General features: G+C 40.7%; 4 protein-coding genes across 4 annotated transcripts; all 4 read right to left on the bottom strand.

Moving 5' to 3' along the window:
* Positions 1-5,526: 5,526 nt before the first annotated feature.
* On the bottom strand, positions 5,527-20,561 carry hnf1ba (HNF1 homeobox Ba; the record flags this gene model as incomplete). Its single annotated transcript, XM_084064681.1, has 10 exons — positions 5,527-5,547; positions 7,039-7,083; positions 7,620-7,714; positions 8,453-8,635; positions 9,142-9,274; positions 10,680-10,825; positions 15,686-15,921; positions 16,594-16,861; positions 17,517-17,716; positions 20,170-20,561. 10 exons carry the CDS (start codon positions 20,559-20,561, stop codon positions 5,527-5,529), a joined length of 1,719 nt encoding a protein of 572 aa, XP_083920807.1.
* A 28,889-nt stretch (positions 20,562-49,450) lies between these two features.
* dynll2a (dynein, light chain, LC8-type 2a) lies at positions 49,451-53,399 on the bottom strand. The gene is made up of 3 exons (XM_084064283.1): positions 53,258-53,399; positions 52,100-52,252; positions 49,451-51,183 (listed from the first exon to the last, which is right to left on the bottom strand). Exons 2-3 carry the CDS (start codon positions 52,229-52,231, stop codon positions 51,046-51,048), a joined length of 270 nt encoding a protein of 89 aa, XP_083920409.1. The 5' UTR covers positions 52,232-52,252; positions 53,258-53,399; the 3' UTR covers positions 49,451-51,045.
* Positions 53,400-54,805: 1,406 nt separating this feature from the next.
* Positions 54,806-58,470, bottom strand: srsf1a (serine and arginine rich splicing factor 1a). The gene is made up of 5 exons (XM_084064478.1): positions 58,040-58,470; positions 56,630-56,823; positions 56,255-56,427; positions 55,345-56,069; positions 54,806-54,962 (listed from the first exon to the last, which is right to left on the bottom strand). The coding sequence occupies exons 1-4, from the start codon at positions 58,228-58,230 to the stop codon at positions 55,869-55,871; spliced, it is 759 nt and encodes a 252-aa protein (XP_083920604.1). The 5' UTR covers positions 58,231-58,470; the 3' UTR covers positions 54,806-54,962; positions 55,345-55,868.
* A 3,967-nt stretch (positions 58,471-62,437) lies between these two features.
* aldoca (aldolase C, fructose-bisphosphate, a) lies at positions 62,438-64,523 on the bottom strand (the record flags this gene model as incomplete). Its single annotated transcript, XM_084065515.1, has 8 exons — positions 62,438-62,530; positions 62,659-62,858; positions 62,962-63,136; positions 63,225-63,308; positions 63,408-63,568; positions 63,674-63,728; positions 63,923-64,130; positions 64,408-64,523. 8 exons carry the CDS (start codon positions 64,521-64,523, stop codon positions 62,438-62,440), a joined length of 1,092 nt encoding a protein of 363 aa, XP_083921641.1.
* Between the last annotated feature and the right edge of the window lie 816 nt (positions 64,524-65,339).

The following is a 65,339-nucleotide window of genomic DNA, read 5'->3' as shown; positions in this document are numbered from 1 at the left end:
AGTTGCCTCCTCAAACAATGTAATTCAAGTACCTATGGACCTTGTTCTCGAGTGAGGGTAAAATTGAGCGTGAAATCCACAGGTGAACTGGTGTGGTGTCCACAGGCAATGCAGGCATTGTACCGGACCGTTGTGGTGAGGGAGGGAGCTGAGTCGGAAAGCACAGCTTTTGATTTACCTGTTGATCTACATTCCAACTCTCACCTATGGGCTGTGGGTAGAGAGCGAGAGGCAATCTAGAAGACTTTAAAGAATTCAACTCTTCATGCCACTTGCATTCTCTCTGGAATTGTCTGTGGCGCAGTGGCGCTGAATGTGGACTGTCACATAACAGCCAACTGTTTAGCCACTGAACACCTGCTGTGCCAACAACATCTGCATCACTACTGTATATTTTATTTAAATGACCCTCAGTGTCCCTATACACTCTATTAGTGCCCCTAAATAATCCATAGTGTTACTTCTTTTTTTTTAACCAAAACTAGATATATTACTAGAAAAAGTGCTCAGGTAGGTTATTGTGGGCCAGCAATGTTTGGAATTCCCCAATCAGGATGGAATATGCAAACTTACATGCAATATGCAAACTTTAGATCTTAGCAGATGGAATGGAATGGAATATGAAAAATTCACATGACTATAGAGACCATGTGTACCGATTTGCGTGAAATTTGAATAAAATATGAAGGGATAATATCAAAAACATGTTTTACATAAGTGGGCCTCCTAGTGGCGCAATAACAGCCATGTGAAAGAATTGGGGCAGAGGAGTGTCTGGCATCCAGGGAGTGTGTGTGCACAGTTTCACTCCGCTCAAGGCAACGGTGCCGGAGATTAGCTGATCATAGATAGACCATCCGACTGTCCATCATGGACACAGACACGCACATGCACACACGCACGCACGTGTTACATGGTAGTGTGAACAATAAAATAGCCAAAGGCTTTGGTTCTAAACAGTGACCAGAAATGGGGAAATACCACACAAAACCACACAGTAGGCAGGAGTACAAAAAGTCAATGTTCGTTTATTCAACCTAAAATCTAATAAAAAGACAGGGCAGTGACTTTTGAGGGGAATGCAAATAGTTCAATGGCCAACTTTTCAAAAGGGGGGGAGTGTCTTCAGAGTCGTCCACTTAGTTCCAAAAAGCACTGTAAGATACAGAGTCAATTAGTGCCACAGGTTCCAGGATAACATCCCATTCAAGCATTCAAATGTCCGTTGCCAGTAACATCCAATGGTAGCAGTAAAGTGTATTGTGCCAGGAATATCCAACTACAGTAGTGCAAGTGGCAATACATGGGTTTGTACTTCCCTTTCCATTGGGGTTCAGTTGGTTCCTGCCTGAGGCCCGTCGTCCCTCCTCTGTCCTTGCTGGGGGTCTGTGCACGTCCGTGGTCTCAACACAATCTCACTTCCTCTGCAGCAGTGGCCTTTTTATAGTAGAGCCTACCAGCCTGGCACCAATTGCAGCCTGCAACAGTGATTAGCTCCTGCCCTGCACCTTTCCAATTGGGGAGGAGTCCTGCATGCTGAGCTATTACAGCATTAGACTGGCTTTCAAATCACTGCAACGCAAAATAACATATTAAAGTCAAGAAAACATGCACACAACGTCAAAAATAATACAAGCCAGCTAAATAAATAGTCTGTCAGCATGACACTCTCTCCCACTTTTCAGTGCCCGTTCCGGGCACTTTACCTGTCGGCATGACACACGCACGCACGCACGCACGCACGCACGCACGCACGCACGCACGCGGACGGACGGACAAAACAAAGATCTTGATAACAAGGTTAAAGCGTTTTTTTCAAGACTATAGAATCTCGCTACCATTTATTCTGGTAACATCATGCAGAATATTTATGGCTTGAATTTCTGCATTTGTGGCTTTTAAAAAATATAAGAGATTGTGATTAAATACGTTCTTCACAGAAATATTAGCTTCAATAATATTCACACTTTTGGACCATTGAATATTATATTTGTATTGGTTTGGAAGCAAATAATAGAATAATATATTTTGAAGGTTTTTGTAATACATTTTGACGAAGTGTATGACTGTACTCGTGCTGTTTGCATTTCTGTCTAATAAAGTATCAAAAGAGCAATAAAATGCTCTGAGAGAGGCAGGACATCCTCTTTCCAAAGTTCCCTATTGACTTTTTTAACGGCCTAATACTATATCCCCTTGTTAAAACACACTGAGAAGTATTTGGATGATCTGTAGTAGTGTGCCTCCCCTCCCAACAACAACAACATCACCACACACACACACACACACACACACACACACACACACACACACACACACACACACACACACACACACACACACACACACACACACGCACGCGCGCACACGCACGCACACGCACGCACACGCACGCACACGCACGCACACACACGCACACACACGCACACACACAAACACTCGTACGCACGTACGCACGTACGCACGTACGCACGTAACCACGTGTGTCTACCTAAGTAGAGGTGGAATGGGGTGGGGGGTATTGGCAGGCAAACACACACACACACACGCACGCACGCACGCACGCACGCACGCACACACACACACACACACACACACACACACACACACACACACTCACACACACACACACACACACACACATTATTCATAGAATGTTAATTAGACTCAAAACATCCTATACCTTGAACTTTGCAGCTAGTTGTTGTGTAAAACAGTCAAATGAGAGTGTATATTTTATTTGCAGTGCTTGAATCCCAAATGATCTTTTGTAGATTCAGTTAACCTGATTACAGATCTGTAGTAGCCTACTTGCAACAAAGCAAGAGTGATTGTTTAGTGTAGGCACTATGACCATGTACTTTAGATCTTTAAACTTCAAAGAAGCTGCCCTGTTATCACTAAGCAATACCACAAATCTTTGTAGAGGGCCATAAACAGAGATTTACTAACACAGCTCTCTGACTGCTTCAAGGGTTATGTGCATTGCGTTGCACATTGTTACTACTGTGTGTGTGTGTGTGTGTGTGTGTGTGTGTGTGTGTGTGTGTGCGTGCGTGCGTGCGTGCGTGCGTGCGTGCGTGCGTGCGTGCGTGCGTGCGTGCGTGCGTGCGTGCGTGCGTGCGTGCGTGCGTGCGTGCGTGCGTGCGTGCGTGTGTGCGTGCGTGCGTGCGTCCGTGCGTGCGTATGAGAGAGAGAGACTCACACAAAACTGCTAATTAGAATTTAGTATGTCCAATATGTTCTGAGTTCAGAATTCCTACATAAAAAAAAGAGTGAATAAATGATATTCAGTAAAATATGTATTATTATGGACCTGTATTCCTATGACACTTGATGTGGGGAGTTGTACTGATGGAGAGAGATCTCAAGTTGTCCATCTTTACTGTCAAAAAAAGAAAAATGTGTTCATCACCAAAAGAAAAAGAAGCTAAAGATATTCTTGAACTTCTGAAATGAAATGAATAATTAATACTGACAAAAGCACGTCATTTTGGAAAAGAAAACTTTACTTGAATATCAACATTTTGTCAGAAAGTATAAATAATGATTTAGCACTGATTTAAATTTTATACAAAAATAATACATTATCAGAAAAAAAAATCATGTCTTCCGTTGTGAGTGCCTTCTGATTAGATGGCAGTAGGTGTGTCTATAACAGTCGCAAAGCAAACCACATACAAATAACAATGTAATGACCTAATATTGAACAGGAGACTGGATCTGCCGTGACATATTATAGGGATTTTGGCTTTCATTTGTGTAAAGTATGACAATTAAGCTTGACTATTTAGTCTTATCAAAAATAGTAATTTCAAAAGGTATCCTTTATGGCAAGGTTGGTGCCAATCTCACACCTTTCCACCTACACTGGGATTGCAAGTGTCTAATACTGTTTGCGTGGGTTTCTGACCCACATCCACTGCTTGCCCCCCCAACATTTCTCAACCTCCATGGAATCCAGTCTGATTATGTGTGGCTGCTATCACAACACTCGCTCCTTCACAAATTCCTTGGGTAAAATCACTGTTTTGTTTGTGAATACTTGTCAATATTTTCATTCTCGGCCGGGGGTCCTGCTGCAATGATTTATGTTGAGGAGTATTACAATATTTGTCCTATTTGGTATGTCTTCACATTGTGTCAGAAAGTGGGAGCGCAAGAGGAGGGTGAGTCCCATTCCTGAAATTCACCTTAACCCATGTGCAAACAACAGTCAGAGGTTTCTATGGAAGGGATGGGCCAATCCAACCCGAGAAATGGGATTGTGTGACTGGATTTGAAGGCACACACATTAACAATATGAGTAAGTCCTCCCATAACGCAGGCTTGTTTTGTAGATATGGCAGGCACACTTTTTACAAGTGAAACCTTGGACAGACTGTACCTGGGTTTTACTACACTTGACTACAATCATCCTTTGGCATATTTCTGAGTCACTCATGCAGCTTTTGTGTTATTTTACAGGCAGATTTATCAATAGCAACTATATAATCGTAACTTCACTGAGAGTGCATAATAATCTCCATTCTCATGTGTGTGGAGTACTGTACAAGATCCATTTCTACAATGTATTATATAGTCTATACACACATTGCATAGTCCTTCAAAGTTACAAGATTGTCAAAACCTTTCGATCACAGTATACACATTGAACAATAACTCACAATGTTGAAATCCTTCACAATATAAAATGGCTATCATTATCTGCACTGATGCCAGCACAGTAAAATGAATGTGGAAAAAAATAACATGGAAGACTCTTTTAAACAGAATAAGAAGGTGAAGTAGCTACATGTCTATAAAATCAATACAGGTTCCTCAGGACAAGGTAATTATGATTGTCATACAGTTCCACTTACGTGCATGGCTATTGAAAATACATACTAGCCTGGTGGTGATGGGGTTCATACTTATTTATGGCCTCTGAAAAGCAAAGATTTATCTGCTAATTCATCCAGGCACTTTGATGTTCAGTAAAAGTCCTTCACAGAGTCTTCACAGAGACTGATCATTGCACTGGTTTCAGTGTACCTTCATGTGTCCACATCAAATCACAGTATGCCTCCCAGAGGACCTTTGCTCCGGTTCCATACCACAGAGTTCAAGGACCATATTTGCGGCTCCATTTGTTTTTTTTTGTTCTTCAGCAATGTCACAAATGACCGCCACAAACAAGATGACCGTCTGCTAATGTACTGTATGCGTGGACATTTTGAAAGAGCTAGATAAGGAATACTGTTTGCAACGATTGTGTTCTTGTTTAAAATCATACATCCTTGTTGATCTTTTGTGACAGAGGAAATCCAGCCTCATTTCCAGGTGCCTTGTCATGAAAATCTGCAGGTGAATTAGTGTCTTTTCCCTTTCTCGTTGCACCGCTCTCCACCGCCACTCTTTGTTTATTGACTGACTCATCGTCCAGTGTGCAGTTGCCAGTTACTAAGAGTTGCCACGGTTACCACAGCGAAAGGGTGGAAAAATGTGCTCCGGTTGCTGGGCACCAAGGAAGTCAGGTGTACACTCTCACCAAGCTTGAAGAGGACACTGTATGAGGGAGAGAGAGAGGGAGAGAGAGAGAGAGAGAGAGAGAGAGAGAGAGAGAGAGAGAGAGAGAGAGAGAGAGAGAACCAAATGTCAGACAAAGGAGGTCTATGTCACACAAAACATAACATACAGTAGAACATGTACATGAATCTGTACGTTTCCTTAGAGTGAAGTTAGAAATGAAACAGCTACAGTACAAAGTAAATATATCGCCCCGGCACCTTCATGTGCCACACCTGATTAAATACATTCCTCATTCCTCTTCTGCTGACGCTGAAAAGCCTTGTTCCCATTCAAATGGTTCTCTTTTTTTTTTTTGATTGTTTGTGGATTTTTCCCCCCTTTCTATGGTGGGGTGGAGGCAGGTGACCCTGGCGTGACCCTACGGACAGCAAACAGTCTTACCTGATAAAGGTGACCTGTTGCTAAGACTTTAGTCATTAGACACTAAGCTCTAAGTAGAGGTGGGTTTTAAACAGGGTCAGGTGAATTGGGGTGGGGGGCTCTTGGCAAACAAGAGTGTTATAAAGCTTGAGCATGTTGGCCGTGTCAGGTGGAGAACCCACAGTCCTCTCTCTGCACTGCCCCATCCAAATAAAGCCCTGATAAGAAATTACCTGGGTTTCTGAAACGTCACAGGCTTTACGTATGGGTGAAGCTTTAAAAGTAGAAACTATCACGAGTTTTTCCTGATTAACACCTGGGAAGGATGCATGCTGCAGTGCAAGATAAACCTATTGCATAGCTTCCAACAGATCAAAACCAAACCAAAAATGGAATAAGTCTATCAATAGCCAGGCAGAGCATATGCCATGTTCTCAGCTATCAGCCCATCAGTCTATCAGTAGCGGTGCTTTGGCACCACTGTCTCAGCGTGGGAAATTGAGCGTGTGAAAGCGCCATGGACAGCATTTCAGGCTAGAGCGATCACTAAGAGCAGGGAGAAGTAGGAAAGAGGAAGAGCTGTAATTACTAGAAAGAAAAAAAACACCCCCATTGCATCTCTGTGACCCCACTGTAGCATAGAGCTACGTAGCAGGATGCAAGCCTCAAGAACTTTGATTAACACTGGCTCTCATTTCCTGACGGTGGATGCAGGCCCAGCCAAGCAGAGGTAACCCTCTCACCAGCGAGAGGAAAGCGAAAGGAGGCAATGTTAATCAGAGGTTGTTCAGGCTGAGGGCACACGTGATTGATTGGATGGGCCGTTCAAAGGAAATAGGAATTGTGAGGAGTATACTATCCATATATCCATCTAGTCTATTTGTTTGCATTTCTATTCCACCAACAAAAGGATTTGAGCTGTCTAAGGTCAAGCCCAGCATCAACAATACTACAAAAAACTAAAGCTTTGAAAACTAGAGACATGAGTGCACCCTGCACAGGCATGGCTGAAATTATTTGATTTGTGTGAGATACTGATGAATTTAAAGAGTGCATTTGAACTACAACGTGTGACTGTGTGAAGAAAACGTATTTAAAAGTATTTACCCAGGAGAGACCCCCAAGTTGGACCATCTTGTTTACCGAAGAATCCTAATGTGACAGGGATAAAATAAGTCAACACACAATCATAACACACACACACACGCACACATCCCTGCTGTAGCATCATCTAGCACCTCCTACTGTTAGTATGTGCTGGTATTTCTCTTTAGGGAGAACAGGTGAGGGGCGGGAGGATGATTTTAAAGTAACATATATCAGCATATATATATCAGCATATAATATGCTAAACATAATGTCTTAGGAGAGCTTTGGTTAAGAGCTAGTACACAGTCAATGCAAAATGCAAAAACTATCCTGCACCACTGGATAGCTCTTACACAGTCAAATCAATAGTATTAATTTAACTCTGAGAGTGTTCAAATGTAACAGTTGTACACCGTCTGAGTTACAAAATGTGGGTAAATTAACACTGATGATTTTACTGTGTATTTGTGTGACTGCATCTGAAGCCAAATGTCCCAGAATAATCACTGACTTATTGGGGTAAGTGACATATACTGTAGGAGACAAAGTGAAGTAGAATGGGGATCATATTTGGTCATGTTTTATGTGGTGTGACTGACCTGTTTGCCGAGGCTGTTGGCATCGGTGACCACCATAGCTGAGGGGAAACGTGACGGGTGGGAATATTGTGGAGGTTCCTGTTTGTGAGGGTACACTGCAATTGAAAGAAATATAAAGTGTTATGACTCCGCTGAAATGTAAAATAAAATGAAAAACACTAACGTTATTTCAAAATCCATTTAATGCTTTACTGTAAAACCCTCAGTGTTAATTTAGCTCCAAGAGTGTACAATTGGAACCAAATGGAGCCTTGATCAAATGCATTCCCATTTGTATCGTCTCTCAGAGTTTACCACATTAACCCTGGCATCACTATTTGGGGAATGTCAAGTGAAATTCTCAAAAATAGGCTGCTTGACTTAAATCTGAGCTCGGGTAACGAGAGATTATAATGAAGTTGCATTGCGATCATGAGCTTATAGATCGGCTATTTTTGGTGTAGAGATTTGGTGTAGAGTCTACGCTACATCTCTAGACTGAAAAGAACGGTCCAAGTACAGTTCTAACTGCAGGTCCATTGTACTAAGAATAGAGGGTTTAAGTGGTTAATTAACATGTTACTGTGTTCTAATATCAAAGATTGGCAAACTCTACAATCATTCATGCAAAGGTTAATAACAGCCTTCGCGAAGGCAGATGAATGGATGATGAATTGTGAATGTATTCAATTGAATACATAGGACCACAATAGAAACAAGTTCCCTGGACTTTTTTGTGCCTAGCCTAAATGTCTGACTGTACCTCGTGCTGATTACATTTCTGTCTAATAAAGAATTCAATCAATCAATCAATCAAGCAATGCCACTAGGAGGACAGGAGTAGTGTTACTGACTGTGTGAGTGCGTGACAGTGGTCATGAATGGCTGCTGGCTCATGTGGCTGGGAGAGTGCTGCATCAGGCTCTGCTGGTGGGGGCTGTGTAACTGCTGGGAGAACTGCACAGGCTGAAGTGCTGCCAGGCTGCCTGCCACACTGTTGATCACCGGCACTGTTTGGGACTGTGATGAGTTCAAACCTAGCGAGACAAAACGAGAGCTATGTTGGCATGACAGCGAAACAAAATTGTGTGAGAGAGAGAGAGATCTGCACCGCACCATATTGATCTCGGTACACAGACCTACTGTACATACAAACAGAGCAGATATTTTAGTTCGTTTTTTTTTACTTTCCTACCTACTATATTTGATTGCAAAGTTGCAATGTGACACAGCTCTGTTTAAACATTCCTTTCCTCTAGCAGCCTATATATGTAATTCTTTGTTTTGATTGTTTTTATTTCAAACTTGCTTTGGCAATGTAGAAGTATGTTTCCCATGTCAATACATGCCTTTGAATTGAGTTGAAAATTAAGAGAGAGGGGGAGAGAGAGAGAGAGAGAGAGAGAATAATGAGTGTCTGGAAATAAAAGGCGTGAATTTAATCTAAAATCGGCACAGTGACCATCGGTACATAGAATGCATGATGTAGTAAATAACTCTGTATCAGCGGGTGGCTGATGATGTGTCGGGTGGAGAGACGTACTTTGTGCTATCGCCATTACTCCTGAAAGTGGCATGATGAGGTTTTGTGTCTGCTGATGTGTGTGATGGGAGCTGTGGCTGTGGATGTTGGTCAGCGTGCTCACAGGAGGAAGTCCTCCACCTGAAACTGAAATCTGCAGGGGAAAAAAGGGAAATACTGAATATTTACAGCGTTATTTAGTGCCAGTACTATTTGTCACACTACCGCTGCTGCTACATGCAAAGTTGCAACTGTTCGAGTGTCTACCATGTAAATTCATTCATTCAGAGTCATTTTTCAAACTGAGCACAGATGTTCTCGAGTGAAACAGGCCAGAGAGATGAATGATGACTTTGTTCTGTTGCCTTTGTATAACAGTTTTTGTGTCTTATGCAGCTCACAAGCAAATACTGATAAGGAACAAAAGGTAGAGGGAAAGAAACATGCAAGACAATGTCAGCATGTAGCATGTTGTGTGTGTGTGTGTGTGTGTGTGTGTGTGTGTGCGTGTGCGTGTGCGTGTGCGTGTGCGTGTGCGTGTGCGTGTGCGTGTGTGCGTGTGCGTGTGCGTGCGAGCGAGCGTTGGTGGGTGGGTTTATGGGTTTTGATTTATCCTTTTAAATTAGCACTGAATATTTTATTGTGTCTGTGCAAGTGTAGGAACATGTGTATGAGTGTGTGAGGAAACAACAGCATGCGTTGATGATCAAGGGTCAGTTCCTTCACCATTTACAGTATAAACGGTCCTATGTGTACAGTTGAAAGAACAAAACGTGCACAAAAACAGTATGTATGTGGACCAGGGTCCTCCCACCACACTGGGGCTGGGTCTATTTGACTACACTGGCAGCAGCCCTGAGAGGAGGGATCAGTCGGACACTCTTCTGCAGATAACAAACTGTTGGTTCTGAACTGCAGCGTACGGTGACCAATGCTAATTTGACTTCATACCAGCAGAAAAGAAGGAAGTGCTGTGAACGATCAAGGGGAGGTCATTCACAATATTAACCATTTGTGTGTGATGCAAAAATGTGCAACTGTACAGTATGGCATTTTCATTTAGGTTGAGTACAGGTGCAAAAGTGTTTAGTTGTATAATGTGTAAAGGCACAACTAAACACTGTGGCACCAGTGGAGACAAGGGGCCATGTGCAGGTTTCATTTTCACTGATCAAATATTGAAATAGGACAGAGGGGAGAAACTCATTCCCTTCGCTGAAGAAAAAAAAAAGAACGTACATAATCAAATGCTGGCCACTGGCGTCATTTGCCTGGCAGAACAAGCGCTGGCTTCTCTTTGCGCTTTAATCAATAAAGAGCAGAATGTTTCTTTGTCAGGTTTATTGGCTGAGCAGTGGACATGCCTGGTTCACTTTGGTGAAGGCTGTGCACATCCTGTCTCCACCTTCCACACAGAACAGCACAATGTGCTAATTGTTGGCTCTTGCCAACAGGTCTATGGGAGTAGAGGTCCAGGAACCTGCTTTGTATGTGTATGCTAAACGCAGGCCAGGTCTTATCTAATCTGAGGCCAAGAGGGCCCAGGTGTGTTCACTCACCATCTTGGCGTCAGGTGACAGCAGACTGTGGCTGGGGTCCAATCCGCCCGGAGACACCTGCTGTAACACCGACTGGCTGGTCACCATGGCGTTGCTGCCGTGGTGACTAATGGCCGTGGAGGAGCTGACTTCGCCGCTGTACCGCACTGAGGAGGGTAATGCATGGCAGGAAGAAAGAGAGAGAAAGAGAAAGAGGGGTATAGTTAAGTTTCAGTGTTCAGTGCTTTTTGCGACAACTATTGTATATGTAGGGCAGAGCGATAGCAGCCTGGGCCTTGCTCTGTGACTATGAGTGCCAGGGTTAATCCAGCCTACCAGACTCACCTGCTCTTTGCCTCAGACAGGGGGGGGAGCAGAACAAACAAACATAGTGACCCCTCCTCTGGTGCTATCTGCCTAGCTCAGCCAAGGCCATTCCACTGTGTACACGCACTCACAACAGCAGCCCCTGAGAAAACCATCAGACTTTTTGCCCTGTTGCCGGACAGTTTGACGCGAGAAGGAGTGCCCTATGCTGAAATAGTGACACTGATTACGTTTTTTGGTCCTACAAACAGGAAGTCGCAGGAGACTCTAAGTTAAACTTGGATATTGGTCTTTTAGTGTCATAACCTAATCCCACGTCTAGACAACTTGTTGTTTCTCAACTGAGGCCAAAGGAATGCCCCCCCCCCACACACATACACAAACATACACACACGCACTCAAGCATGCAAACACGTACACATGGACACACACACACACACACACACACACACACACACACACACACACACACACACACACACACACACACACACACACACACACACACACACACACACACACACACACACACACACACACACACACACACACTATCAAATACCTGTTTGCCAATGCTGGCCCCCTCTGATACTAACAAAGTAAACATTACACAATTACAAGCAATGTCAAACACATTCTTATCCTACGGTCCCAGCATCACACAGGGAATCTGTCCCTCCCACAGTAGGTGCTCTGACAGTCCTTATGTGACAGTGCAGAGACAGACACTGTTTGCACTCAGATCTCAGATTGTCCCAAAGCCCTATGTCCCTGACCCAGGTATGTCAGACTGTGCCCTGGCTGCCATGGTCAGTCAGTCCTATAAAGACATACAACCATTTGAGTTGAAGGAGTGAAATGCAGTAGTTCATCCTGAAGGAAGCGGACAATCGCGACCAATGATGGGTTATGATAAAACAAAAAATATGTGTTGCTGTTGTTTAAAGACCTAGGATTGAACAGAATAATGTGCAGTGCATATCCAAACTGTGGTGCAGACATGTCCAAAGAGAATCCATTTCAAATGAGGTCAACGGTCTAGTTGTGGAACCAAACCACTTCCGAATAATGTAAAAGTGTTGCTGCTATAAAACTAATTATACATTTCACATGATATACAATACTGCGTAAATGTACAACTCAGGATGTCTGCTGCCACTGGGACACTGGGACACACTATGTCAATCCTAGCCTTGTCAGGTGAACATTTGGCAAAATAGGCAAACATTCGCAAAAAAATAGCCTATCTACAAAATCACAATGCATCACAACAGGACATGTGACTATGAGCTTGTAGATCAGCTATTTTAGGTGAAAAGATTTGGTGTAGAGGGGGAAAAAGGAGGGGACCAAGTATAGACCCCTGAGGGACACCAGTCAAGGAAGGTTTAAGTGGTTAAAGTCTTCAGCAACACACTAGCAACCCCACAACACTCCATTGTGTCTAGTAAATGCTGCTACAAAACAATAAAGCACTCCATTGGACTCATGACCCCCATTGCCACACAAAGGCAGAGGACTCATAAACATGCAGTTATCTTGGAGCTGGGCAACCTCTGTTTCAGTGGGAGAAGGATGCTATGCGTGTTAGCTTTGTGTCTCTGTGTCTAGCAGTAATTCTAGCTACAGGGAACCTCCGTGTCAGTAAAGAGAGCTTCTTCTGTCTAGTCTGAAACATAGCTTAAAAACTAAAAAAAAACAGTGGGACAGCAGACATTGTCTCCCTAGGTCCTCAACCAAGGGGAAAGATACAACCTAACTTCTCCTTCAGCTATACACCCTTGAGCATTGATATTCAAAATGATATGTCCCCATCAATTGTTTCTTGATAGGACTGATTGATCAGAGAAATCAAAAGAAAAAAGAAAATCAATGCTTTTAATATGCATTGTTACAAACTCAGCACAACAAGAGCAGGGGGAGGGCGAGAACCTTTGAAGGGGAGTGGTACAGCAAGGGCTAGCAGTGGGTTTGAAAGGCTATGGCTCCCTGTGTGACCCATGTAATATCAAAGCCTCCCTGCCCATCCCCAGGCAGTGCTCATTGTAGCGACAGTGCATATGATAGACCTCCCGCGTCTCTGCAGGACGTATCCCAGGCTTTGTACCTCTCTGGGGCACATGGACCAGCGGACAGTGCAGACCTAAGCCTTTTCTGTGTGTTCCCCGCCTGATTTTGAGCTAGCCTGAGGTGACGGAGGGCAAAACAACCCACGGCCAACCCCCCCAATCACAACCGGTGTGCCTGATTTGGAACATCTTAGTCGGCTAGTTTTTCACTTGCTGACGTGCTGAATTAAATTACACTATACTTGTCGGAAGTATATCCTTTTTATACTTCTACTATCTTTTATTTTAATTATCTTTGCATGGGAATGAATGACCTTTTTTTTAATCCCAGCTGATATTTAAATGTGAAGTTAAATACTGTAATTAAGCCAATACAATTGATGTAATTGACAAAAGAAAATGATTAACCAACCACTTTAATAGCTCATAATAATCCATGACATTTCTCAACTTTGACCATGACCTTCCATCACACTCAGCAATATCCATCACATTTAGGATTAAATAAATACGTATTTATAAAATAAAGTGTATAGGGCCCTGCTACTGAACAGAAGGCATGTCACTTTCTATGTCAAAGTTTTTAACTCTAAAAGCCAGTGTTTGCTTATTGTTTGTATTCCAGTTTGATGATCTGACAACATAGATTTGAATGCATATCTTTACGCTGAGAATTTTTTTTTTAAATTATGCTTTTTTAAAATGGGAATGTAGTTTTCTAAAACAAATTTAAGTAGTTTTAACTTAGCTTAACTAGCCTACTTTTATCTCTGTGATAGCTTTGCTGTATCTTCCAGTGTAGAATAATTAGCTACACTTTACCCAACGAAACTAAAAGAAAATATGTATTCCATCCACGTTTGCCTTATTTCCTTTCTGAGCGTAATACCCAACAACCATAGCCTACACTGTTTGACTTTACATTCAGTTGTGACCAAACCACCCAATGAACCAAAACAGAATCAATACAAATTCCCCAAGTATGGCTTTTGCTTTGATCTGACCCAGCAGTGACCTCTCTCATATAACTGAAGGTGTGGCGATGGTTGAAGAAGGGGGTTACTGCTTGGAAAGGGCCATCAGTCCTGTCTGGCCAGAAAAGAGCCAATACTCCAGTGGACAGCTCATGCTGCTCCAGGTCTGCACCAAGCCTTAGCAGCCATACTGCTGCTCATAAAGGTGAGGGGGAGGCCTCCTTTAGGTCCAGCGGAGATAAATGAACCTAGGTTACAGTGACTGCAGTCTTCTAATAGACCATAAACAATGGGACCCCCTGCAAGGCGGTAGAAGTCAGGGGAGCCCCCTATCAAAGGCCTAGGAGATGTAGTAGCTAAGGATTTTAATTGGCCATTAACCATGCATAATACAGGCCGTGTCCTAGCAACGCGATGAGATGCCCTGCTGGGATGTTATTGTCAGACCAGGGGCTGACACTGAAAAACAGCTGATGGCGTTGGCGAGATGCCAGCAGGGCACCTTGTAAGCGGCCGACTAAAGGCCTAGGAGGAGCAACGTGCCTTCCGCTGCTGACCCCTCTCTCTTCTGCCTCACCTTCCTTCGTCAACAAGCCTATCGCTGACCCCACAGGGTTTGCAACCTGGGGTCAATGCCTGGTCAGGTGTTCTAGGACAAATCTCCAGCAAACAGACAATCCACGCGAGAGACCAATTTATCCAGAGGTAAAAGAGCATGCCAAGGTAAACGGTTTGTTTTCTCTTCAAAGCTGACCTCGTGTTCTGACACGAGAGGACAACAATAGGCTTTGATTGAGTCTCTCATATCATGGTTTTATAGTGGAGTGAGTGATGGCACAGAGGATAATGCTCTGTGAAGCCTATCAGCTTTGTTTCTTATGTCACATACAACAGGTAGACTTGGTCAACACTTGAATTACACTCAATGCAAACACCTGAGGGTCAAATGGTCAGAGCAATAATGTAGCTTTTCCTTGTTTTGGCAACTCTCCTAACGGAGTCATTAGCAACCTATGTGGGAGGAGGAAATGTGGAAATGATGGTGCGAGGTTGAGGTAATTTGGATGCTGCTGTCCCCATCCCTGACCCTGGCCTGACCCTGGCCTGTCACAGGATTGCTCTTTGTGCCATGCTTCTACATGCTGACTTTGGAGTGGAGATTGCAGGTACAATGTTGATTGTTCTCAGTGTGTTCTCAAAGATCAGAATAACAATGGCATTTGCTCAGCTCACTCAGTCACTCACTCATTGATCACTTGTGCGCTCTCTCTCTCTCTCTCACTCACTCTCTCTCTCTCTCTCTCTCTCTCTCTCTCTCTCTCTGCCCCTCCTTCTCCCATTGATCTCATCAGCTGTTTCACTCATTTTCAAAATTACTTGAAAGTGTTGTTTACATGATTATTTGTTAGCAATTATGACAAAAAACTCGTAAACCTTAAAACTCATCTAAAATCGACTTCAAATTGTTAAGTCACAATGTTAATTTTGTATTATCATTAATTGCATTAGCAATTACTACAGTAATTCTAATACGGTCAGATTAGATTTCTTTTTAAACATCTGTTCACGTCAATTGTGATTCATAAGTATACACATGACAGAAGTCTACATGCAACATGCTTGAGACTGCTGCATGGTATAAGATGTAAAACTATACCTGTCATCTTACTGGGAGGTGATGCGCTGCTAAGTGGGTGATGCGGGGAGCTGTGGGACAGCAGAGGGTTGAGGATGCTGTGAGTCGGTGTATAGGAATCCATCGCCAACTTCTGCCTAAAGGCCTCCTCCTTTCGTCGGTTTGCGAACCAGTTATAGACTCGTACCTCTGTGACCAGATTAGAGCCAAGGCCGTGAGCTTTAGACGGGGACACGCCTCTCTGCAGACATTCAGCTCTATACGGGAAGCAGACAGGGATGTTTCAGTAACGCAAAATGAAAAGTATACTGAATATTATTTGTTGGGTAGAGTGGTGGAAAAAGTACTCACATGTTTTACTTAAGTAAAGGCATAAATAATGCAATATAGAAATACTCTGTTACAAGTAAAACTACAAAAAGGTACAAAGGTATTGGCATCAAAATGTACTTTAAGTACAAAAAGTACTCATTATGCATTGTGTCCCATTTCAAGTTTTCAAATGTATGAAAATCTTTGGAAATAGCAGATCAATAAGCTCACAATGCGTCACATCGCGACGCATTGTGAGCTTGGAGATCGGCTATTTTCAAATGAACGAAATGTATAGGGCTGTAGTGGTTAATGTATGTTTTGTAATAATAATCAAAATCTACAAAGTAACTAGTAAATAAAGTTTTCAAATAATTGTAGTGGAGCAAAAGTATAATATTTTCCTCTAAGATGTAGTGGAGTAGAAGTATTGGAAATTGGAAATACTCAAGTAAAGTACAAATACCTGAAAATTGTACTTAATTACAGTACTTGAGTACATGAGTACATGTACTTAGTTACTTTCTACCACTGGTTGGGTACATTCCATCAATAAGCAGTAGGAAATATGATGATGCACATTTCAGCTGCATGGTTGAATTCTACAATGAACCTACCTGTTGCACTCTTCAACCAACGCCTCCCTCTCCTCTTTGCTGGGGTTCTTTTGCCTTTCATAAGCTTGGTAGAGGATTTGCTGGGATGCAGGCCCCCATTTGAAACGGTTACGTCTCATTTTCTTGCAGGAGGGCTCACTGCCAACCTCATCACCAGGCTGCCCCATGCCTTGACCTGATGGGTTGAACTCTGGGAAAAAGAACACTGGATCCTGATTGCCTTTGTCTGTCATATTGCTTACAGAGCCTTGCTGAATCTGGTTGAACTCTGAAATTTAAGAAGAAATCCCCTTTGACTTAATTTTCATAATTGAAAACACAGAGAAAAAGGCAGACAATGGTAGAGCAAGCTGTGCATAATTGGCAACAAATTACAATATGGCAGTATCCCCCCACAATACAATGATATGATATGATATGATATGATATGATATGATATGATATGATATGATATGATATGATATGATATGATATGATATGATATAAAATAAATGTATTGTATTAGCCTATTCCACATTAAAACAAAGGGAACTACTAACACTAACATAATGTAGCATAACACGATGTTGCAAGCAGGGAACACTTATGTGTGTAGTTGTTGTTGTTACATACAGTATATAGCAACATTAATTACTTTTTTGGAATAAGATTTTTTCAGAAAACGTATAGGTCAGGATTTAGAAACTAAGAAATTCGTTTTTAGAATCGGCATCAAATTATAATGAAATGCCAAAGTGTGCCAGACCAGGACATAGTGTATAATGGGGCAAAACGGTGAACATTTTAACCAGCAGTCAGATGGGTATGATTAACATCCAGAATACATTGTTTTGGTGGTGCATTCTGACATATATAGGCCTACTAATGCCACACAGTTATTGGCATGCATGTCCACACTGTGAGAAACTCAAATATTAACTTACGTCTGAGAATTTCCCGCTGTTTCCTGACATACCAGGTGTAGAGTGCTGCTCGCTTGGTGGTTTTCATGGGCGTGCCTTTGTTGAGGTGCTGGGAGAGGTGCGACTGGTTGAGCCCCGTTACATCCACCACTTCCCTCTGTGGGATGTTGTGCTGCTGCATGTAACCTTTGATCATGCGGGCAGCACGCCATGGATCCTCACTGTTTTATGATAAAACATATGGCGCAAACTATTTATTTCACAACTCTGATCTACATGTGGTTACGTGTATATATTAGCTGTTTGTGTCAGTATAGCCCCAATATGTTAGCTTCGTCAGAGTAGGCCTACAGAGGCTTCAAGAGTAAAAATGTCTGTAGTAGCCTAATGAATGGACACCTTGCAGACATGCGTTAATAATTGTATATTGTAGTGTATATTGCAGCAGCACGACATCCCACAGCGGGAAGTGGTGGATGTAAATACTTTGGTTTTCGTCTAATGTCGTTAAGTTGCAATAGCTGGAAGGCAGATTCATTGTGTTGGTGGTGGTGTCCCTGAAACAGTAAAATTAGTTCAGATTTGTTCTCATGTTTCTCCCCATGACAGATGCAGCCGAACTATAGCAGCAAATGTTGCCTATATACGTAAAATGTAAGCCAATGGGAAACTACAAGTCAAAAGATAGCCTCGAACTATTATATAACTCCCAGATAGACATTTTGTAGAAATAAGATCAAGCCATAAAATCCTCCATTGCCCATAATTCAGGAATTTTGAGTAGGCCCAGCCCAGGTCTAAACAGAAACAGCATTTTTAGGCTATTTATCATGTTAAAATATATGTTTTAATTTCGATTGTCTTGTTAAACACGTACAATAAAATTAAAGTATTCACCCGCAATAGCCTATAGACCACACCACGCAGGCCTGTTTTTTTTAGCTGACCTGGAAAACATTTGTCTAATTCGGAACATTTAATAATAATAATAATAATTTCGAAAAATAAACGCATATGGGCTAAAAACAGAAGTCGATTAATTGAATTTAATTGATTTGATAACAGAATGCAATAATATTTGAAACAAAAGTCAACACTTACCATATTATTTAGTAAATGCCGTGTAATCCAGTACAGTCGAATGCTCTAAACTTACGCTTGCGACAGTATAGGCTATGATCAAAAAAAAGATGGAGGACGAATTTACACTTGTCCTAATCAGAGATTAGTAGGTATAAACTTACTGACATCTGTAATTATGGCCAACCTACACACGTCTGTTTGTTTTGGAGAATGCGAGGCCTACATCTAAGTCTGTGGGTTAAGTGGGAGATGTTGGTTTATAACTTTTGACAATGAATAACCAGATCTCCATTCACTCTAATCGCACGACACTGTGTATCTTTCAGTTGATGATTTATAGAATAAAATTAATAATAACTTAACTACACGTGGGTTAGTTTTGATTTTCTTCCGGTCTGGTTATAGACCTGTCCTGACTCCTGTAATATTTGTCTACAGTACAGCGTTTGAGAGCACATCACAAATAAATGGATTAGGCCTAGTTTCTATATGGCTTCCGATGGCACTTGAGTTAATCAAAGGGGATTAACGTAAGTTTCTACTTTATAATACGGCTATTACAAATAAATAGTTACCTGTATTATTGTCATAAACAATTATTAGAAGCCTATTGTTAGTATTACTAGTGTTACTACTACTATTATGAATGCGATTATGATCATTATTATGATAATTGTTATTATATTTTAGTATTATGAAATAAATAATTTTAGTGGTAGGCCTATCTTACGGCTGAAAAAACTATAAGAAAAATTGAACGAAACACGCCTGTGTGTCTTTACTTTCTGTTCTTGTAACGAATCCCACTGCCTGTTTTTTTATCATTGTGAGAGGTGGAGTAGCTTTAGGTTAATAATAAATAGATCTTGTTTAGTTGATATTTTGCTACGGTAAAGAAATAATCCATGTGGATAATTAACCAGAATGTAAAAACGAAGAGGCTACTGGCGGGTTTTTTCAAAATTGTAAATAGACAAACATGAGGCCATGTTGAATGGATGTTATGTTTTCCATAACTTTAGTCAATTTTCAAAATATACAGAGGCTACAGAGTGTGGGGTATAGCAACAATATATTGTCTGACACTGGCTTGAATAATGATAATAATTATTACTATCAAATAACCTTGTCTGTTTTTCTGGGATACAGGCAGGATAGGTGGGCACTAGGGACATCTGGGCACCTCGATGTAAAATTGGCTATTTTGTCCAAAATGTGAATATTTGAAAAATGGTCTTAAGTAAAGTAAAGTATACATGGTGTGAACATGCACTGTATCATTATCAGACTTAGTATTATCCTTCAACTTCTGTGTTCATATCCCAAAATGACTGGGTATGCAGGTGTTGTAGCAATTTGTAGCAATTGTAGAAATATTAGACCTTAATTGTCGAATGTTTAAGAATGTTCTAATCATGTATACTTCACTTTACGTAAGACCATTTTTCAGATATATTTATTTTTAAACATTTTGGACAAAACAGCCAATTTTACATCGAGGGGCCCAGATGTCCCTACTAGTGCCCACCTATCCTGTTACCGTTTTCCTGTTTTAAAATGTTGACTTCAAAACGCTGTTCGGAGGACTTACGCCAACATACGGTCCACCTCGGCCCTCTGCTCCGCCGCCTCCTCCGTGTTGAGCGACTGCAGCTCCTTCAGGATCGGCGGAGTATCGAAGTCATCCCCGTCCTCCTCGGAGCCCTCGTCCCCGGACAGCTTGCCCTGTTTATTACCACTGTGTCCGTTGGTGAGCGTGTGGAACACCGGCTTGGAGTCCGAGGAGTCGCTCCCGTTGTTCATCTTGCTGATGCTCGGCGGAGACATCTGTAAGTTCTCCAGTTTTACTCCAAAGTTGGGGAGAGTGGGGTCCATATCATCCAGGGCTTGGATCAGAACGTCTTTGCTGACTCCGGAGTCCAACAGGGCGCTGAGGAGCTCCTGTTGCAGCGATGTCAACTTGGATACCATTTTAAAGAACATTAAATATCACAACTCATGACGTATAAAAAAGAAAAGAAAAAGAAAAGGGTAAATTTAGAAAAAGAAAATGTAAATTTAAAAATATGAAAAGAAAGCTTAAATTAAAAAAAACGTAATTTAAAAAAAAAAAGAAAAGAAAGCGTAAATAATAAAATTTAAAAAAGGTTCCTTCGATCTTTCCTCTCCTGTCCGGTGTGTTTATGAGAATGTCCTATTCCTGACACCTGCTCGAAGGAGTTGATTCACTTCCCTGTCGAGGGGAGTGATAGCTATAATTTGCCATGATGCTTTCGGAGTGCATGCGGGGGATATAAAACATGCTAATTAGTGGGCCGGCTGATGGGGCCTTTATGCAAATACCTGCAGAATGAGGCCATTCTGACTGAGGCCAAGCTGTTGACACTGCAGCCTGTTGCTTTTATTGGCTCCTCTTATCAGCTAAACTTTCATGGACTTTGGACTCTGTTGTATATATGCCATAAAGACTTTCAAGACAGAGGAGGGATATTTCCTTCGCTGCCATTATTATGACAAGAACGAGAAGCAGTTATATATTTATATTATTATTCTTATTATAATTGCGTTGATATTGTTATTGTTGATTGATTGATTGATTAAATAGGCCTACTTTATTAACAGTTTGCAAATAGTAGCCTACAGTGGTACGATTATATGACGCTAAAAGGATAACACAAAAAGCCTGTTTCCATTGGTCCTGTATAATCCAGTGGTCTAGTGACACATTTTAATGCTTTTTATACTTATTCATAATGTTTTTTTTTTTTTACATTTGTCTTCTCTCAGTTTTTAACCTGTGCCCCCCTCTTTTTGTGATGTGTTTTTAACTAACCTAACTGTATGAGCTATGGGATATCTGAATCTATCTATCTATCTATCTATCTATCTATCTATCTATCTATCTATCTATCTATCTATCTATCTATCTACTGTATCTATCTATCTATCTATCTATCTATCTATCTATCTATCTATCTATCTATCTATCTATCTATCTATCTATCTATCTATCTATCTATCTATCTACTGTATCTATCTATCTATCTATCTATCTATCTATCTATCTATCTATCTATCTATCTATCTATCTATCTATTCCATTAATCAAAATTGTTATTGTTAATGTAATAATAATAATAATAATAATAATAATAATAATATTATTGTTATTATTATTGTCATTAATAGGGTATGACTGAAGCATTCCTGTTTCGCCTACAAGCAGGTGCCACCTAATATTTCAGCCAACACGAGAATTAAAACAAAATAAGAGGGAAACTAGAAAAAGTGCTCCTCGGAGCACAGGTCTCTGCCAGGTCAGGTAGGCTATAATAGGCCAATGTTTAAAGGGTGCCATTTGTTCTTTGGCCTTGCACGGCAATTAGACACAGCATTCATGGTTTGAGGCATTTTGTGCAAAAAAAAAGTTTTGCTAAACTAGACCTACTAGTGGCGCTATAACAGGCCAATGTTAAAAGGGTGGCATTTGTTCCTCAACATAGTGTGAATGTGCGTGCAAAGTTTGACCACAATCGGACGGTGCGTTCATGATTTGCGGAATTTTGTTCAAAACAAGTCACTACTGCAAACTTTAGATGTCAATCTTAGCCAATGAGGATGGAATATGAAAAATCAAACACATCCGTCTTGATAACATGACTATGGAGATCATGTGTACCGATTTGCGTGAAATTTGGATAAAATTGGAAGGAGAAATATAAACAAATGTGTTTTACATAAGTCGGCCTCCTGGTGGCGCTATAGAAGGCAAATGTAAAAAATGCAGGCCAAAGGTTTCTCCTTGACCTCTAGGGAGTGTGCATACAAAGTTTTACACAGATCGGTGCAGTTATAGGTAAAAACATGAATCGGCCTGTTATAGCGCGACCATGAGGCTAATTTGAAAATTTTCAAGTGGCATTTATTCCTCGGCATAGTGGAAATATGCATGCAAATTTTCACGGAAAGTGCATGCTGTGTTCATGATCTGAGGCATTTTGTTGAAAACGAAGCAGTCCTGCAAACTTTGGAAGCCATTTTTAGCCAATCAGGATGGAATCTGAAAAATCTGAAAGACTTGTTTCGTTTAATGACTATAGAGATGCTGTGTACCAATTTGCGAGAGAAATCGGCCTCCTGGTGGCGCTATAAAAGGCCCATGTGAAAAATTTGGGGCAGAAGTTCCGAATTGGCATCCAGGGAGTGTGTGTGCACAGTTTTGCTGCGATCAAGGCAACGTTGGCGGAGATTAGCTGGTCACAGACGGACACACACACACACACACACACACACACACACACACACACACACACACACACACACACACACACACACACACACACACACACACACACACACACACACACACACACACACACACACACACACACGGACGGACGGACGGAGGGTAAAACATACTCTCTCGCCATGCCTTTCGGCCTGGCGGAGACAAAAATGGAACGACAAACAATCAAAACGGTGTAGGCCTATAGGCTTACATAACATGACTGATAGACAACCAATGGATAGCAGGATATTGGTTATCGTCTCGTCTCTGTTAATCTACCTTCCAGTGTAGTATCAGTGTGGCTGATCATTAGTAGACTAATGGACAAGTGCAAGACAAGTGTCACTTATGGAACTCTGCAGTGAAAAAGTTCTAAAAGTCTGGAATTCAAAATGTACTTCAGTAAAAGTATAAAAGTATTGCTATCAAAATGTACAGTAGAAAGTAGCTTACTCATTATGCAGAATGTCCAGTTTCACAAGTTTTCAAATGAATAAAATGTATACAAATCTTTTGAAAATAGCAGATCTACAAGTTCACAATGCGTCGCATCGCGAGGCATTGTGAGCTTGTAGATCTTCTGTTTTAAAAAGGCCGAAATGTATATAGGGCTGAAGTGGTTAATGTATTATAATCCAAATCTACCAATAAAGTTTTCAAATAATTGTAGTGGAGTAAAAAGTATAATATTTGCCTCTGAGATGTATAGTAGAAGTAAAAGTACTGAAAATTGGAAATACTCCAGTAAAGTAAAAAATACCTCAAAATTGTACTTAAGTACAGTACTTGAGTAAATGTACTTAGTTACTTTACACCACTGGAACTCTGTTGGTAATTTGCTGATCTATTTCATATAGAGATTTTTTCCCAGTGTCTGGTCGATGTGTGGAGTTTAGGTGTCACTTCCCAGATAATCCGATGTAATCGATCTACTTTCTTATCTTCACTATTGTTGTATGTTCCGCCGTCCTATAAAGTTTCCCTGCAGATACACACCTTACTTGTACTTCGAACTGGTGTAAAATGTTGAATCGTGTTATGTGAGTAATGTTAGTGACCCAGTGGAAGTGTGTTAGAACACTGGTTCCCAAACTTTTTAGCTTGAGACCCAAAAGAGAAATGTAATGAACTAGTGAAAATAACAGATCTGCAAGCACACAACGCTGTGGAGTGGGACCCAAACTAGTGAAAATAGCAGATCTACAAGCCCCACAACGCATCCGCGTTGTGAGCTTGTAAATGGGCTATTTTCACTTACTGTTTTCATGGAATTTCTTTGAATTGTCTATATTTATTTATGAAATTATTTTCCAAAAAGTTTTTTTGTGAACATTTTAGAAAATCTTTTGAAATAATAATGAAAAACAAAAAGTAGGAAACAAAAAAATAAAGGGATATTTACTTGTGACCCATAAAATGGGTCCGTGAAACACTGTGTTAGATAGTCTACAGGCTGTCTGCAGTTTGGTCTTCTTCTCCAGTTGCAGGTGAATGAGTAAATATCAGGGTGGATGCTCTTAACAAGCACTGACTGGTCTGTTTGTTGCCCTGCCACCAAAACGTTTCAGACAATACAAATTGTACTTTAATACTGAAAATTCTCTTTAGGTTAAGGCTTCAAAACTATCTGACCCATTTAACTACATCAGAGAAACTGTGAGGTAATGTGGTTATTTATTATTATTAATGTCAATGCAGATAAATTGGACCCATAACTATGTCTGTGATGTGATCTCTTGTGGAAATTAGTATTGTGAAGATTACATTTCAGGAAACACATTTAAGACACACAATAGTTAGTTAGGCTTATCAGACATTCAAGAATGCACTTTAAAAATCAATAATGTCAAACTAGATTACAGTTCAGCAATTAAAGAAGAAACCTTATACGGACTGAAAAAAGAAGGAACACATATGGTGGTACATTCACATGCTTCCATTTAAATCTGTCAACCATTAACAACAAATAATAACAAGCAGCAAAAACAGTGTATGAATGCAGACCGTCATGCCTGTTGTGAAATCAAGCTGTGCACTGGAGCGTTGCATGGAACACGGACGATCCACCTTCTCACATGAGTTAGTGACACACAGGAAAAATTGAGTAACACAGACAGGGGACATCTGAGGGAGGCAAGAGACGGCATAGGCCTCATGCACCTGCTGTCTGCCCCAGTCATCTCAGTCCTGCTGCATTACATGGTCTCATGAGTTATGGGGTCAGTGGTGGAAACAGTACAGTACAAAAGTAGAAAGTACTCATTATACAGAAAGTCCCATTTCACAAGTTTTCAAATGTATAAAATGTATTAAAATCTTTAGAAAATAGCAGATCTACAAGCTCACAATGTGTCGCATCGTGACGCATTGTAAGCTTGTAGATGGTTATTTTCAAATGGCCAAATGTATATAGGGCTGAAGTGGGTAATGTATGTTTTGTAATAGTAATCAAAATCTGCAAAGTACCTCCAACTAAAGTTTTGAAATAATTGTAGTGGTGTAAAAGTATAATATTTGCCTCTGAGATGTAGTGGAGTAGAAGTAAAAGTACTGACAATTGGAAATACTACCTCAAAATTGGATTAAGGACAGTACTTGAGGAAATGTACTACACCACTGGTTAGGGTACTGTCAATGATTATGCAACTCTTTCAATTCTTCATGCAGCAGACTCATCATCAACATATTGAGTTCAAGTGAAACAGTGTATAGCAAATAGCAAACACTGAGTCACACTGAAACACAAAAGGGCCAGTCATACATATCTCATGTGTGGCTCCAGGAATCTGTCTGAATTTCTGGAATACAAATAACACATTTGGCTGAGGAGGAATAAGTATAGTCTATTCTTAGCCTATAAAACAAAATAGACGATATAAAAGAACAGAGTATGAGTTAATCTGCAACAAAATGGCCAATTCACACATCTTGGCTGCCCTGATGCACATCGTCTACCGTTCAACTGTAATTTATGAGTATGAGACAGTCAGTCTGCCATTTTTGGATAAAGATTTAACTTCCCCATTGTTTCTCCCCAGTTTCCTCAGTTGGGAGATGTAAGAGTGAATAACTCAATGATGTTTGATGAGGAAATTGATGAACTCATGTGAGAAATATTTGAAATCCTCACACTAAACCGAGGGAAACACAATGACTGAGAGAAGTCAGTGAAGTGTGGAAGCAGCACTTGTTATATATATCATGTAGTGCATCAAAAGATGGAGGCCAAGCTGGGAGTGCACTCAGAAGCTGGATCCAGCCAGTATAGGCTTGTTTTTTGTAGTCTTAATGAAATGAGTCCAGAGGTTCGGGAGGTACTGTGAGTACAGGTGATGACCCAAGAGCGCTTGGCTGCCATTGGTGTCTTCACTGACCTCTCCCCACCTCTCGCTCCTCACCCCACACCCTCCATCATGGCTGGAGCACAGAGCGGAACGTTTGGAAACTTCTTGGGCTAGCAGAGGGCAAGGGCTGCGTGGCGTGTACGTGAGATTCGGGAACCAACAGCCGTGTAACCGTTCCTTATTAACCTGGACCTTACCCTCATCCTGCACTTTCCAACCGCTCATCTCTCATTCTTAATAAGGGCTACATTTTTTGCCTTCTCATTGTAACTCACAGCCTTTTGCAGGGTTATTTCATTATTTATGCTGTTCTTTATCCTGCAAATTCAGTGGCATCTTGTCATACTATATGTGTTATCGGAGCCCTTGGATTTAGTTTATTTTGGCAAAGTTTGAACTGATTGCATTGACATGTTGTGGTGCTCCTAACAGTTTTTCGTTCCCAATCTGATTTTAATGGTACGTTTTGACCTCAAAGGTCTTTGTCAGGTGCATCCTGTAGGCCTACGTCCCAAGGTGCTCTTAATGGTTCATCTCAATCTTTAAAGGTCTTCGTCAGATAGGCTGCTACAACATCCTGTACCTGAGACCTTTGAGGTCAAAACGTTGTATATCATTCAAATCACCTTGCAGATATTCTCCTTCTTCTCATTGACTGCCATATTCCATTTATATTGCACCTGTTGGAATATTTCAAATATGTGTGCATTGCATCTAAAAATGTTCCCAGTCAGGTCCATAAGAGTTGATGACAAGGTCACCCAAACAAGCATAAAAAATAAACAAACAATACAAACAAAACAACTCATTGAAAGGTGTTTTGTCTGTGTCAGTGTGAGTCAGTGTAATTAAAAAAGAAAATGTTGGTTTAGGACAAGCAGTGCTGTTCTTTTCCCCACACCAGGAAGTATCACAAAAGGTCAGTTTTCCAGGGAGAACATATATATGTTTTAAAAAATGATATAAAAAACAAACATTTAAATCAAAGATCCTAAATCAACTCGTGAAATACCTGAGGGTCAGCTGAAACCTTCATTCATCAAGCAATTCCTAAGGCTATTTTATGATAATCAGTGTTTTCACGTCGCTTTATAAGGTATAAAATCCATCAATGGGGAGATTAATTAGTGTTGATTGCATCACAGTTCCTCTTCATTAGTTGAAATGGTAGCTTTGATTTCTATCACTTTATCACTCTGTTCATGAATGACAATGATTAAGCGCACACACAAACACACACACACACGCACACGCACACACACACACACACACACACACACACACACACACACACACACACACACACACACACACACACACACACACACACACACACACACACACACACACACACACACACACACACACACTTCTCTCGCTCCCTGGAAGTGTGTGGTGTGGTGTACACTAGAAATGAAGGATAAAATAAAAATAATAGTATATTGGTACACAGTAAAATCCACCCATTTGTAACTCTGTGACACAAATGTGTACAATTACATTTCTACACTGAGTTAAATGAACACTTATTTTACAATGAACCATCTGATATCTAGAATAGGGAAGAAAGTGATGAAAAATGCTGGCATCCATCTGCTCCTCCCAATTCTTAAACATGACCTGTGGATGATCCTGCTCTGGGAGAGTGAGGGAGGCTTTAGGTTGCCAGTCTATAGCCCTGAGGGCCCATCTGACAGCCAGGCACAGTGTTGGCTCTGTCAACACACACTGCAGAAGGGTGTGTGTGTGTGTGTGTGTGTGTGTGTGTGTGTGTGTGTGTGTGTGTGTGTGTGCACGTCCGGGGCTTTTCCTGGACCAGACCCAGGACTTGAAAGTATCTTGGCCATGTTTGCGCTCATGACTGCACAAGGTGTGTGTGTGTGTGTGTGTGCATGCTCGTGTGTGTATGTGTGTTATGGATTGAGCTTTTCCTCCTCTTTTCTTTTGTTGAATCACGTCAGATCTTTTACAGGTCACACTGCTAGCTGCATGACGAACTGACTCCTAGTCCCATGTTGTTTGTGCTTTCCTTGACATCTCTCTCTTGCTTACGTGTTGTTTTCATACAAGGACAAAGCAGTTGGTATGAATGCTGTTTCACAGGCCCATGCTTTGGAGCACAAACGCTCAGATAGGCTACAACAGGAGGGATCGCTGTGATGTGGAGTGCATGGTGTCAGCCTGCTCGTCGGGGCAGTGCGACCCTTTGCTTCAACCCCCTCCCCCCTCTTCCCTTCCCAGCAGTCAGGAGCTGTCTGCTCCAAGCACTAGCTGAGCCAGACTACACAGTCAAACCTCAGTGTTAATTTAACCACTTAATTACTATTCCATACCTCGCCGTACGGCTGTAACTGCGGTATAGCTGATCAAAAAAGCTCACATGTCGCGATTTCGAAATTCATATGGGTAAAGGAAAGGTGGAGACCTTTTTAATCCCTTGGGGGAAATTCAGGTTCAGCTTCATCCAGCTGATGGCTGTTCAGATGGTCACGATGAGCGCTCGGGGGGAGCCGTTAGGGGTCAATTGTCTTGCTCAGGAACACTTCAACACATAGACCGGAAGCGGTGACCTTCTGCTTACCAGACAGCCTCTCTATCCACTAAACTATAGCCGCCCCAAATAAGAATGACTTGCCCAAAATAGGGACGCCAGGTTCAAAGTGATTGACTGTAAAAATGCACCCAAATCATGCATTTTAAATCAGTAGTTTAATTAGTTGTTTAAATTTGACTATGTACCCATATCTACATCACAGCAGCACCAGACCAGTGTCCCTATACTTTTTCAAAATCTAGCCTTGTTGTTTAATTACAAGTAAATGCAGATTGGTTTATTGGTCCCAGGACAGGGCAAAGACAATGGCACAATCTCATATGAGAAAGAAACCAGCCTAAACAAAAACAAAGCTTGTGTGCAATGTGATCCACATTCTATGTTACATTATAATTATATAAAAGTGTATTTTACAACACATCACAGGCCCTGTGATCATAGACCAGGAGCGTAATAACAGCATAATCTCGCCATTGTGGTCATGACACGCGTTGTGCTTGCGTGCGTGTGTGCGTGCGTGCGTGCGTGCGTGCGTGGGTGAGTGCATGTGGTCAATGGACCTGCTGGCTGTCCACTCCCTGCAGCCTCCATCGTCCCCAGCTGCAACCAAGCTACTGCTGTTCCTCCAGGCGGCCAACCGGTGGTCAATATTGACTTAGGGATTGAAGCAACAGCCACTTTGTCAGGGTATAGGGGGCCAGAGATGCAATCTCTATGGCATCAGGTAAAAACACAACATGGCTGGTCATTTCATGTCAAAGTCATGAGAGATGGCAAGAAAGGGGTTCGATGGAAAATAAGAACATTTAAGTTAGGTGTCAATGTAGCAAGGTAAGCAATAGGACAGTGAATTCTAGATATTACCGGGTATGGAGTGAGCATCACACTTACCGAATTTTAAAGACATAAGCCATGCATGTTCTAGCAAAGAAGGCTTGTGAAATGCAAGGCCATGCTAAATCACACAGTCCCACTTTTGTAAAAAAATCTCTTTTTACCCCATCTTTCTCTCTCTCTCTCTCCCTCTCTCTCTCTCTGTGTATTCATTTATATGAAATTAAACGAACACCTTCAGCAAGCTTTTACAGTATTCAGCCACTAATGCTGACCAATTAATCAGGATCAACGTAGAGGTTAATAGCAGCGGCACAGTCAAACAGACTGACTCAGTGGAAATAAATGAACCAAAAAGCACACACAGAGACATTGAGGCATGAAAAGAAAACTTCAAGGTAAGTGTTCAGTCCACCAACAGGATGACAACACTGCTGTTTTAAGGTTAAACAAGAGGTGTTGTCACCAATGCTAGTGAAGTCAAATTAGATAAATGTGTCAGCTTAACTGCAGCCTGCTGTTTACCATGGATGATTTATACACATAGATGTATAAATGTAGTGATGTAGTGCAAAGTTTTCAACTAGGTGTGTGGGAGTACATTTTTTTGGCATTTGTTTATTAAGGGGCCATTTTACCCCCAGCACCACAGATTTTTGGAGTGTCCATGTTGCCTTCTTCTTCAAAGAAAACTCTGTGTTTGCATAGGTCTGTTACATTAATAAAATAGCTTTTGTCAATATAACATGTGCAACATGACAGTAGGTGAGGCACAGACTAAACCCTTCCTATAAACCTTTTGTTGATCCCACTGCTGCCACCTAGTGAATGATAAGACAAATAGCTGCAATTACATCATGCAGATAAGGCCTCTGAACACAAAGGTATGCACGGCCACACACACGCACACGCACACGCACACGCACACACACACGCACACGCGCACACATGCGCACGCACGCACGCACTCACGCACGCACGCACGCACGCACGCACGCACGCACGCACGCACACACACACACACACACACACACACACACACACACACACACACACACACACACACACACACACACACAATATAATATGGACAATGATCCCTATTTTGATTAGACATACAATCTGTCCTAGGTCCAAGTTGTACTGTATAATAAACCTATTAATATAAAAGGAAACAAAAATTAGTGTCATCTATTATCCAAAAATCACACCTGTGTGAAGGTAGCGGCGCCTTTGATATATTTTGTCATAGATATGTGTTTCTACTAGAGAAACAATATTAAATCTCTGTAAATTTATTTCAAGGCTTCCAGTGGCACTAAATAGTAGAATGAAAGGACTCTTGGACACTAGATCTCCTTTGTCAAACCATTCTCGCATAACGGATGACTGGATCCCCGAACTCAGACTTTCTATTACTTCACCCTTCGTCTGTTCATCATTCAAAGATTGTATTTGAACATTACGTTCTTGTATCTTTCTCTTTCTATTCGTCATATTGGGAAGAATCTTGGACAGATCCCAAGATTCCCAAGATAAAGTTAAATTGAGGATCTAACTTTAAATAACTTACCTAGAAGGAGACTTTAGCCAAATGAATAATAAAATTAAATTATTAAATATTTCTAGATATTACTCATTGTTTATTTAGTCATTGTTTATATAGACATCTAATTCTATATTCATGACATCATAGTGATGTCATGAATAGTAACATAGTGATGTCATGAATAGTGACCAATCAGAACGTTGACGGACCTGACCAATCAGAACGTTGACGGACCTGACCAATCAGAACCTTGGCGAGCCTGACCAATCAGAACGTTGACGGACCTGACCAATCAGAACCTTGGCGAGCCTGTCCAATCAGAACGTTGACGGACCTGACCAATCAGAACCTTGGCGAGCCTGACCAATCAGAACGTTGACGGACCTGACCAATCAGAACCTTGGCGAGCCTGACCAATCAGAACGTTGACGGACCTGACCAATCAGAACCTTGGCGAGTCTGACCAATCAGAACGTTGACGCAAAAGCCAGGTATAGAGGGCTAATATCCGCTCTATACCTAAAGGTATAGAGCGGCTAGCGCCGCTAAAAATGTATAGCATGATAAGACCTATTTATTCAGCAATACATTTGTAAATGTGATTGAACAGCTCCCATCAGCTGTTTACTTTGCCCCCATTAACAGTGCTTTTAATGATTGATACTGATTCTAATTTGTTGATTCTGATTAAGACACATATAACCATTTAAGGTCTATACAGTAGTTTACTGGAGTCCCCCAGTGCCTTCTTCTTTTTTCCTACTACAGCGCTCACAACGGGTCATGTTGAAACATGTGGTGAGATTGTAGATCTGCTATTTTTTCCAAATGTTTGTCCCAGAATAGGGACACTACGGTTCATGATTATAAAGCCAAATTTGCAATTGCATGACTGGATAAGAAACTGTGAGAGATTAGACTGTGGAGAATCCAATTCACTTTCCTGCGTTTGTAGTCTTGCAAGAGTGGAACACAACTTCAATTCATCAACAATTTTGTTATTTTGTTGGATTCTTCATTTACTGTAAAGGAATGTTATACAAACAATAATTATCCTTGTATTCAACACAGCATGGGGAGTAAGTATGATAGAAATACAGTAATTTCTTGGGTGAACTATTCCTTTAAAAATATTTAATGAAAGATGTTTGGACAAACTGTCATTGACTTATGGCCAAATTTGCACCATGCACATGGAATGGAACTGATGTCGCTTATAGGGCGAGTTAAAAATAATCTTACACACAGTGTTCAACAGTGTTATGAAACACATCCTTTGAGTTTTATAATGATTTGACAATACATTTCTTATTTATACCCTGATTTGTATTACTAGATGGGCACCGGCCTACTTGGGAACGATGCAAAGTCAGGAACAATGCAAGTTAGAAATGCATGCCCCACCAGTTATGCCATACCCGTTGTATCCATTGTCAGAGTACCCGTTGTACTTGTCTGTCTGTCAGTCTGTTCCTTTTATGCCATATATGGAGATCTCTGTATCTGTCTGTCTTTGTCTCTTTATGCCCATATATGGAGATCCCTGATGTTAGTGGCATATCGGTCGGATTGGCTGTTCTGGACAACCTTCTCCATACCGGGCACTGCACTCCCTTGGGTCCTTGCCGATGCGTGCACCAAGTTTGAAGTCGGTCAGTCTCATATATAGGCATGCCCGTATGTGCTCGTTTACTTCAAGTTCACCTCCCGCGCTCTCCCACGGCGGGGCGGGCCGGCCCCGTCAAAAAAATAAATGACATCTTGGAGTTACCGAGACTAGGGGGGGGATGATTTACGATTCTGTCCCTATCAGGACATAACTCGGACGGCGCTGAGTCGGCTGAGGGTGACTTCGCAACGCTCGGCACGGCGACTTGCTCGCGGAGGTGCCTCTCGTGGCTCAAGTCACCTTCAGACGGCGAGCCTCTGTGGGTGAAAACAAGCACCTTTTTCAATCGGACTGGTTTTCCATTCAGACTGTGACATATACATATATAGGTAAGTACCTGAGGCAAAAACTTTTTCTGTTTTATAACCTGTCAGTATCTATGTAAAATAAGGTGTTTTGGTGAGAAAACCAATTTTTTAATTTAAGTATCCTATTTTGTCACAAACCATTGCTGTCTTTTATCACAGCCACGTGACTAAATGGCTCAGGTGGTAGAGCCATCGCCTGGGCATTGGAGGTTTCCTGTTTCAATACCGTCCTTGAGCAATAAGTGTCCTTGAGCAAGACACTGCTCCCCGGACGGAGGTCAGGTCAATAGCTGTCTATACTGCTCCTAATGTAGAGGACAAATACAAGGTATGCATGTATTACGCACTTGGCCAATGAAATCTCACCCTTCCCCATTTCATACCAGTATTCAGAGTGCCCATGATGCTCTAGGACGAAGTCAGCGAAGTACATGGGCTTTTCGATTTCCTTGCCGATGCCTATAATCCATGTGTTGCCTTGCCTATACTTGATGTTTTTCTTTCTCTTGTTCACCACAATTAAAGATTCAAAAGTAATTACCTGCTTGGCTTCCTCTGCGATTAAAGCTAGGTTCACAGCACCCTTATTAATGCAGAGGCATGCACACCTACCATTAACAGCCATGAGAGGTGGAATGTTCTGACTGGGACCCTGCAGAACAAACACTGGTGTAAAAGTGCACATGCGTGGCCTGTGTGCATGCGTAGAATCACACAAAGCAAAGAGGTATATGCAACGATACACAGCCACCCACACATTCATGTACATGCACAGTCACACTAAAATACACACACAGATTCTGTGTTCATCTTTAAATTAGTGCTCTTTTTCAAATTGATTATTGATTATTACACTAAACTGCAGATGTGTATTATATTGCAGCAAGGAAGTAATGATCGGACCAATGCTTCAGTATATATTTTTTGCTGTATGTCTATAATAGTCAATTAAGTTAGTACTTTTTTTTAACTTAGCTTTTGAAGAAATACAGGAAATGCACAATTACAATATTATATGAGGCCCTAAAGTCAGTCTACAGTATCCAGTATCAGAGCAAGACGTTTTGAAAAACATTTATTATTGTTATTATTATTATTATTATTATGGATATAAACACACTAACTATAGGAATGTGACAGTAGCTGCAATGACCTTTAGCATCGAGATGTTTTTTTTCTGTCAGCAATTTATTTACCCGGTCTGTCAGACACAGTAGCAGGTTATCTACCCAAGTCTATAAGCTCTTTTTATTTCTGTTTTTTGTTAAATGTTAATGAATAACCAAATAGACAAGGAATCAGCACATTTCCTTTTACCTCATACAGCAATCGATGTTGGTGTGGCCCCTCTGTGGAGAAACTAAATGGGATCATTGTTGAAAGCTCTACTGTAATCTATTCGAGGAAACAAATACTGTAGGCAAAATGTGTTTAGATTTATTCAAATAGAATTGAACATCTTAAGTATAAATATGAGCTGAGGAATGAGGATGATGCTTCAATTAAGGACATATTGACTGTATTATTTGGCAAGATAGCCAAATAGAGTTTAATGATAAATAATAAAAATCAACAGCACCATTGTACTTTTAAACAAATCATCGAATCAGGCAATGTTCTATTTTAGATTTTTGTTTTAATTCAGCCTGAATGAACATCCCTTTACCAAAGAGACCCTTTCAATCAATACCGGGTGTCCACACTGCCTTCTAGTTCTTCTTTTCTCATAAAAACGGTTGCTACTGTTCTTCCAAAGTATACATTCCATTTTCACATTGTAAATATGTCCATTAATAACAAAAGTCCCTCTGAATTTCTTTTGGTCTTATGTGCTTATTTAAATTTATTTCTGACTTGAACAAATACAAATCTGGCCCTGTGCCAACCTAATGTGGAACCCAAGTTATTTATTATTTCATGAGTAAAGAGAAAAACTTCACACTCAATCAACCATGGCGTCTGTCTTGTCCCTTTTTGATAGCTTAAAGCACCAACAGTTGCCTTCCATTGCACTGTAGTCACCGGAAATGACTCCTCAGTCTGATAAAGTTCTGACCAACTGTCCTATCCTCTTATATACAGTACTCTTACATAAAGAGGCATAAAACTCCTTAGCAGATGTCACACTTACTCAAATATCAATAATATAATGGTTAGTTAAAGTCAAATTAGTTAAAGGACAGCACCAGTGGTCTGGCATGTTTAATGCGTTGACAGTGACTCGTCTCATGGTACTTGAGATTACAGCCATTCATTTAAATTTTCCAAGGCATATGTGGTTTGATTGATTTTCTAGGAAGCCACTGGATTCTGTTCATTTCAGCGTGGTACAGTATGACAATGAACTTGCAAAGACTTTAAACTCGATTGACATAGGTAATCTGACATACCAAATATCACTGCATGATTACATTTTGGTCAAAGTTATGTTATCGTTGCACACTAGTGTATTTTAAAGAGCGGATTGATTTGAAAAGTCTAGCTGAAAATTGTCCTTGTTGAAAAGAATGAAATTAAAATGTCCATGATTTATCAACGTCACAATTATATTTAACCAACATTGACTCAGTTATTCAAGTATACGTTCAGCCACATTGTAATGACTATGGAGAAAATGTAAAAATAAATCCATTAATGGGAATATTTACGTATGATATACATGGCCGAAGATGTGAGCAGACATGCTGGTATGGTCCTTAGTATGCAAACTTTTTTTTTTAAACACACAAAACATTATACAAATATAAGCCCCATTCAGCAGCAGCTGATGTTGAAAGACGTGAAGAAGAAGTGATTGTTAATTGATTTCAAATCACACATCACATTATCATGTCTCCACCTTACTAATAGTACTAGGTACTTTCTAATGGGTCTTGTGCTTATAATGCACTGAAAAATCCTGAGTGTTAATTTAAGTCTGAGAGTGTACACATGTTAAATGAGTTAATGAGGATTATACTGTGATCACATAAAAATACCTCCAATGACTTCTGCACCATGGCTATATGTATACAGATTATAATAAAAAATACCTCCAATGACTCTGAACCATGGCTATATGTATAAAGATTAGATTTTTTATTTAAGTGACTGTCTGCTGTCACCTCTCTGTTAAATAAGCATTCTCTTGATGTCTCTGCGCGTTGACAACCACTGCAGCAAGTTCATTTAAATACGCACTCCGTTACAGTGTATAGGCTTCAGGCAGATTCAACAGACAAGAGTCAAGATGAAGATGTCGTGCCAAAACCTACAAGTGCCCCCCCCCACCCACCCCCTCGGTCCATAGTGGACTCTGGCCCCTTGTCTTCACGCTCCTCTGCTCATCCCTTAAATTAATTCATCCGCACATCTCTGTCCCTCTAACACCACATTAACCCTGACCACAAGAGGCATCCTGTTGGAAAAAAATGTTCCTCTCTGGCTCAACAGTGTATCATCAGTTTGACCTTTCAACCTTTAGTCCCCCCCCCCCTCCCCGCTCTTTTCCCACCCGCACAAGCCCTCATTTTACTTTGGCTCCATCTGCATTTCAACACAGACTACAGATAGATTCCCAGTTCACCCCCCACTCATCACTCACTGCTCTCTATAGACCACGCTGCAGCCAGTGAGATGTAAGGATCCGTATGTCTGCCAGACATTTCTAAATGTTAAATCTGAGCACTGAAAATTAGAAAATTGTTTGTGCATTCCACAATGTTACATGCCTCCATTCTTGCCATGCAATGAAGGGGGTCTGAGTCATTTGGCTGGGTCACGCTACAGTGGGTGCTTTTTCTGGAGGACAGAGAAACTGTAATTGTGGGCCATTAGCTGATGCCCAAGACTAGTCATGCAGGGCTGTTTTGTAGATTGAGACATGGTGACTGCACAGTCCCACCGGCTGGATCAGTATCCCCTACGTGTGTGACTTCCCCGCCTCCCTGCCACCCAGACCCCCTGCATGACCCCCTCACACACACACACACACACACACACAAGCACACAAGCACACAAGCACGCACGCACGCACGCGCACACACACCCTCTTTACCTTTTCCAGGACTTCCAAATGACCTTGAGGATTGCCATGTTTAACTAAGGACCATCTGAAACATCCGTTTCATAACCTCTTTAAAATTCTACCAAAAAAACATGTATATTAATATGTATTTGACACATTTACTGCTACTTTGTGAGCAAAACCTGCTTTTCTCCCCTTACATTGTCCTCTACTTGTAGAAACATTTAGAAAATGATCACAAGACCTGTGTTGATTGTACAACACAATTCCTTGGTATTCGGACAAGGACAGAATTTAGTTTGAAGGACAGAGTCAGGGTAGGTGGTGCACAGCAAAATCTGGAGTGTTCTTTTGGACCTTTCCGTCAAATTTTATACCCTCTGAGTTAAAGTAACACTCTTGGATTTGGCTGTGTGGTTTTTCAGAGCTCTCAGAGCAGAAACTTCCCTGCAGCGATATCCAGTCAGTGAAGCCGGAGTTTCAGAGTACAGCCTGACGATGTCTGATTTTTGGGTCCAATGCCAATCCCGATTTTTGAAAGCTCTTGACCACGATTACAGATGTTTTGACCAATATTTTGTAAAACATTGCCATACATTTTCTAATCAATTTTAAAAGCTTAGAACTGTTTAAAGTTTCTATTTCAAAATGTCAAAAATAGCCAATGTACGAGGTTGTCATACTATTCTTTTTATTTTTTTTATGATTGGGAGTCATCGGTTGCATAATTGCCGATAACAATGTTGTCAAAAAGTCGAATAATGGCCAATATATCGGCCAAACCGATATATTGGTCGGGCTCTATTTCAGGGCAGCTCATAAAGACACATAAAGAGTTACACACCACTTTATGGCCCCGTTGCTCAAGATCACATGCCTCCAATGCCTGGATATGAACTGAGATAAGCTAAGACAAGTGGCAGGTTCTCTCCTCTTTCTTCTCGTTGTATCTAATTACGGGGCCAGAGCTCAGGCACTGAGCTGGGCTCCGTTTTGATGTTGGAATTATTTTTTCTAAAGTGCTGTCGCTTTTTACGAAACTCGGCCATATGGTAGTGTGCCATGAAAAACGGTCAAGAAATGAATCTCACAGTCATTCGTAAAAGGGTGGCGCTATAGCACTCAATTGAAAGTGCCAACTTTGAACAGGTACAACTCAAGCCCTGTTTGACCTACAGCCATGAAACTTCAATACACACATGCGTCTACTCATGCCTAACAACTTTCACACTCTGACTTTTGACCTCTGACCTTTAGATCTCCCACCATTTTGAATTATATGAAAAGCAGTTAAAATCTATCTCTGTCTATAGAGAATAGACAGAGATAGATCTATAGAGAATGTCATTCACAGAAGAAGAGTCACTTGTCAGAGTGTAGAGTGAATACTAAAAGTTTGACTGTGTTCCTGACGTTGTCTTGAGTTATAATAATAACAGAACAACAATACACAACCAAAGCAGTGTGTGCGTTGGTCTTCGAAACCTCAAAATGTAACGTTGTCTCTGTTATTGTCAATATGATAGTAGGCTGCACTAGCCTTCCTGCTTTCGTGTATAGAGGGGCGGGTTTAAAATCAGCGCGGAGAGAATGCGCCTGATCCCATTGGTTCACCGATCAGCCCCCGCCCCGTCAACACAACATTACGAGCGACGTCCACTGCACTCTGGTTGGTTGGGGAAATGAAAAATGAAACAAAACCTATACCTGGTACACAGACGCGCTGGTCCAGGCTTTTATTTTTTAGCAAAACTAAACAATAAAAGCCTGGAGATCGAGGCTAATATGATAGTGACGTCACTGACGCACCCGTGGTATTTTAGCAGTGACGTCACAGACTAAGCCTTGGTATATTCATCCTAGCGGCAGCTTTACGCTACACATGTGTTTTTTGTTTATGTTTTTTCACGGCTCGCGCTACTCAAACACTAGCGGGATTATTATTTCTTGTCAAGTAGTTCAAGTAGTTCAAGTTGTTCAAGTATTCAACTATGAGAACTTAAGGTATAACCCAGCTAAAATAATGTCATTATAAAAATATAAATGATATATGATTAGCAGTCCACTACCTCCTGTCGGTACGGATGGATTCACATTGCAGCGTTTCGCTCCCGAGTGAGCAGCAATCGGACCCGAGACTACCTCACCAGGCGGTCTCGGGTACGGTACGGTGATGCGTTACGGGGAACGGTACGCTACATTCACACTATCACAACATCTGCCATGTGGTCCGGGGTCCGCACCCGGGACCATAGTCTGAATCCGCCCTTATATATATATCAACTACCAGGGCTATCATATATCTAGCTCAATGAGAAGAAAGGCAGCCCATGAGTCCGGAGGTCACTGGTTTGATCTCTGACCCCGACGATGTGTTGAGGTGATCATGATTTGGCGTTCGTAGGCTTACGCGTAGTATTTCTTGAGGTTAGGGGTAGGCATAGTTTTACTGAGGTTAGGGTTAGTGAGGGTTTAAAATGCTCATTTGTTAATTGCATGGTCTTCTTTCTCTCAAGTTCAGTCTTCTATGTTTCTATGGCATATTGTGCATATTATCATTGCTTCTTCCTTTCTTCTCTCTGCAATCGCTGGCCCCGTATTATCGCTGCTTGCAGCTATATTTTGTACTTCTAATTCAGCAATTCTCAACCTGTCCACTGGTGGGCCGTGAGGCCATTGCAAGAGGGCCCCCAAATAATTGTCAAAACACTAAAACTATGTTTAAAAAATGTCTATATAGTTTGTATTGTATCTTTCCTTGTGTTACCACTAAATAGGAACTTAAAGTAAACTACGTTAGTTCCATTGATCCAAGCCGGAACACTTTGATTTGATCACGCTGATTGATCATAACATGCTCTGAAAATGCACACGGCCCACCCATCTGAGTGGGTGGGCACGCTTTTGAGATTTTCAAGTGGGCCCCGATACAGAAAAGCTTGAGAACCACTGTTCTAATCTATAAATTATTCATCACTCTCAGGAGTAGTAAGAAGGGGAAATGAACATGTTACCTGCAATGCCTGAACTGCTGGTGACAAATGTGCTAAAGGTCTGCAGAAATAAAAGGTCTATGGGGTTGCTTGGACGCGCCCTATGTCACTGCAGACTGGTTTGTTCGATATCAAAGGAGAGGGTCTCTGAATCACTGGGATGACCTTAATTCTTACAGGCTCTATAAATCATTTGTTTATGATAAGCTAATTACCTTATCCTTGACAGCAGCTCACAGTGAGGGCAGTAAAGGGGCAGGATTACAAGATGATGGTCCATAAAGGGTTGGGCTCAGATAAGACAGTGTGTGGGAGTGAGAGAGAGAACTGACAGCCTACGGTCAATAGAAACTATAAGACCATCAGACAAACCATGTATTAACTGAATTAATAAATTACTATACTATCAACACTATACTATCAACATCATACTATTTGTGTGTGTGTGTGTGTGTGTGTGTGTGTGTGTGTGTGTGTGTGTGTGTGTGTGTGTGTGTGTGTGTGTGTGTGTGTGTGTGTGTGTGTGTGTGTGTGTGTGTGTGTGTGTGTGTGTGTGTGTGTGTGTGTGTGTGTGTGTGTGCGTGCGTGCGCATGCATCCGTCCGTCCGTCCATCCGTCCGTGTGTGTAGTACTGTTTGGTTGGGTGCATGTGCAATATGTGTCTGCAGTAGTGTCTATGTTGATGAGGTCATAAAACTATTGCGGCTGATGAAAGGCATGCTTTTCAACCTTTAACCTACTCCTCATTCTGGATGTTATAGGTAAAACCCTGATTGACACTGGAAAGTTGCATGCAAGTGTTTGCAATCTTACGGTTTAATTCAAATTATTTTAGAGCAAGAAGTCTGAGGGTCAACAGAATTGAGCTGGATGGGCAAGAAACTGACAGGTTAAGTTTGATCAATGTGCACCATGTGTGTGTTGATATGGTTTTCTATGCTGTGCATAACAATCAAAGATACCCCCAAGGGTCAAACCTGTTTCATTATTCTAAATGGGCACATTAATGAACCTAATGGTATATGAGCGATACCACAACCTAAGTGAAACTGACTAGCATGACTGCTTCAGAGACTTCCTGCATTGCAATGCAGCAGGGCTTCATGGCTGCAATCCATTCAGGGGAAACCATTAGAACAAACTGCTCTCAGGGTAGGAAAGCACACCAGGCATGATCATTTATAAACTGAGTCACCTCTGTGTGCCCTACGCAAGGACAAAAGCCCAAGGACTGTCAGTATACAAACTGTTTCATAGCAAGTGAGGGAACCACTGACTGTGAGGGAACGCAGCTGGCATCCCCGCCATCAGGCCATCAACAGGTAGAAGATAGAGATAGAAAGAAGACAATTACTTCTTTGACCATACCAGCCTTTAAGGTAAGTTGTCACTCTTACTTTGATAGCATTTAACTCCTCAAAACGTTTTTTCCCCCTGTTACTGAGAATTCCAATCAAAGTAACAGTAACAAAGGATCTGGTAAAAGAATCTCAAAGGCTGGTATGGCCATTTAAGATACATACTGTATCTCCTGTCTTACCATCTCACTTTTTTTTCCCTTTCTCTCTATCCCAGTTGGTATATTACGTGATAATACTACTACTACTACTACTAGGCCGGAGACTATTTCGCTCCTGCCAGTCCGTCTGTCCGTGTGTTTGTGAACAACTAATCTCCGGCACTGTTGGACCAATTAGCGCGGTCTCAAATAAACGGTCTCATGGAAGGGATATAACAGCCCACCTCACGTTTAGGCCTATAACTCTTGAATCATAGGTTGTACAATCGAATTGGATCCTACAAATTTTGAACAAAATTCACACAAAGTGTGCACATTATGCACTCTAAAGGAAAGAGAAGGACGGTAAGATAAAGAAAAACCTTAACTGATCCCTGTTGGAGAATTCAGGTGTAGTAGCAGCAACAGCTGTAAGTGTGAAACACAGGATAGGTACAGGTAAGAACAGACAACAGTCTTAATAAAGTCTATCTGCACAGGACGCTTGAGAGTCACAGGGTCTCCAAGTCATCAATGGTTTTCTTGCACTTGGGAGCATGAATGTGCACATGGTACAGCACATTCTCATCATGGCAACCTAACCATTACTTTTCGAGATATTGTTGTCAGAGACAGACAAATGGATGGAATCCTATAACACATGAGAAGATACCCCTCTTGTGGTCAAAAAGGTGAACAACATACAATCACATACTGGACTGTAGCCTACATACAGGTAGACATGAGTGGCAGCGGTGGCTTAGTGGTTAGAGGGGCGGGCTTGATACCGGAAGGTCCCTAGTTCGATTCCCCAATTCATCACATCAATCATGAATCACTGCTGAATAGCCCTTGAGCAAGGCTTCCATGCAGGGTCCGGCTGGAAACAAGTTTCGTACTTAGTCCGACACCCTGGGTAAACAACAAACTTTGCTTACTTTGCTTTACTCATATTTCAAGACTGTAGCGGACCCAGCTGGACATGAAGGAGTTGAAGATCGACTGATGAGTTTACCATTTTTATTTCGTGTCTCAACGTGAAAACTAGGAACAGAAAACATACAATACATGCATCAAAAGTCAATTCATAAACATCATTGCATCAATAAACCTGGCAAAACATATCTAAAATTCATATAAACTCCTAATCATTAACACATTATTATGAATACATTAGACATTATCCCATACATTAGATAGAGCATACATATACAACCATAAGAAACCAATACAACTCAATGAAGCATCCAGTGACAAGTAACAGTACCAAAAACATTTATACAAAAATAATACCTTTTTCCCCTTCCAGCTAGGCGCTATGGCAGAGTTCTGTAACATTCCTTGAACATCCTTTCAGGTCCATTAATAAACATTTTCTGTGCAATCGTTTCCTTGACCATCCTTTCAGGTCTATATTTGACATACAGTCTCTCTGCAGTCCTTTCTTTCCATGCCATCGGTAACAAACATTTCTCCTGCCATGCTGTCACTGAGCAAGGCTTAAATACCCCCCTTTCAGGAAGCCAGCCACCCTGACTTCCGTGTTCCAGCTAGAGCCTTCAAAATAAAGGTTTGGCCGTACCAGGGTCCGTTACAAAGACAACCCCACATTTTTCATACATGCATGTTAAAGATTGAGACTGAAATGTATAACTTTTTTTTTTATTAATTAGGGTAATACACAAGTTCAACTAAGATAAAAGATTACCTTTATCTAGTACACTGGGTCTTCAACAGGGGGTCCCAGACCCCTAGGGGTTCCTCAGTTACTACAGGAGGGCCGCCAAATCTGTGTGCTTTTCTTTTTTTCTTTTTATTAACCACTTGAACCCTATAGCATCACTATTCTGGGGGGAACATTCCCCCCGATCTACAAGCTCGACGGAACAGGATCTGAAGGTCTGGAAGGCCTGGAATGCCTTGTACTGGATGAGGAGAGTGTGGAAATCTGAGATGGGAGATGACCTCAAGAGGCGGCTGTTCATGGCGACTGTAGAATCAGTAGACTACTGCTGTACAAGGCCGAGACATGGATGCACGCTCACAGTACAGTAGGAAAAGGCCCTGGATGTTGTCTACACAAGAATGTTACTAATGGCACTTGATGTCACATGAGCGGACCACATCAGAAACATGGACCTCCACGGGGACGTCACCTCCCGATGAGGCTGCTGGGCACTGTGTCAAGCACCCGGAACTGATAGTGAGCGAACTGACAATACTGGTAGCCAACCCAAGGGACAGCTCGGAGGGGAAGGAGGTGCACGGTTCCCAAACGTTTTAGCTTGAGACCCAAAAGAGACATTTGATGTCTGGCCGGGACCCAAACTAGTGAAATGAGCAGATCTACAAGCAACTTGTAGATTGGCTATTTTCACAATTAAAAAAAAAAATGTTTGTATTTAGTTATGAAATTCTTTTGAAAATTGTTTGAATTTGTTTTAAATTTATGAACGTGTTCTTTTTTTTTGGGACATCTTTGATAATCTTTTGAAATAATAATAACTTAAAACAAAATCTAGGAAACAAAAAAATAAAGGAATGTTTACTTGCGACCAATAAAAATGGGTTTGTGACCCACAAATGGGTCTTGACCCAGTGTTTGGGAAACATTGATGTAGACACACTGCAGTGTGACAGTGGAGCTAGCAGCACTACAGAGCCCCAGACCCTGATGCTGGAGGGAGTGGAGGGCGGTGATCCAGGAGTCCTGAGTTGAGGTCGTCTAGTCTGCAGCCTTGCATCGGATCACTGGTTTTTAGCCGCGAGCTGAAAGCGCTGCGGCTCTACAGACAGCCTCAGACATCGTCACTCGCGACGCGACATGTTTTCGACATGTTTTCGGGACACCTATTTGTCTATTGGCTGTCCTGGCTGTCCTTCACTACTTTACAGCCAATGGGGAGACACTACTTTAAAGCCCATGGACGGCCCATGGACGGCCAATGGACGGCCGTCATTCACAGCACCCGCCTCCCCTCGCAGCACCCCCCCCCCCCTCCGTCTCCATCTGTCCCTCTCCCAAGTCCCTCTCTCTCTCTCTCTCTCTCTCTCTCTCACACACACACACACACACACACACACACACACGCGCGCGCACGCTCTCTTCTCTCTCTCTCTCTCTCTCTCTCTCTCTCTCTCTCTCTCTCTCTCTCTCTCTCTCTCACACACACACACCAGCTCCAGCGAAAAGTTTGTGGTTGCTTTGTTGATGTGTTAGCAACATGCTATGCTAACCGTAATAGTGAGAGGACAGAGTGAGAGGCTGAGAGTCATAAAGTCATTAAGTCATAAAAAGTCGGCCAGCGGAGAATCTTCTAATCATCTGTGACTTACAACAGCCGCAGGGCTTCAGTGTTGATTTAACTCTGAGGAGCAGTGGAAGTACTCAAATGTTTTACTTGAGTAAAAGTATTAATACTGCAATGTAGAAGTACTCTGTTACAAGTAAAAGTCCGCAATTCAAAATTTACATGAGTAAAAGTACAAAAGTGTTGGTATCCAAATGTATTTAAAGTACCAAAAGTAAAAGTACACAAATGTTTGAAAATAGCAGATCTACAAGCTCACAACGTGTCGCAATGCGACACTTTGTGAGCTTGTAGATCAGCTATTTTCAAATAGCCTTGGTATAAAATAGGGCTAAAGTGGTTAATGTATGTTTTATAATGTAATAATTTATATCTGCAAAGTAACTAGTAACTCAAGTTTTCAAATAATTGTAGTGGAGCAAAAGTACAATATTTGCCTCTGAGATGTAGTGGAGTAGAAGTACAAGTACTGAAAACTGGAAATACCACAGTAAAGTGAAAAATACCTCAAAATTGTACTTAAATACAGTACTTGAGTACATGTAGTTACTTTACACCACTGATGACATGCCTGTCTAAGACAAGTCCCAGAGTATTCCTAAAACTGTATATATCTGTAGGCTATTTTTATTTAGTTATTATTGTCCATTTTATTTTCTTGCTTAATATTTTCTTTTCTTCATTATATCAATTATATGTAGAACCATCTGTGGTACAAGTTCCAACAACATTTCGCTGCTTGTATCTTTATGAGTCAGTAACAAATAAAGCTTCTTGAATTCTGCACAATCCTAATGTTGTAATTCACTGCAGAAGGACTTGTTTTGTACCACAATAGGTAGCCTAGTCCTATACCGGTTACTTATTTTTATTTTAATGTTAAGACATTTATGCTTGAATGACAGTGATTAGGCCATAACATGTTACAGCACTATACAAAAACAAGACATGACAAAGTCATAATATAGCCGCAAAATGTCATATTGAGGTATGCCATTTTTTGGCAGAGTTCTTCTACATTGCAGTATTGATACTTTAACTTGAGTAGTTGGGGGGGGACACAAACACAATACAGCTGCTAATAATATGAATGTCAAATCATATTCAAAAGGACATATATTTTTTTTTTTAAGTTTTTTTTTATTTTTTTTAATGTTTTTTCAAAAAGTTTATTTTTTTCTCGTTTTTTTTTTTAAATTTCAATTTCTCAACGGCAGATTGGGGCAAAAAAAGCCTGCCGCTCGCGGCTAAATTATGACTTTAGTCATTTCTTGTTGAAGAATGACATCAAAACCAAAATGTATTAGCCTGTAAATACCCCTGGTCTCCGTATAGTCTTATTCAATCATTTGAGCTACATATAGGCTATTATTTTATTGAAACTCAAGAGATTTTTTCAACTCCTGTCGATGTTTGGCTATCTCCTTTCTTAATGTAATATTTTCATTTTTCTTTATTACTTCAGTTTGTTTCACAGCAAGATTTCTGGCATTGATACTGTCAGTTACTGCTTGCAACTTCATTTTTTCCCCTGTCTATTTTGCAGAAGCTAGTTACACAATAATGCTATCAAGTAGAGTAGATAACGATTAGATGGTGTGATGTGTGAACCATATCATTTAATTGCACGTGAGATGTGCTGTATTACGACAGTAACTACCGTGAAAGACAGTCTAACCGCTTTTTGGCAAGGGCATAGCCTATTAGATCATTATCACTAGTGCTTCTAACTAAGTCCAACACTCAAATGTCTCAAATGCAATTTGCTTGCACCTACAGTAGGAAGGCCTACGTACTTTTGAAATGGCCTTTGCATACTGCTTACTCAGCATCCTAGAAGAAGTGTGTACATGAGATTTGCACACTAGTGTTAGTACACAAAACATTTTGTCATTCATCTTCCTGGTTCCCTTCATTATCATCTATAAAGTCAGCCATTTAAAGTTGTGAATGTCCAAATCAAATGATTCATATACAACTAGTTATCACTAATAAAACCAAGATCAAGACATGAAATGAAAACTGGTTATCCAAAATGTGTGCAAACTGTTTCTCTCTATGAGATTACAAAACACATAATGGAAATAATCTGTCCACGCCAGCTTTAATTGCACATGCACTGCATTGCACATGAATCAGATCAATATTTGATAAGATAACAGAAACCTGAAGCAAGAACTGGAAAGTAGACTGGGGTATTGGGTGAGGAGATTGACAGACAAGTTAAATGTGCATAGCCAAAACATAATAGCTTATTAGAGCAAAAGCCTGTGCCATGTTTACATTTAGGATAAAGGAAACTGTGAGCACACAATATTTTGGAATATTTTTTTTATATAAAGAATAATTATTTAGAAATTATGCTTTACTGCAGCATTTAGAAAGCAAATGTGATATTGTTAATCGCCTATTTTTGTGACCTGACCAAGTGTTGTGGGAATAATAATAATAATAATAACCATGTAAACCAGGGGTTGGCAACATTTAACATTTGAGTACATACGGATGGAATATGGAATGCAGGTATGTACTCTAATGGTACATATTAATTACTAATAATTGATTGGAGTTGAGTTAAATAAATTTCCCTCAAAACCATTAACATGAAATGCTGTCTTTTAAGATGTAGATTTTTGGGGGGTCATTTCGTTTTTCTTTGAGGACTTCGAGGGCCAGATTGAGATAGTCAAAGGGCCGGGTCCGGCCCCCGGGCCGTCTGTTAAACAAAGCTGTGTGTGATTTCACCATAGAGTTATAACATATATTATAACTCATTATATTTCACCGACACAGACTTGGCAAAGCTAAAGATAACTATCGCAATCACAGCTGAATTTAAAAATGACCAAGTCATTTGGTTATGCAATAGGATCGTTCTCTAAATAAAGTTAAAGCATTATATTCTGTCTCCCTGTCTCTCCAGCTCTTTAATAAACAGAAAATACAATTTTAGGTGCTTTGCAAAATTTAAACCAATCAGGAGAGAATTCATCAGCATTCCAGTATTCCAGTTCCAAATTTGTCTGCTCATTTCTTCGTGTCATCACTTGCAATTTTACATTTTTAGTGTATTCTGTCTGGGTTCTCTATCCCGATTGGAGAAAATTGGTATCCCGACCTCAAAACGCATTTTCTTCATTCTTTAATAAAGAGCTGGAGAGACATGGAGACTCCTTACTGAAAAAACACCTTATAAAAAATAAATGTAATAATTGATTTAACATCACAAAAGCTTAAATATAATATGTTCCCAACCCAGACAATTTACCTAACAGGTACAAAGTTGGGCAAAAGTGTACCCCATTTACAAAATGTGCTGTATCTTTTATTATTCAAGTCTGGGAGTTGAATGACATGAGAAATCACTATTATTTGCCTGCTTGATGCCTGCACTTGACATATCAGTTGCAGGAAAACCATTGTCACTTGTCCTGTATTTACAAGCATTAATTAGATCATTTTAAAGGGTTATAATCCAAGTTACAGTATATGGCTATTACTAATCAATGTCACCCTTTAAATCTACTTAAATATGGGTTAAATGTCTCAGAGAATGGATGTATTTTGTGAAAGGGGTCCGTCCACTCTGTCTAGTCGAAAGAAAATAAATACCTAAACCCCATATAGTATCATGTAACAGCTACATAAGTCTGTATCCAGAAATAATTCATTGGATACTTGTTTCTTTTTTGTCTGCATTCTCAGTAAGGATAAATCTTGGCTCTGCTTATTTTCATCAGGCATTTGCTACCGTTGCTACTACTAACTGTTGTACAGCAGCCTTATGTTAACGGATGATCAAAGTACAGAGAAATACAATGACAACTACTGTAAATCCAGATGGTGCTGAAAGTGAAGTGGGACGGAACTCATTCAACTATGAAAACAGTATTACATTCCAAGTGGCTACAATAAAAGATTTGATCAATTATCACTTGGACCACTAAGCACAGTCAAAACAATTAGGCTACTTCCAAAGTTTATGAAATGATATTGCTATGCTATCCTCAAATCTGTTAATTATGGATCTTGTGTTATTGAAAATAGATCTCCACCTAACATGGACAACACACTAATATCAACCCAAATCTCAACCAGTGTACCGTACATACATGTTCTAGACTTCCCCTCTGATCACAACCCTACTAGCATTCTCATTTATTATTGGTTTATCTGTATCAGCTGGCACAATTCATTATGTCTGAATGGCTGTTTTGCTAAATGCTTACTGTAAACTACTTTCACTTCAAAAAGTATGCCCATGCTCCATTATGATCATACTCTTCAGGCCTATCATTCTACCTATAGTATAGCCATCGCATATGTCACTGGTCCACTGGTTGGACCCCCATTATCCACCTCAAATAGTTGCTCTTGCTTCCTTACTGTATGTGATGACTGCAATCATGGACATAGCAGTATGTCCTGAATATTTAAATATGTTGTACATAATGGAACGGACCCACATTACTAAAGTATACTAAAAATGTACAATTAAATCAAATAAAAGGCCAAAAATGTAATAAGTCACCAATGAAGATTTATTGTTACGGAGTTTACAAGGTTTTGGTTCTGTAGTACCCTACGTCTAATGAAGTGCAATTGTACTCAAGCCAGTTACTGTGAGCAATGAGAGGCACGTATTTTGTGTGAATTAAACAGCAGAGTAATGGTTCCTACATATACAAACGAAGCAGAAATACATGCACAAGGAAACGATACATCAGTTTACAGGAATCCTTCCCTTGAAAATAATGTCAATCCAAGCAAACACAAAAGACATTGTGCATTTCTAGTCCAGCTTGTTGATAATGTTGACGAGACCGAAACCAAAGTGTGCCAGACAGGTCCTTAAAGTCTGCTCAGAAATGATTGGTAACTCTACTTGAAGCTGCAAGTCTTTCTTACATTCCTGGCAGTATATTAATGCAATGCAAAATAAAGGTTTGGGATGTGCGTTTGGACAGTATCATCAGTCACATAAGACACCAAAACCGTCTGAAAGACAGAAGTCTTTGTAGAGTTTTAACTATTGAAGGCTTATAGGTATATTCATGTTCAATCAATAGCAGCCTCTCATTTATCATTTGCATTGATTTTGCAAGGAGATTGTTATTATCGTATTCCATTATTGTGTGATATATTCAATACAAGCAAGATAAAGACAGGTCTTTGTTATAAGGTTAACGTGAAATTGTGGCATTATTGTAAAAATGTTAAACTTAAGGATAATGATCATCATATTGTAGCCATTACAGTTCGTATTGTTAACAAAACATAATTTACTCCACCTGTTCACAGTGACTATTAGAGTGGAGAAAACACCTTTAGTACTTGACATCACCTTCCTGGAAACACTTGTGCTTGCTTACTTGGTGACAGTTGGAGCTTTTGGTAAGTTTTATCCTGATGGAGGTCAAAATGATAAAACATTAACAAAAATGTGCAATCCTGTCAAAATCACAGCATGATTCAGTTATTATGTTATAGTCGTTGTGGTTGTGTACAGGGTAGCTGTAATCCTACTGAAAGCCTGGGGAGGCCATGTAAGAACTTGTGGTCATGTGAAATTACACATTAAAGTCCTCAGTGTTAATTTAACTCTGAGTGTACAAAATGGATCCATACGAGTCAATTTGTAGACTCTCTGTGAAATTAACACTCAATGATTTCACAGTATAGGTGGGAACACAAGGGAAAGGAAGGAATTAGACCTAATAAATCTTGGTATTGTCAAACAGATAATCACAGCTATATCCAACTGATACTCCATTTGAGTCTACCATCTAAATGGACAGGCAATGTCACTTCTGAAGGAAAGCAGATGCACAACAACATTCTCTAGCTTTCCTTTATGATACAATCAAGGGCCACTGTTAAAAATCATTTACAACCTAGGTTTAACATCAAAATAAAAATACTTAAGTTGCTTTCGAATGGCAACTATTGAAGAAAACGTACTGTAACATACATATTAAATACTGTGTAGTCCATGCAATTGCGCACGGCCGATTTGCATCATTATGGTAAGTCATTAACTGCATGGGAGACATCAGCCAACAGTAGATTCCTGTTAAGTTTCAAGGAGGAACTCCACACCTCAGGGGAGCTGCTCAGCCAGACTTGAAGAGCAAGATGGCCACTTGCCCCAAATAGAAGTAAATGAAATGCTTTGTCTCATGGGTAACATAGCTGCCGAAGTTTCTTCCAACAATGCAATGCCATGTAGGGTTATACTTCTTGTCAAACTCCTGAAAACAAGACCAGAGGAGATCATTTAGTCTGACAATATCACATACAGCTCTGGGACTACTTTGGTAAAGGTTCAAATCCTGCTTCAGCCCTACATAGTGTTGTTTTGGCTTCAGAATTTGGGAAGAGGGTTGTTTTCTATCGATTATGGCTGAGGAGACTCAAAGAGTCTCCATTGAGTCTCCTACCGGAGTCTCCGCTGGTCATCAAATTATTGGCTTAGGAATGAGACAAAAACATCATGAATTCAAGGCTTCATGGGGTGTCTAATTGATAGAATAGAAGATTTTTTTGGGTGAACTACTCCTTTAAAGTAATGCTAGGTAACTTTTTCAATAAAACTAAAGTTAAATTGTATATCTTTTGTGAGTGGCAAATGTTTCACAACACCCACTCCATGAATTTCACCCCCGAAAGCCTTTTATTTATATATTTTCAATTGAACGGGGTCGGGGTTGACGTTCCCGCGATAATGACGTCATCTGGCCGGAAAATGGAAGCGGAAATGCACCGGTTTCCTGTTTGGCCAGGAACTACTGCACCGGTTTCCTGTTTGGCCAGGAACTACCGCGCTAATAACAAAAGGAAACTCACGCTGATTTTAAGAGATTGTATGATTTGAAGAACGAAAAAAAAAAAACAGAAAAAGAAAACACAGCTCACGGTAACTAAAGCTCCACTGGCTAAGAGAAACGATCCACAGATCGTATAAAACAATTAAAAGAACGCTTTTTGAAACACTTCCGTCTTCCGGTGAAAACGAATGGAATTCTGGGTAACGCAGTAATAAACAAACGGCCTGCAGTGACGGTAATGACCACCAAAAATATTTTTTTTTTGAAATTTGCACAGTACAACTTTAAGCTACTAATGTTACTGATGAGCACGTGGCTGCACCGTTCTGTCCACTCTCACCTTCTTGATGTAGGCTGCAATGTCCTTCTCTATGTTGTATTTCTCCATGGCCTGTGTCGCGCAATCCACAGCATCCTGCTGCATGTCCTCAGACATGTCTGCATTCTTGATCACAGCTTTCCTGTCAGTCATGATGATGTCTGCTGAAACGAACTGCAAAGAAAACACTCACTCACTCACACACACGGATTGCACTGGAATGAACACACCGGCGGATTGTACGTAGGTAGCCTATACCAGGGGTTCTTAACCTGTGGGCATGATTTTGGGGGGGTCCCCAGATGACAGTGAAGTGACAATTTAAGGACTTTTAATACCTAATACGCCTTTTAATACCTAAAAAAAAGAGGAAATAAAATGTAAAAATAGCATTACTGCATCTAAAGTAATCGACAAACAATACTATGAAAATCGGTCAAATATTGGCCAAATAATATAAGAAAGAGGCTAAATTTAGAAAATAGCATTTTCACAATATGTAGAACTGAGTCAAACCAAATCGAATGCCTCAACTCCTACAATTCCAAGTGCTTATCGGGATCGGGGTCCCCAGTTCAAAAAAGAATATTTTGGGGGGTCCCCAGTTGAAATATGATTATTTTGGTGGGTCGCAGCCTGAAAAGATTGAGAACCACTGGCCCATACAATCAATGACACCTCAACCAGCCAATTAGGTGAGAAAGAGAAACGCAGGCCAACATCAAGGGACAATGGTCATACGCAGAGAAATTGGTCATTTGGGGAAATAATGGCGACCCGTGCATTTCATTAAAACATTAGCCTATAATTAATAATCTCTCTAAACTTTATTATGCTATAGACGACGAGGCAAGCATGAAGCGGGGCATGGATTGGCTGTGAAACTCAATACAGGTGGAGTTAAATTACTTGGCAAAAAATAACTTTGCGATATAGACAGGTTCTTCTGCATAATCGTTTGACGAACCAGTCTCGTCATTTAAAATGGCCATTAACAATCGAGCATTTGCGCTACAGTCGCTCGGCCTACAGCACGCCCCACACTACTAATAAATTCAATCCCAGATAAATTAAGCTATATTTAATAACAGTTCATTATGAGGGGAGAAGAACTCAAATCAAACTGTAAAGACGCACGGGAATGTGTCGCGTCGGCAGACCTAATAGCATGTCACTCACCCTCTTTGACTCCTTCGGTACTTCCTTTGCAAATTAATATCTCGTATTGTCGACAGTATTATGGATTTGGCTCCGCAATTAATTTCTTCAGATTTACACAATAACTATGTAGGTATGGTATCCTATCCAGTGTGCTAGAAGCCCTCCCCGCCCTCTATCATCCATTGGCTGTGCAGCAGCCTCCCGGGGTGGTGGGAGCGATTTACTGCTGCTCCCATCTGCCTGCATCTTATTTCATCCCACAATGCATCATTGGCAATACATACACCACAGTGGGGCCAAAAGATGAGACCTGTTATAATAACTTCAACTACACTCAACCATCTATTCTAGCCCATTTCGGAACCTGTATACCTTTTTGTGTTTGGGATGATGACGGCAAATACAAAAAAAGGTGTAGGCTACAGCAGTGGTTCTCAAACTTTTTCGCATCAAGGACCCCCAAATTGACACTTATTAGCCTGCGGACCCCCATTTGAAAAATATATGCCAAAGGACCCCCATAAGAGAAGAATTTTACGGCTCTAGCAGTGACTCTCAACCATTTTAATTTCAAGGACCCCCAGTTTGACATGCATTTGGCTACGGACCCCCATTTAATGACATTTCTATCTCTGGGACCCCAATTTATATTGTACAATCAATGTTAAATTTAACTCTGAGAGTGTACAAATGGAACCAAATGGACCAGTTAGGGTCCATTTGGTTCCATTTGTACACTCAGAGTTACAGACCCATATGGGTCCATTTGGTTCCTATCAATCATTTAGCTGGGGACCCCCTAGAACTCCCTCAAGGACCACTTTGAGAACCAATGGGCTACAGGGTTCCGAAAGGGGCTATCAACCATCATGAATCGGTGGTGTGGGAAAATGGAACAAAAACCAACGTTGACATAACGTTATGAGTGTCCTTTAGTGTGTATGAGTGTCTGGTATGGGGCTATTCAATTAATGTCACCCAGGTTGGAAAGATTTGTTAGTTTGACTCAACACTCTTGGAACTGTATTTCATGATTTCCACATATTGAGCCCTGAATTGTATTACAGTTCAAATGTAAGTCAGAGTTAGACATCATTTGACCAGATTTTGATTTATCAGTGGATGTAGAGTCCACATTTAACGATCTACGACCCAAATTGGTATTCATTTAATGCCCATTCCAAATGTCGTCACATTTATACATTTTACCAGATTAGATTGACCAGTGGAGATAGTACAATGGGAGAATATCTAATAGCATTTTAATATTGATTCCATTAGGAATAACATCCTTTCACACATTTGAGTATTCCAATAAAAAAAAACACTGAACTAAAATTGTGTACCGTTTTCAGTATTTTTTATTGAAAATGCTAGGAGAAACATAAGATTAAGCAATGATACAAGCTACACCAAAATGAAACCCCCAAACCATCCCAATTTAATTCCCTCATACCAGGCATCTACGATTCCATCCTTTGATCCAACTTCCTGGTCCTCAGATTCGCTTTCTTGTAAATAAAGCCATATCATTCAAAAATTAAGATAGATAGGCTATTGGAAAAAGTTGCTCTGGGACTCCTAATTAGTTCCAAATCAACTCATTGGATTCCTGGAAAACGGTTCCCGTTCCAAGCATCCATCCTTGCCTATCCCCTCCCTATCGATCCACTCATCCAGCTCCAAGGATTGGGATCCACTGAGCCACTCCTCCAATCAAAACCTTGAAATACCAGGAAGAAAATCAGAGGCAAACCATTAGAATGATGTCAGATTTGGGCCTAATCCAATTTTAATTTTGAGCACTCATGACATACATTGTTTTACAAACTAACCATGAGCACCAAAAATTAGTGAAGCAAAACATTTAACTGGTGACAAGATTAGCTTTTGAAGTAACCCTATCCCACCCCCAACACAAATATCAATCTGGATTCCAATAAAAGTGTTACACAAGTACATTTATGACAAACATCTGGCTTAGGGCTGTTACTTCGGACCCAAGGCAGCATGTAAAAAATGGAAGTTATGACAAGTATTTGTGACATTATGACATGCACCCTAAATCTTATCCAAAACCTCAATGCATGGAATATGAAGCGTACCATAGGACCTGACTCCTCCTCATTTAGATGTCCTATCCTGACCATACAAATGAAATGTGCTCCACAATGGTTTTATTCCAAATCATTCTTTTAATCCTTATCTTCAGATGTCTAAAGGAAGACACAAGGGTAAAATACAGTTAAGCAATGTCCCCCATCCACCCACCCAGTCATCCCATAAACAAAGATAAAATTCCTCAATTTTCGAACACTTGCAAAAACACTGAGTGCAAAAGAGTGCAGCTCAACCTTTTTGCAAACTCAAAACAGCACATTTTGCAAAATTTGCGACAAAAAAACCCGTCAAAACAAAACTGCAGGGACCAAAACAAAGGACAAAGCAGCTGTAAAGGGGAGGAAAGGTAAAAAGGGACACATCTACATACCAAGATCTTCCACAACGACATCAGGACAAGATATTTAAAAAATTAAAATCAACATCTGAAAAACTCAAAGAGGTAAAAACAGGGAGGTATACAGGGAACTCATCAAAAGGGCAACACATCAATGGTTGATAGAAAGATTCAGGAACGGGAGCGAGAGCGGCTATGACGAGGAGAGTAGCGGGGTGATCCTCGCCCCCCCCGGGTACGGGAGTTGCTGCGGCTTCGGCTGGGACTTCGGCTTCGGCTTCTGCTGCGGCTGCCACGGCTACGGGAGCGTGATCTTCCATAACTCGGACTGCGGGGGCCATCTACTTTCACACGAATGTATGCGGTCTCTCCCTGGTAGACACAAGAGAACTTGATATTGAAGAGACCACACCCTCTCTTTGCATCACTGAAAGTGAACACACCAGAGCTGGAAGCAAGGGCCACAACTGCTCCCTATCAACCTATCAACAAAGTACTCACCTTCCAAAAGGCAAAGAAACAATATCCGTGACTAGGAGTCAAATCAGTACACATACCTCATGTGATCGGAATTTGGTGTTGTCCAGCTTTCTAACAGCGTAGGTCATGTCTTCTTTGCGCACAAATTCGACCACCCCGGTTCCATCTCTGAAAACATCAGCATAACACACATCTCCAGCTTCGCGCATGTGATCTTTCAGATCCTGCCAGCTGCCACTTTGGGGTAGCCCTGTAACACAAATCATGAATAATGATTTTCAAACAGGACCACATTTATTCCATGCAAGGAGTCCCAAGAAGCCACATTTCAATATTTAACCGTTTACTACAATTCGATTTACTATTCGATTTTTCTATCAAATTATCCATGGGTGTTTAGTGGGGCACCATTATGGGATGGGAACTAATCAGTCATCTACCTGTGCCCTTACCTGAAACAATGACCCTGTACTCAGAGCGCCTGGATGGGGGCCCATATCTGCCCCTGGGTGCACCGATCCCACCACCACCGGCACCGCCAAAACCTCCTCTCCCGGAACCTCTGCCACTCCGTGGGAACTCCACGCGCAGTCTGTAGCCATCGTAATCATATCCATCGCGTCCATATACGGCATCATCTGCGTCCCTGAAAAAGATTATTTGAATGTCATTCATTGGGTAGACATGGAGACTACGGTTTCAGATTAGCTCACCTGCACACATTATACAGGTATAACCACTAACATGTAAAGTTGTTATGTTAATCCGCCTTACTTGCACACGTGCAGAAAACAGACTTGATAGTTGACTCACCAATGTGATCATAATGATACGAACAGTATGCATTTGCCAAAGGTTTGTTTCAATAATTAAAGTATAACGTTCCAACAACGCCAGGTCTTCCCATTCATTCATTCAAGACGAGAGGCTAGTTGGCTCTGCAGGGCAACAACAACACAAGAGGCTAGGACGCGTTAAAAAAAACAAATACAATACAAACTGGCTGAGGAAGTACGGTATGCATCTTAAAATTGCACAACCACGAGGTTGCAATGCCTTTAAAGCAACGTGGACTTTACACTCAAAAGCGAAACCCCGCGCACCACGTTTCTGTTGTGAGATCACATTCACATCACAATGAGGCGTGTTAGGTCCAGGACATAGTTCTGATCCCTTCACAACATGGCTAAAGGGCTTCGTTTTATTGTTACCAAGTCATGCGATCAAAAACAAAATACTTTAAAATTCCAAGCATTTCATTTTCAAAACAGGCGGGTTGAACTGGTCATATTTTTTCGAGCGAAACAGGTCGCGCGACATTAAAGCATTTCCTGCCCCTAAGTTAGCCGGCTAGATGATAACCGGAAGGCTCACTCCAGCGGTTCTTGTATTTTTTAATTTGTTTTACTGAGGATAAGGTTAGAAATAAGTTTAGGGTTGGGCATAGTTTTACTGAGGCTAAGATTAGGAAAAAGGTTAGGTTTAAGCATAGTTTACTGAAGTAAACTACTAATACTGCATAGTAGTGTATAATAATTGGTCTGTCATTTAATGTCACGAGTACAAACGGACCCCAATTGAAACAAGCCATTGTATTTGAACCGTACTTTCATGTCATTTTTTCTGCAAACTTCTAAATAAACAATTAATCAAGTTACGGTTAGGAATAAGGTTAGAATTGGCACATTTTACCGAAGTTACGTTTAGGAATAGGGTTAGGTTTAGGCATAGTTCATTGAGGTTATGTTTAGGAATACCTGGTGGCGACCGTTCCGAGGTCACCGGATTTGCCCCGGGGCGACTGTGTTTTGGGCGAGTGTTTTGGTATTCGGCTAGCTAGCTACTTAGTGTTAGCTCGTCACCTGGGGTCTTCGAACTCAATGAAAGCGAACGGCGGTCCTCCTCGTCGGTTCTTCAGGTCTATGTCTCGAATCGCACCGTACTTGTAGAACACGTCCTCCACATCCTTGGTGCGGATATCAGGGGGAAGGTTCCCCACGTAGATCCGACAGTCGTTGTTTCCAGCGGGGCCTCGTACTACACCTCCCGACATGGTTCCTCCTGCACACACACTACCTGCTACACGCTGCTGGCTAACCGTTGTGTTGTTCCAATCGTTCCGAGTTATTATCGATGTTCTCGCAGGAAAAAAGGGAAACTACACAAAATAACGGTCACACAAAACGAGACGTTTTGGACCCTCTTACACGCAGGGTTAGAAAAAACACACATACACACACACTGTCTGGACGAGCAGCTGCTGCTGGCTGTGTATTTCATTTAGGAAGCGCTACTCTTCTTCAGTGTTGCCAGTTTTCGCGGGAGAAATAAGCATCCAGGTCTATGAAAACAAGCCTAAAAGAAGCGAGCCCTTCTAAACAATCTTGAAGAAAATATTTTTTGAAACATTTTAACAACACAACTCCTGTATGGCATAACATATTTTCAGATGAGGATACGCAGACAAATCCATGTTAATTTAGGGGTCCTTGACTTGTTTAAACAACATTTGGAAACAAGCCCAAATAAGCAGCTACACTTTAGAAACAAGCCACAAAAAAAAAAACAGCAACCACCAATGTTTACAAGCTACTTTACAGAAAAACATGCCCAAAGCCAAGTATAATAAGCGGACATGGCAACCCTGCTGTCCATCTTCACTGATGCGTTCATGAATCCCGGAAACACGCCGCTCTCTCTCTCTCTCTCTCTCGCGCACACACACACACACACACACACACACACACACACACACACACACACACACACACACACACACACACACACACACACACACACACACACACACACACACACACACACACACACACACACACATCCGCTAAACAAAATAGTCCACTCATTTGATGATGAAAAAAAAATCCCTCATATCATTTCTTATACAGAATTTACAAAGTAAAAAAATAAAACCTAGATACAAAATAAAACATGCACATTTTGGAAACAAGCCCAAAACCGTGTATATTTGATGTTTTCTTGTAATATAATGCTCTTGTAATTTTATTTTCTGGAGGTAGAGGAGGTAGTACCATTTTCCCATTAGATAGCTGACCCCCCCCCCTGTTCTTGTACATATCCCCCCCCCCCTTTTTTTTAATTTATTTTGTTGTACATAGTATTATATGTATGTATATATGTATGTATATATATATATATATATATATATATATATATATATATGTGTATAGATATATATATAGATATATAGATATATATATATTCTTACTGTTTTTTTTATTTTCTTTGTGTAATGATATTCGAACTGTGATGCCACTATATATGCCTATGAATTGAATACCAAGGCCCTCATTGGAAACAAGTCCGCAAGGACTTTTATGAACGGACCTGTTAGACAAAGTATTTTAAATGTAAATGTGTTGTTTTACATTTTTTGCCTAATAAAATATTCAATCAATCAATCAATCTGGTAATGTCTCTGTCACACACCATTTTCATTTCATTTTCAGATTGGCTCACAATTGAATGATTCAATGTTTTCTTACAATGTCTTTCCAGCAGATGGTGGTATAGTATTGTCACTGTGTGTGTGTGTGTGTGTGTGTGTGTGTGTGTGTGTGTGTGTGTGTGTGTGTGTGTGTGTGTGTGTGTGTGTGTGTGTGTGTGTGTGTGTGTGTGTATGTGTGTGTGTGTGTGTGTGTGTGTGTGTGTGTGTGTGTGTGTGTGTGTGTGTTATACATAGTGTGTTACATAGTTATATTATATCTGTATATCTGTATGTATGTATTAACACACACAAGCATGCATGCACATACTGAACAAATATATGTCATGAAACAAGGGGGTGTCTGCAATCGACAACATACAATATAAGTCCTCAATAAACAAAGCGTAGCAAAAGTAAGTACTCATTATGCAGAATGCCCCGTTTCACAAGTTTTCAAATGTGTTGCATCGTGATGCAGTGTGATCTTGTAGATCGGTAATTTTCAAATGGCCGAAATGTATAGGGCTGAAGTGATTAATGTATGTTTTGTAATAATAATCAAAATCTACAAAGTAACTAGTTTTCAAATGACTGTAGTGGAGTAAAAGTATAATATTTGCCTCTGAAATGTAGTGGAGTAGAAGTAAAAGTACTGAAAATTGGAAATACTCCAGTAAAGTAAAAATACCTCAAAATTGTACTTAAGTACACTTGAGTAAATTACCTTAGTTACTTTACACCACTGCTCACCACCTATAAGGCACTGAACAATCTGGGCCCCCCCTACCTCATCGACCTCCTCAAACGTCCCCTCCCGCTCCCTCAGGTCTAGCGACGCCAACCTCCTTGAGGTCCCCAAGTACCGTACCTGGGGTGATAGAGCTTTTGCTGCCCCAACCCTGTGGAATGCACTCCCCAATACTCTCAGAGAGGCCCCCACCTTCCAAACCTTCAAAACTGCTCTCAAAAACCCACCTCTTCAATATGGATTTCCCCATCTAACTCTGCACCCCCCTGTCTCATCTTTCACTGTTTTTTATTGATTTTATTCCTTAGTCTTAGTCTTTCTTCGTGTTTCTTTTTCCTAATGAAGGTGTTCTTCTTTTGTTGTACCATTAAAAAAAAAATCTATGTATTGTTTAGCCTATGCAAGAGTCTCAAAATATTGGACCTGTAATTTGGTTTGGACAGCATGTGTTGAATACATATCTCATACTATCGGATATGGTCCGTGTAACAAACAGCCGACAGTATATAAAGATTGTTGATGAATCTTTCTGCAGACTTTTACACGGGTAACTTTTGCATATCCATTCATTATATAACCACAGCCTGTCATAATGTTCAGAGGGGTCCGGTGCAAATTATGTCTGCATAAAACAAAGGATGAGTTGGAATGTGTAATGTGTGTGTCTTACTGTAGGTGCATGGTGGAAAAATTATCTGAAAGTAAAAGTAGAGCTATCTTACCAGAAAATGTACTTGAGGGCAAACATGTTGCTGGCAGGGAGAGCTGCATCTGCTGGTAACATCTTTCTTTGTAGCAATAATGTACTGACCGCTGGGATGAATATTCTGGCAACATTAAGAGCAGAGCTATTTTCTTTTCTTTCAAAAAATCGATTTAGTTTGCATAGTAAAAAACAGCACATATTTTTGGATTATTTTTATGATTCATGTAGCCTGTCAAAGTAACCACACAAGACAATATCCAATATGGTAATAGGGTATATTGCTATTTAGAACAGTAAAATTAAATCTAATGCAATCCAGATGTTTGTTAAAATATAATATGGGAGTTAACTGATTTTAAGATCATTATCCAAATACCATCAAATAACTTTCAAATAAACCAATCGTAGAATGTATTGTAATCTATGCAATCTTTTGAATCAATTAAAAGAAAATAAGTGCGGGATGAAATCTTGTCTGCAGGTCGTAGTTTGGATAGCTACCATGAATGGATCTATACCCTTGGTACTGCACATTTGGATAACATATTGTGAAATCATGCATCAGTTGCAATAACAGAGCAGAAACTGGTCACACTTTGTTTTAAGATACTTTTTTATTATAATATGTTGATCTACTTTCCTCCAGTGCACAGAAACCATTTACTATGACAACTCTTCATAATATATGATATAAATTAAAACCTAGCCAGACAGCTTTTACTTCAAAGCTGGAAACTTATCTAAGTGGTAGAATATCAGATACACACCCATGCATACAAGTGGGAGGGCACATATTTATATGTGCATGCGCGCGCACACGCATGCACGCACGCACACGCACGCACACACAAACAAACGTCAAACATCCACATAATGGGCAGGTAATTGCATCACAAGAATGGGTTGCAGTCATTACTACTTTTTATTTTATTTTATTTGTTTACTATTGCTAATGTTTTATGGTAGTATTTCTTTTTCACTACACAAGGCAAGTCATTTCTTTAAATTAATTTACCAAATGATGTAGCTTTAATTATCAGTGTCATAAGAGCATGTATTTGGAACAAAGTCAGAGCAACCACTTTTCATTTTATACAGTAACATGCATTAAAGATGCTCAGGCAAAGGCCATTTTCTGATTGTCCTTGTACGCCAAGGCAGCAAAATACACTGTTAACTTTTTTCATGCAATACCTCCACCGGGAGTGTTTGTCAGAGTGGCCTAAATATAGTAAATTAACTTTTGATCTATTCTAATATTCCTCTGTGATGCAGCTTGGTTATGGTGATGACATACTATTTTGATGGTAAGAGCTGAAATGTGGGCATCAACATGCTGCTCAGTATGCATGACTGGACCCATAGACATGCTGGCCAGCCTCACCACTGTCGTTGCCACCAGTGTATTTCCCCTGACAAGCAAGACTGTTCACCTATGAGCAAAAAGATAAGTAAACAAAGAAACTGTAAATAAACAACATAGGTGTATATTCAAATAATTGTTGTTGAGTAAAAATGGAATTGTATGATTACAGTAAAAATAAGAGAAAAGAAAACATGCCTCAGCTCGATAGATGAACTGCTCAGTTGCTGCATTCTCATTTTCTTTATGTCCTCGCCAGGTTCTGAGAGCAGAGGCCTGCAAGGCTCGGCCATAAGAGAATGTTAGAATCCAGGGCGCGACTAGAGGACAGTTATTGAGTGCATTCAGATGGATAGAAGCCTCCTCTTCACTCTGACCCCCTGAGAGAAATGCCACTCCTGTAGGGATACCAAAAAACAACAGGGCATAGCTCAGTTCATGGACATTTATTTAATTTGTGTATTTGCTTGTTTCTTTGACCTGAAGTGTTACTCAGCTTACCTGGGACCGCAGGGGGAACGGTGCGGCGCAAGGCAGTGATAGTTGCCATAGCAACTTCCTCTGGCGTGTATTTGGTGGAACAGCTGTGTCCAGGGGTGACCATGTTGGGTTTGAGCAGAGTACCTTCCAGGTACACATGGTGGTCAGACATGGCCTTGTAGACTGCAGCAAGAACCTGCAATCCCACAGCACATGTATTAAAATGTTGCTTATTGTTCCTACATGCAAGAAGGAACACAGATGTTCTCTTTCTCTCTACCCACCTTCTCAGTAACGTACTGGCCGCGCTTCAGATCATGATCTCCATCAGGCATAATCTCTGGCTCTATGATGGGCACTATGCCATTCTGCATGTCAAATACACAACAATGAACAAAATTAGCATCCTTCCAGTGTTCACAAATGCTGAAATGAATGGAATATATATCAGAGACTAGAGGCCGAACCTGTTGGCAGATACTTGAGTAACGCGCCAGAACATTTGCATTCGCTGCGATGGCCAGTTTAGATGGGTTGGTGTCACTTATTTTGAGCACACAGCGCCACTTTGCAAAGACTGCTCCATCCTTTTTGTACTGTGCACAGCGCTCTGACAGACCATCCAGACCTATAGAAAAAAAGTCTATAAAGCATCTTGCACTGTACAGTATGTTCGTCTGAATGATATCATCAAATAACTCAGGAGGGAAATATCCTTTTCTTTTTACAGTACCCTGAGTAGTGCTTTCTCCACAGGTTCCTGCCAGGGGGACGACACCCTTGTCAACCTGGGAGAAAAATGACAGAACATAAGATCTCATGTAGCCACAACAATAGCAACAAGAGAGCTCCTCATATTTAACGCTGATACATTTTCCACCAGTATCCTTAAGACCTCCTTTAATCTCGCACACTACTAAAGATTTGCACTCTACTGAGTGCACCTATGTAGTTCCTCATGTGGAATGTAAAATGATCACACCTTGACGCCAACCATGATGCCCCTGTCCTTTATCATTTTGACAAAGGGTACACCAGTGTCCGAGTGCTGGTACAGGGTCTCATGGAAGAAGATGACCCCTCCAATGCAGCTGTTGATGCGATCATCTGCACTGAAGAGAATCTGCCTGTACTGTCTGCGGTGTTCTTCAGTGTTCTCCACTCCTACCTGGGCCAGACGTTTAGCCATGCTACCTGTTCCAATAAAATTTAAATGCAAAGCTTAATTTATGCTTTGTCGCATGACAGTTATTTATGAGTGTCCTGTGATGAAGCAGTATGAATTAGGTTTTACAGATGATATACATCCAAGATGTTAATATCAACACAGTGCATTTTGTCTGGACTATTGAAGATGAATTTACAGTAAAGCAATCATTTCAGTACAACAGTTGCATTATGTATAATTCCTAAATGATTATGTCATTATTTAGTATACAGACTACAGAGATCTACATAGGTCCTTACAGACCCACAGACTCATCAGCAGCCAGGATGCCCTTCCCAGGGGATATTATGCGTAGGGCCGCCTCATGAAGGTCTTTCTTCTGTGCTGCAGAGAGCGTAGGAATCTGATGTGTCATCCTGAGAGATGGTCTTACAACCTGAATAGATGTGCAGAATACATTAGCATGCGAAGTAAATAATTGACTGCAAAAGTGGTACAAATTATGAAAATTAAATATGTGAGCAAATTAATTGAAATTCTTAGCATAGCTACCCCACTGTAACTCAAAGTGTATAGTGTTAGTTGAAGGTTAAGTATAGTGACAAAAAAATGACCCGTATTAGACAGTATGTTGTGAACTAGTATTATGTTAAGTGCTGACACTGCTATCCGATCTGCTTCTATATATACGCAATTCTAAAACATGGGGCGATAATACACCATTCATTGAATATGCAGGTAATGTCGATGAAATTAATCTAATGCAGCAAACTCTGTGGCTCTTCCAAGACAACTGTAGCACTAATAGTTCAACAGACCTAAGCAAAATAACACACTTTTCCCCATAGTCAGGGAACGTTTTTCCAGACAATTGTTGATCTTTGTCATCATAATATAATGCTATTATTTATGTGGCAAAAATAAAGTCAATAATATCTCAATTATATATGAATTGACATACTATGTCAATTCACACAAACATTTATTTTTTTACTGTTATTTGATGAAGCATAATAAACCAGTTTGATAATAAATTGTGTCATTAATCTCAAAATCAGAAACAAAAATAAAGTCTTATAGGCCTACTGTTGATACATACTCCAACAAGCCACGTAATGAATAAGCATAAGGGTCTTACCAGATCAAATGTAAAATCAAATGTATCTTGTCCACTGAAGAGAAGAAGACTGATGGAAAGTCTCTCTCTCAGTCCTAGTTTGTATCTCGCCCA

This window comes from Gymnoscopelus microlampas (assembly GCF_963454915.1).
Source record: "Gymnoscopelus microlampas genome assembly, chromosome: 8".
In the NCBI taxonomy this organism is placed as follows: Eukaryota; Metazoa; Chordata; class Actinopteri; order Myctophiformes; family Myctophidae; genus Gymnoscopelus; species Gymnoscopelus microlampas.
This window is presented reverse-complemented; position numbering and strand designations above follow the sequence as displayed.

Excerpts from the sequence above, each read along its gene's own strand:
- dynll2a (XM_084064283.1), bottom strand. The coding sequence starts at position 52,231 with ATGACTGACAGGAAAGCTGTGATCAAGAATGCAGACATGTCTGAGGAC. Across the intron at positions 51,184-52,099 it reads TTGCAGCCTACATCAAGAAG|GAGTTTGACAAGAAGTATAA; the intron begins GTGAGAGTGGAC and ends TCTTGTTTTCAG.
- srsf1a (XM_084064478.1), bottom strand. The coding sequence starts at position 58,230 with ATGTCGGGAGGTGTAGTACGAGGCCCCGCTGGAAACAACGACTGTCGG. Across the intron at positions 56,428-56,629 it reads GTACAGGGTCATTGTTTCAG|GGCTACCCCAAAGTGGCAGC; the intron begins GTAAGGGCACAG and ends TTTGTGTTACAG. Across the intron at positions 56,070-56,254 it reads CCAAATTCCGATCACATGAG|GGAGAGACCGCATACATTCG; the intron begins GTATGTGTACTG and ends TGTGTCTACCAG.